At 38.3% G+C, this 72,089-nt stretch overlaps 1 protein-coding gene and 6 non-coding genes across 7 annotated transcripts; 6 read left to right on the forward strand and 1 right to left on the reverse strand.

Moving 5' to 3' along the window:
* The first annotated feature begins 3,713 nt into the window (after nt 1-3,713).
* Nucleotides 3,714-3,785, forward strand: Trnae-uuc. The gene has a single exon. It is a non-coding gene; the product is annotated as a tRNA-Glu (tRNA).
* Nucleotides 3,786-7,593: 3,808 nt separating this feature from the next.
* Trnae-uuc lies at nt 7,594-7,665 on the forward strand. The gene has a single exon. It is a non-coding gene; the product is annotated as a tRNA-Glu (tRNA).
* A 2,560-nt stretch (nt 7,666-10,225) lies between these two features.
* Nucleotides 10,226-37,839, reverse strand: LOC121372072. Its single transcript, XM_041498333.1, has 4 exons — nt 37,213-37,839; nt 34,113-34,206; nt 12,594-12,654; nt 10,226-10,919 (listed from the first exon to the last, which is right to left on the reverse strand). The coding sequence occupies exons 1-4, from the start codon at nt 37,219-37,221 to the stop codon at nt 10,736-10,738; spliced, it is 348 nt and encodes a 115-aa protein (XP_041354267.1). The 5' UTR covers nt 37,222-37,839; the 3' UTR covers nt 10,226-10,735.
* Trnae-uuc lies at nt 15,596-15,667 on the forward strand. Its single transcript has one exon. It is a non-coding gene; the product is annotated as a tRNA-Glu (tRNA).
* On the forward strand, nt 17,084-17,155 carry Trnae-uuc. The gene has a single exon. It is a non-coding gene; the product is annotated as a tRNA-Glu (tRNA).
* On the forward strand, nt 22,359-22,430 carry Trnae-uuc. Its single transcript has one exon. It is a non-coding gene; the product is annotated as a tRNA-Glu (tRNA).
* On the forward strand, nt 27,910-27,981 carry Trnae-uuc. The gene has a single exon. It is a non-coding gene; the product is annotated as a tRNA-Glu (tRNA).
* Nucleotides 37,840-72,089: the final 34,250 nt, after the last annotated feature.

The following is a 72,089-nucleotide window of genomic DNA, read 5'->3' on the forward strand; positions in this document are numbered from 1 at the left end:
TATTTTTATTAGTAAAACGTGGTCTTTCATATGCAATGTTCAACACTGCGCAAAATTAATTACATACGACGAACTTTGATTCTTTGATGTATCAGTCGTGAAATATGTGGACAGCGAAAAACCCATTTGACTGATGGAATCATATAACGCGTAACCATTGCAAAGGTTCTGCAACTCAACCGAATCCATTAATATGGATACGGAAACAATTACTGCAAATGACAGCTACATGATTCCACTGGTGCCATTACGGATGTACATAAGACCATTTTGGGATTCCTGTAATATAATTATGTACAGCGAATCGTGCCCCTGGCACTAGTTCCTGTTAGAACAAGCGTTTACTAATGGACTTGTATCCTAAAAGGAATCGTCAGGTCAAGGCTTTTGGACTGGTATACGTATTAAATGTAGTGTGGTCGACGTAAGTGAAATATAACGTCAATTCGCAATTAAGTAAATATACCCAAGCTAAATTTATACATACGAGTGCATTTAGGGTTAAAAAAAAAAAATGTGACGCTTACGACAGGTAATCGTTGATTACAGATGGCCGTTTGTATTGGGTAGTTTGTTTGGGTTTTTTGGGTGGTTTTTTATTTTGTTGTTTTTAAGAGGTGAATATTTGTTTGTTTGTTGTTGTTTTCGTGTATTTATATATTTATTATTATTATTATTATTATTATATTATTATTTATTATGTTATTTTATTTCATTTCATTTAAGAATTGACAGTTCGGTGGAATTTTGATTCGTTTACCACAGCTTAAGGGGGCGGGATTTAGCTTATTTGATCGAGTGCTCGCTTGAGGTGCTTGCGTCGCAGGATCGAACCACTTCTATGGATCTATTAAACTGACTGGGGTTTTTTCTCGTTTCATCCAGGGCATCATAACTGGTCAAAGGCCGTGGTATGTACGTTTCTGTCTGTGGGAAAGCGCACATAAAAGATCCCTTGCTGCGTTAGAAAAATTGTAAGGGTTTCCTCTGATGATTACGTTTCAGAATTACCAAATGTTTGACATCCAGTAGCTGATGATTAATAAATCAATGTGCTCTGCCGAGCTGCATTCACCATTCGACCTGAGCATATATATTTAAAGTTTAAATGTTATTATGTATTAATACATATTATAAAAAATTAATCTTTTATCCAAAAATTTTAGTACCAGCTGCCAGCACGAAGTTGGCCAACTTTCTGCTCTTACGACTTCTACGACTGTCCAGTTGCTAGTCTCATCGCTCTTACAACTCGAATATCGTCGTATAACCCATTACTAGCATTAGATGTTAATCTGAGCGCACCCGTCGTAAGTCGGGAGTTGGGGCTAATTACAACTCTAAACCGGCCTCGGTGGCGTCGTGGTTAGCCATCGGTCTACAGGCTGGTAGGTACTGGGTTCGGATCCCAGTCGAGGCATGGGATTTTTAATCCAGATACCGACTCCAAACCCTGAGTGAGTGCTCCGCAAGGCTCAATGGGTAGGTGTTAACCACTTGCACCGACCAGTGATCCATAACTGGTTCAACAAAGGCCATGGTTTGTGCTATCCTGCCTGTGGGAAGCGCAAATAAAAGATCCCTTGCTGCTAATCGGAAGAGTAGCCCATATAGTGGCGACAGCGGGTTTCCTCTCAAAATCTGTGTGGTCCTTAACCATATGTCTGACGCCATATAACCGTAAATAAAATGTGTTGAGTGCGTCGTTAAATAAAACATTTCTTTCTTTTTTTAATTACAACTCAAACGATGAGTTGGCCAACTTCGTCGTGACAACCGGCTTACGTGGCGCAGTAGTTAAGCCATCGGACTACAGGCTGGTAGGTACAGGGTTCGCATCCCGGTACCGGATCCAACCCAGAGCGAGTTCTTAAGGGCTCAATGGGTAGGTGTAAGGCCACTACACCCTCTTCTCTCTCGCTAACCACTAACCAACTAACAACTATCCTGGACAAACAGCCCAGATAGCTGAGGTGTGTGTGCCCAGGACAGCGTGCTTGAACTTTAATTGGATATAAGCACGAAAATGAGTTGAAATGTTCAAAATGAAATAAAACGTCGTGACAGTTCTTGAGACCAGCATAACTAACGGCGCTAACAGTGAAAAATACACCATAGTGTTTAAAAATTAGGGTCCGTCACTTAGACTCACTTTCAAGCTATAATCGGTAACTAAGGTAACATAAAAATTTATTATTTACCATTTTAACACCCAAAAGCGGGGAGATATTACAATGTTTTGAGAACTTGTATGTTGTATGGAGGTAGATGACGATAACCGGTACCGTTAAAGGGACATTCCTGAGTTTGCTGCATTGTAAGATGTTTCCGACTAATAAAACATTTCTACGATTAAACTTACATAATAAATATATTTTCTTGTTTAGAATATCAGTGTCTGTATATTTAATGTAACAAGCCCAAACTGGATTTTATCTTCAAATAATTTCGTACGTACGAAAATTTTATTTTAGGAAATAAAATGAAATTTAACATAGTACAAATATTATACCAATAAGAAACACGTTTAATATACAGCCACTAATATTTAATGCAGAAAAATATATTTGATATGTAATTACAATCATCGTTAAAAGTCTCTTAGTCAATAACATCTTAAAAATTACAGCAAACTCAGGAATGTCCCTTTAGTAGCGACAGCAAATATTAGATACTAAATGGCTTATATTCGTTTTTTATCAGTCGATTATCGGTCGACCAGTTTCTGGAGTGATGAAGACATAATTGATAATCGTAGAACAGTAGTACATTATGGTATGTTTGTTTGTTTTTAGAAAGAAACGGAGAAAAAACTAATAAAACAACATACACACAGACTGGGGAACTGGGAACTCTATTAACGTGCCCATGTCCTGAAGGTTCAGACACGCCCATCCCGGTCTTAGTCTCTGACTTCGCCAGTGACCAATTCCGGGGCAGGAGGGGAGGGGGAATTTGAGGTGGGCAGAATTTGTGGCCAAACAAAAACTTTGACTGCTCATCCAAAGTTGAAGATGATTGGAGCAATTTAGACGGACTGCCAAAAATAATGAGTGACAGACTATTTACCCCCCCCCCCCCCCCAAAAAAAAATCCCCAACAAAAACAAAGTTTTGAAGATGGTAGCCAAAAAGTTTAAAGTCTGACAAACACGCACGCACACACATGTATACACATACCACAAACATTTGTAATGGGTCGATCCAAGTTTCGTGCTTTTAACCAAAAGTTAACACATTGTTTGTTAGTTAATTGCCCCTTAGCCCGAGTACTCTGACGGTAAGAGAGCTAGACGGATGTTTGGACAGTTATCACGCTCTCTAACAGGGCCGTACCCTCCGGCGAATCTCATTCTTTTTTTTTTTACTCCAGAAAATAGCATACACATCTTAGGGTTTAATTTGTTTATAAAAAGTAGTCCCTCCCCCCCCCCCCTCCGGATTTTGATCAGGGTACGGCCCTGTCTAAGAAGGTAGTAAGAGTCTAAAGAGTGTTGATAACTGTCCAAATGTCCGTCTAGCTTTCTTACCGTTAGAATATTCGGGATAACTGCCCTTTAAAAGTCGGAAAGGGGGGGATTTGTAGATCCTCCCTGACCACCAAGGGACACTGCTAACTTGGGTTCATATGTAATAAAACTTGTAAACGGTGTGCCAATGGTATCTGTCTCGCTGATTCGATAGCAAGTCTTCGTCGGCATCTCTTGTATCATATCCGATGTGGTCTAGTGGTTAGGATCCCTGGCTTTCACCCAGGTGGCCCGGGTTCAATTCCCGGCATCGGAATTGCTTTTATTTAGACCAACTGTTTGTTTGTTTACTTTTTTTATTTCTCTATATTGCAAATATACTGTTACGTTATAATTTATATCGCATCTTGTGACCATGTTGTGAAATAATAATACTTTTAATATAAAACGTTCAGAGCATTTTAAAGTTACATTCTCTGGTTACCATATTATAACATCATGTACAAATGTGAAATACAAGCTCAAATGCACTTTTAAAAAAGTCGTGTGTGTTCGCTATGAACGGATATCGTCAAACGTATACGCTTGATTCGTCGCATGTGCCGCCATAGCTCGGCAAAGCACAAAAGACAGCCTATTGTCAGTTTCAGTTAACACGTGCGTTTGCCGATTTCAAATTGTAGGGTTCGTCTAAAAAAATCTTGCGCTGTACGAAGAACGTTCGGTTGAGGATACGGTACTAGTCTTTAGTTAAAACCGGTTTGATCCTGACAACGTATTATCGACAGTCGTACCTTCCTATTTCAGAATTAATATTTTATAAAGTGTTAGTAGAACTTTCAAAGTTTAGTTTGTATACTAGTAAAACATTAATTATGTATATATTTTTAAAATAAAATATACTAAAGTAGACAATGAACGTTTTCACTTCTTAATTTTACGTGTTAAAATCGACAAATTCAAATAAATATTATTTCGTTTGGAAAGGGTAAAGTTAGGGGAGGGGGGGGGGGGGTATAACGATATCAAAGAAAGCATATTGATTTAATAATCATCCGACCCCATACAACCGTAATAAAATGTCTTGAGTGCGTCGTTAAATAAAACATATCCTATCCTTCCTTCCATCTGCTGTTGGATGTCTAACATTTGGTAATTTTGACATATAATCTTAGAGAGGAATCGGGTGCATGTGCAGGGGGAGGGTATTGGAGGTCGAAACCCTTACTTGCCCAAGCTTTAAAAAAATTTAAAATGTATTTTTGGGATGAGTATGGCCCCATATAAACTTCGCTTAACACAGTCTATAACCCCAACCCCGCTGAAATCCCTGCACACGCGCCTTGGAAACCCTCTACATTTTTTGTTAGCAAGGGATCGTTTATATGTACCATCCCACAGACAAGATATCACATACCATGGTCTTTTATATACCCGCCGATGAGGATCGATCTTAGACTGACCGCGCATATCCAAAAAACACCTTTTTAGGTCTAAGTAATGAATAAAAATAAGTCTTGAAAAATGTTACGTAAATCGAACACAGTACCCTCTTCCTCTACCCCTAGAGCGTTACGTAATTAGTAACACCCCCTTACATGTAACGCGTATGCCAACAGCTGGCCACTGTCAAAATTTCAAGGCAAATCCCCCACCACCGACCCCTGGAAAGGCGTTGCACCATACCTCTATGGATATAAATATGTTTTGGAGATATGAGACGACCGCTCAATCAAGACAGTTAAATTTGTTCAAAAGTTGTGAAATCTCACGTGATCTCTTGTTGGGGAATTCTATACTTGTGATAAGCCAATGAAAACCGAGATCGGTACGAGCCCGTCAAAAGTGTTCCACTTTCAAAATCATGGCTTTGTTTTTGACCTGGATAATCCAGCGTAGTGAAACCAATGCGGAGTGCGGCGTCATATATGCACCAAACGTAATTGGATTTTGTGTTCTATATGCTTAAATAATAAAAATATTCCAGGGAATGTAGTTTTAAACATTATACATGGAACTGAACCCGGACATTATACAAGGAAATTGAACTCGGGCCACATGTATATAACTACTAAAGGAACCACTTGGGAACATTGATTTATTAATCATCGGCTATTGGAATGTAAAACATATGGTATCCCACAGACAGGATAGCACATATCACGGCCTGTGATATACCAGTCGTGGTACACTGGCTAGAACGAGAAATAGCCTAATGGGCCCACCGACAGGGGTCGATCCCTGACCGACCGTGCATCAAGCGAGCGCTTTACCACTGGGATACATCCCGCCCCTATAACCACTAGACAGTTTTATTAAAATTATTATGACGATAATAGTGACTGAAATTTGGTCTACAATACAAAGTGTTCTTTCCTCTTTTTTTCTCTTAATACAATGTATATGTTTGAAGCAAAGATACTCACTGAATTCAATATCCAGACAATATCGTGGGCCAAGATCAAGAAACAAGAAAATAATTTAACGATCACCATCAAAGCAAACTCAGGCGTATGTGAAGGGGTGGGTTTCGAGGGGAGGGGAGGTGGCCACATCCTGCTCACACAGACAGACAGACAGACAGACACACACACACACACACACTCTCTCTCTCTCTCTCTCTCTCTCTCTCTCTCTCTCTCTCTCTCTCTCTCTCTCTCTCTCTCTCTCTCTCTCTCTCTCTCACACACACACACACACACACACACACATACACACCAGAGGCCATATACGACGATCACTAGTAAAATGGTCACTTTATTGTATCTTGAAAAGTGGTTCCTATAAAAAAAATTGAAACCTAAGTCAATGGATAGCACGTTGGAAAATATGGTACTATTGTCCGAAATGTCTCAAATCTGAACCTAAGCTGCCTGACAATTATGCTTAATTATAATCAAAAACGGATAAAAGGATCCCTTTTGGGGTAACTTATTTTTGATGCCCAATATACAAAGTAATGTCCCCTTACCCCCAAATCTGCTCCAGCAACTATATAGATTGGATGTAGAGGGGGGGGGGGGGGGGGGGGGGGGGGGAAGAGAGAGAGAGAGAAAAAATTAGTTACGGTCATCCGTCACTAATTCGATTGTTTTTGTTAACCATCCTACCGTTGACCCCCCGGAATGGAGTGCATAATCGTGGTCGAGTGCTTAGGGTCGCTGCACCATCCAAGAGGTGTACAGGTGGGACGGTGTTACGTGTGGAAGAAGAAGACAAAAAACCCAAACAAACAAACAAATAACTCACCTATATTTGTAATTGTAGTCATACGTCATTAAATTGCTTGTTTACCGTCCCGAGTCAGACCACCGATCTTATCTAAATTCTTTTTGACCACCCGATCTAATCTAGCGACCAAATTTAATGAGTAGAATTTAAAAACATTTGGAGATGCAGGGCATCGATCCCCGTACCTCTCACATGCTAAGCGAGCGCTCTACCATCTGAGCTACATCCCCATTGACTGTTTCTAATGCGTCATGGTATATATGTGTCAAGTCTCGTGATTTATATTTGGTGTGCATATTACATATCATTGCTTCATGGCATGAAAATACAAATTCTCTTCCCACCAAAATATTGCTCACCCTGCATCTTCCCTAGAATCTGCACCTACATTTATCTCATTTGCTAAAAATGATATTTAGAATTGATGTTGCAGTAATACTGCGTGAGAACTTAGTTCGAGTACTCTGACGGTAAGCTGACGTCGAATAGCCGATGATAAGATAAAAATCAATGTGCTCTTAGGACGTCGTTAAGTAAAACAAACTTTACTGACTGTAAGAAAGTTAGACGGACATTTGAACAGTTATCAATGTTCTTTGATAATGATAACTGCCAAAACTGTCCGTCCAGCTCTCTTACCGCCAGAGAACTCGGGCTAGGTGAGAACTATGCATTTGAATGAACATAATCATGATGATGGTAAGTCGGTGGATGACATTTGTAGATTTTCCCTGACCACCATGGCGTGCTGCTGAATTGGGTCCATATCTGAAAATATTAGTAAAGGGTCAGGGTATATATGTGCCAAATGTCATGTTTTTAAGTGCACAATATTTTTGTTATTTGCCCTACTGATTCGATGGCAAGTCTTCTTCGGCAATTCTTGTATCATATCCGATGTGGTCTAGTGGTTAGGATCCCTGGCTTTCACCCAGGTGGCCCGGGTTCAATTCCCGGCATCGGAATCAGTTTTGTTTGTTTATGTTTTTATTTCGCTATACTGCAAACATACTATTAGATTCTAATCCGTGTTGCATCTTGTCGTCATGTCGTAAAATTATAATATTTTTAAAAATATAAAACGCTCAGAACTTTTTGAACATTATACATAGAATGTATGCAACCACTAGACAATTTTATTAAAACTATACTCTTAAAAAAAAGTAGGGGAACTCTAATAAAAATTTACAATTGCCAAACTTGTAAGGTATATTAGCTGTGGGGAATGGTTAAGTAATAATGGTGAATTAATTGGGCAAACATTACAACCGGTAGTTCAGTATTACAGTAGGTTTTATGACCACCAAAGATCTTGAAGGAAGATTACGATTAGGGTCAGAAGTGAAATTTGAAAGAAAATCGCAAATTCAAACAATAAAAATGACTAAAAACAAAACAATAACAGCTGTATGATCAACAGAATGAAACGGATTGACTGAAATAATGTTTCACAACGATTAATGGATCTTCCTGGAAATTGTCAAAATCGAGAATGACACTCCACGCACGTGATGCATGTGCAAACTATGGAATGTGTTTCGGTGTGTTGACAAACAAACCTGAACGTTCTTTACTAGGGTGTCTAATAGTTGATATTAGCATTAACAATTCAGGTTCCCCTACTTTTTCTGAAGAGTATATTATGACGATAACAGTGACTGAAATTTAATCTATAACACAAAGTATTCTTTTTTTCTCTCAATATATGTTTGAAACAAAAATACGAACAGAATATAGTATCCAGACTATATTGTGGGCTATTCTCGTTCCATCCAGATCGCCGCGACTGGTATATCAAAGGCCGTGGTATGTACTACCCTGTCTGTAGGATGGTGCATATAAAAGATCCCTTTGCTGCTAATTGAAAAGAGTAGCCCATGAAGTGGCGACAGCGGGTTTCCTCTCTCAATATCTGTGTGGTCCGTAACCATATGTCTGACGCCATATAACCGTAAATAAAATGTGTTGAGTACGTCGTTAAATAAAACATGTCTTTCTTTTTATATTGTGGGCTAAGTGAAAAAAAAGGAAATAATTTAACGAGCACCATCAAAGTAATGTCAGGCGCATGTGTAGGGGTGACTTTCGGGGTGGGTGGGGGTGGAACCCCATTCCCCCAACCCCCGCTCAAGCAGAATGTCTCTCTTTCTTTTCAATGTTTTTTTTTCAGGGTAGCACATCTCGACCCATCTTAAATTTCGCTCGTCAGTCTTCAGCCCTGTAAAATCCCTGCACTCGAGACATGATACCCAGGAACCACCTCGGTGGATCCATTCAGCTGATTGTTTTTTTTTCTCGTTCCAACCAGTGCACCACAACTGGACAAAGGCCGTGGTATGTGCTTTCCTGCCTGTGGGAAAGTGCATATAAAAGATTCCTTGCTGCTTTAGAAACGTTTTAGCGGGTTTCCTCTAATGACTACGAGTTACCAAATGTTTAACATCCAATAGCTGACGATTAATTAATCAATGTGCTCCAATGGTGTTGTTAAAGCGGCATTCCCTGGAATATTTTTATTATTTAACAGAAAATCCCATTACGTTTGGTGCATATAAGACGCCGCACTCCGAATTGGTTTCACTACACTGGCTTTTCCAAGTTAAAAATAAACCCAGTATTTTGAAAGTGGGACACTTTTGGCGGGTGCCACTGGGCTAAAAATAGTACGGTTCGGCTATTGTTGCATTACAAAAATCGAGCGGATTCTAGCAGTCAATTCCTAGCAGCCAATTACGCTAGCAGCCAATTTCAGCAGACACTCATGTCGACGTTCTAAACATCGGACTCATACGGCTTTCGATTGTTAACTGTATTTCACACTTTTAAACACACTGTTATGCTAATTTTTATTATTCACTACAACTTAAGAATTTTAGAGTTTTAAAGAGTATCTTTATATAAAAACAACACAAAAACAAAATAACAACCAAGACTCATTTTCACAATCTTATTGTTACTAATATCCGTACAGCTTAACCGTTTTATTAAGCACTTTTATAATATCTAAAGTATCACTTTAAAAATCCTTCTGTACTACGGTAATATAGGATGTCCAACTAGTTTTGTATAGACCACACCACAACACACATTATAAAAGGCATATGAGTCCGGTGTTTAGAACGTCGCCATGTCTGCTGAAATTGGCTGCTAGCGTAACTGGCTGCTAGGAAGTGGCTGCTAGAATCCGCTCGGTATTACAAAATGGCGAGAATTGTTCTAACTGGCTAGTAAGCATTTGACGATATGCGTTAATGACGACAACTCGCGAGTGAATTAAAAGTGCAGTTATGCTTGTATTTGAACTTAGAACTTGACTGTATACGATTGAAACCAGACACTGCAGCTTTAAACAAAACAAACTTTAACTTTTGATCCCCTGGAAAATGTATTTTAAAAAACCCCGAAGAACATTTGATTATGTTTCGGGGGTCGACCCCTCGAAATCCACCCCACTGCGCACGACTGTCTGGCTTGAGCCAGTTCTTCCGCCCAAGAGGGGGAATACGGGAATACAGTGGATGAAAAAAACAAAACATTTATGGTTTTCTTTCAACACTATTTATTTAAAGAAGTAATTAAATAGTTCATTACAGTGTCGATCTGAAACCACCATTCCCATTAGACAATAAATGGTTTATATTATTGGGTGAGAAACCGGTCACGGTGGTGTGTGGGGGTTAAGCCATCGTCCCTAAGGCTGGTAGGTACCGAGTTCGAATCTCAGTACAGTTCAGCTACAACCCACGGCGAGTGTTTACCACTCAACGAGAACGTGTAAGACCACTACACCAACATCTCTCTTTCACTAACCACTAACAACTAACCATAAAACCCATGTCCTATGCGGACAACTCAAATAGGTGAGGTATGCGTCCAGGGCAGGGTGCTTTAACCTCATGTAGATTATAAGCACAAAAATAAACAAAAAAACCCAAAATAATTAAAATGAAAATTTGTTGGCACAGCTGTCGTCTGTAATCCGATCAGGAATCACGTGCATACACGTCACTTTCCCCCATGCACGTGTAACACACGTCACTTCCCCCATGCACGTGCAACACATCGACAGTTCTGCATCCAGAGATTGCACCGACACACCAGACGTCTGTGACAACACGACTGCTGGGGGTCCGACGTCCACGGCACGCAGGGGTCGTTCCAACGTCTACAGTACCGTATATGTCTCCGTTTACTGGATATCACTCTGTAGGACACTCGCCTGTAAAATAATTACAAAATAAAAGGAAAAGGATAGGTCTTTACATCAGCACAGTTTATGTGTCTTAAAGGAATGCTTAAGCAAGACTTTTGGACTGGTATGCATATTCAACGATATATAAAGCACATTATTGCTTAATATTAACAAGTATATTATTATATTTAATTAATAAAACGGTTAAATGTTTCGGCTGTTAGATATAACGGGCGCAGCCATTTTGTTCCATTCCAGTGAATACGCCCTCTGGGAAGCTGGTGGTTACGTAATACTTAACGCGTAACGCCAGGAATGAGTCTTAGAACTAGAGAAACAAATCTGCCTGGGCTTTGCGGGATGATAAAATAGTCATGCATCGCAGTGTTCTGTAATAATATACATCCCAGTAAGCCAGCAATAAGTATATATTATTTTTCAATACAAAATAAACCACCATTGTCAAAGTGGCTACACAACAAGTCGAAATAATTATACCATGTTTTGGCCAAGCATTAACCTACGTACTGAAATGATACATTGAGTGTTTTCTTAGTTAATTGGTCTATAGGCCTCTACCTGTGTTCCTTATTGGCAGGTGTGGATGTGATTTGTAACCAGACGAGCCAATTAATTGTCGCTGTCTAGACACAAAAATACATACCGGTATTGTGTAATATTACCTGTCACCCTGGTTTCTTACTGTAAATAATTCTGTAAAACTATTGCTTCAGTAGACTTTCACATCTAAAACCACAGAACTGACCAATTACGTATCGTGGGTTGTCGTTTTTGCTCCAACATAGCATACTAATAGGCCTAATAGTGTACATTTTTCCTTTGGATTATTTAACAGAAAAATACTATAACCCCATTTCGTTTCGTTAATGCAACTTGAAATATATTTAGTTAAATATTTTATTATATTATCATGTCATTTATGTTGTTTTACAAGTCAGGTAGATCAAAGAGAAGCGCCTTGTCGAAAATTACTGCTTTTGTTTAGACTGTGTATACAGGAGTTGGTTAGGAGCTGACGTCACTTCGCCCCAAGCTAGCTGTACCGGACGCCACGAAAAGAAAAAGAAATGGCTGCCCCCAGTTAGCAAGAATAATCACGTTTTTGTTTTTTATTAACACTAAAATTACGCGTTTTTCATTTGTTAAAGTGTCAGTATGTGTTGGTGGTCCGGGTATGCATCTTTCCAACACGGAAGGCACACGTTTTAGTTTACTCTCCCTTTAATATACATATATTTCGACACGAGAGAATGTGTTGTGTTGTGTGTGTGTGCGTGCGTGCATGCGTGTGTGTGTGTGTGTGTGTGAGAGAGAGAGAGAGAGAGAGAGAGAGAGAGAGAGAGAGAGAGAGAGAGAGAGAGAGAGAGAGAGAGAGAGATGGAAGGTAACGATAGATAGAGAAGCGAGAGACTAGGACGGTAAAGAGATAGAGGGCGCGCGACAGAGAGAGAGAGAGAGAGAGAGAGAGAGAGAGAGAGAGAGAGAGAGAGAGAGAGAGAGAGAGAGAGAGAGGAGGCATCGTAATTATTATTTTATACTTTAAAAAAACCAAAAACGTTTTGGGTTGTATTTATACAAAAGAAATTGCATTCCGTCTCTCCCATTTGACCAGTTTTTGAGGACCATTCTTAAAAAGTGGCGACTTATCACTTGTGTCCTGTACTGTAACCGATTGCTAACCTTTTGATATTTTTCAACTTTTGGAGAGCCTCATAGTCTCTTTGTCGACTGTACGTCACATCTGAAAATAGATTTTAAAATATCCAATTAGTAAAAGATAAATTTGTAAATTAAAAGACAGGAATAATTTTATTGGCGAAATAGCAATACAGGGTGCATACCACCAAAACAAATCCCATAGACAACAATATGTGGCTAAACCTCATACCTGCAGCGTATCAATCAACATATACTACCACCCCTCACCCTTAAAGTGAATCAGAAATAAATTGGGGGTAATCATTTCTGAGACAACGGGTAGCGTCTATGATTACCCTAGTTCCGCACAAAATTTGAGTACTTTTTTTTTACAGGTACCCCATACATGTTTCAAGCACAAAGGCTACTTGACACAGAGGTATGAAAAAAATTGCATACATGTTTTGCCCAGATAAAACTAATTTTGTTTTACAACCAACACACTCACATTGTTCACCAATCACAGGACTTGTGACATTAATTGCTCTGTCAAAAGATGGGTGCATGCACCTCGAACTTTGACCCAACCAGAAGTTAGTTGGTTTAGTACTACCTACAGTGGGTATTGCTCTCAAGTACTCAGGTAATACATGTACACATAAAAACTGAATGGCCTCGCACATGCATTTTATCACGTGAACGTTTTAAAGAATACTCACATTAATACGCCATATTATTTCAGAAAATCGTTGCTTTGGTTGAAAATATCGGAATTTAAAGTAAAGTTTGTTTTTATTTAACGACGCCACTAGAGCACATTGATTTTTAATCTTATCATCGGCTATTGGACGTCAAACATATGGTCATTCTGACACTATTTTTAGAGGAAACCCACTGTCGCCACATAGGCTACTCGTTTACGACAGGCAGCACGGGATCTTTTATTTGCGCTTCCCACAGGCAGGATAGCACAAACCATGGCCTTTGTTGAACTAATTATGGATCACTGGTCGGTGCAAGTGGTTTACACCTGCCCATTGAGCCTTGCGGAGCACTCACTCAGGGTTTTAACCGGTCTCGGTGGCATCGTGGTTAGGCCATCGGTCTACAGGCTGGTAGGTACTGGGTTCGGATCCCAGTCGAGGCATGGGATTTTTAATCCAGATACCGACTCCAAACCCTGAGTGAGTGTTCCGCAAGGCTCAATGGGTAGGTGTAAACCACTTGCACCGACCAGTGATCCATATTACATATCCACAGACAGAATAGCACATACCACGGCCTTTGCTATACCAGTCGTGGCTGGGACGAAAAATAGCCCATTGGGTTCACCGACAGGGATCGATCCTACACCGACCGTGCAATAAGCGAGAGCTTTACCACTGGGTATGTCCCGCCCCTTCCCAATACGAAGACTGCCACTGAATTGTATCTGATATGTTGAATTCCTTTTTCTTTCTTTTTTCCCTACCCAATAGCCGAGGTATATTTCGTGCTGGGGTGTCATGGAAAAAGAAAGAAAGAAATGTTTTATTTAACAACGCACTCAACACATTTTATTTACGGTTATATGGCGTCAGACATATGGTTAAGGACCACACAGAGTTTGAGAGGAAACCCGCTGTCGCCACTACATGGGCTACTCTTTCCGATTAGCAGCAAGGGATCTTTTATTTGCGCTTCCCACAGGCAGGATAGCACAGGGTGTCATGGTTACAAACGTGCACATTCAGAGCAAGCTGTTGTAGAGCACGCCTGTCCTGGGCACAAGTAACGGCCTCAGCCGGTTCCTCCGTCCAGGACAGGAAAAGGTTGGGGAGGTGAAGGAGGGAAACCTGCACTAGCAGGTGCAAGGGAGCACCAGCAGTCCAATCGTAGTTGGTAACAGGCGGGAGGTGCTATGTAATTTGGAATGTCCCGTAGGATTAAGCCAAAGAGAAATGGTGCGCATTTTAATGAAGGAATTTTTGATGGTCGTTCTAAATGTGAATGGTAGGGAGCTACGTATAGGTTTGGATTTTAGTAGGCCGAGAGTAGCTCTGCCCTATTCACGTGGTAGCTATAAAATACTTCGTGTGTGTATTATCTCTCTGGTTACATATGCGGTTTTATCAATACAGCTAAAACAAAATAGAGAAATTTATCTTCAGTCAATATTAACATTCCACCCTTGTTCACCTGAAGATCAGGCACCTTTCTGTAAAGATGTATATAAATACTGAAAATATAATCTTTCGATCTTGTTCGGTGTTTGTATACACGCAGCAAGAGGTATATCGACTTACTGTATACGTGGAGTAACTTGGTAACTGAGAAACTGTGACAGAACACAAGTTAACTGAACTATTTGAAGATCTTTCGTGCAATTCACACGTGGCTAAAATAAGGTCTAAAACAGCGATTTACCTAGAAAAAAGAAGCCTTTTAAAATTATTATTATTATTATAATTAATATATATATTTACGATTTTCAAAAATTAACATTTCGGTGAAAAGAGTACGTAGGCTATAGGCCCTATACATTACATTTTATATGATCCATATAGTTCAAACAAAACCTTTTTTTTTTTTTAAAAGACCCCGACCTTCCTTAACTATTTTTCCCACTCGAAAATACACATTTTTTAAAGGCGATCTCACGTCAATTTTTTGTCGAGTTGTTCGTGACATAATTTAATATCAATAGTCCATCCGACCATTTCTAGTATGATGAAGATATAATTGAATTATTGATTTTCGTATAATAGCTAAGGATATTAGAACATATACTTGTTTGTTATTAGAAAGAAACAAAGAAAAGAAAAAAGTAACACAACACAGTGAGCACGCACGCACGCACGCGCGCGCACGCACGCACGCACGCACGCACACACGCGCGCGCGCGCACGCACGCACGCACGCACACACACACACACACACACACACACACACAACACAACACACAACACAACACAGGCCATATAACTATAAGTACTAGTTATTACTCTATCAGTTGTAAAATACTGATTCGATAGCAGGTCTTCGTTGGCATTTCTTTTATCGTATCCGATGTGGTCTAGTGGTTAGGATCCCTGGCTTTCATCCAGGTGGCCCGGGTTCAATTCCCGGCATCGGAATTATTTTTATGTGAACTGACTATTTTGTTTGTTTAATGTTTATTTATATATTCTTTTTATTTTACAATATTACAGACATACTATTCTATTATAATCCAAATCGCATCTTGGGACCATGTCGTAAAATTATACTTTTAATATAAAAAAAAACATTTAAAAAGTATTAATTTTTTTATACATGGGATTGAACCAGACCATAGCGGATACTTTAATAACAATCAACCCATTGGGCTATTTCTCGTTCCAGCCAGTGTACCATGACTGGTGTATCAAAGACTGTGGTATGTGCTATCCTGTCTGTGGAATGGTGCATATAAAAGATCCCTTTCTACTAACGGGAAAATGTAGTGGGTTTCCTTCCTCTCTAAGACAATATGTATAAATTACCAAATGTTTGACATCCAGTAGCCGATGAATAATAATTCAATGTGCTCTAGTGGTGTCGTTAAACAAAACACATTTTAACTAATAATAATCAAATTATAAATATATTAAAATTACTATATTTGTGATTTTCTAGCGGAAAGTATATAATAACAAAATCCTAGAGAAGTCTGTTTTGTTGCTAGGATTATGTGGTGGGCACAAACTATTCATGCCTCCCTCCCCCCCCCCCTCCCTCTTTTCCATTCCCATGTAATCATGTATTGACATAGTAAGGATTATAATAAATACCGTTGACGAATATGTATGTAGAATGAGCAGCACGCTTCGTCGCTTGCAGGTCAGTACGCCTCGGTGGCGTCGTGGTTAAACCATCGGACTACAGGCTGGTAGGTACAGGGTTCGCAGCCCGATAACGGTCCCAAGTTCTTAAGGGCTCAGTGGGTAGGTGTGAGGCCATTACATCCTAGCTGAGGTGTGTGACCAGGGCCCCGTTCCAAGAAGCGATCTTAGCTACCCTATGCACTAAAGTTTATCTTAGGGCTAAGATCGCTTCGTGGAACGGGGCCCTGGACGGCGTGCTTGAACCTTAATTGGATATAACACGCCCGTAGCATGGTGGACATTATTGGAGGGGGGGGGGGGGGGGGGGGCAAGGGCTTTTTAATATGCAGCATCCCATAGACAGGATAGCACATTATCATATCACAGGCATGGTGCACTGGGCTGGTCAGCTAATGTCACATGTGTGTGTCCAGGACAGCGTAATTCGATATTAACTGGATAAAAAGCTCGAAAACAAATTGAATTATTAAATTAGTAAGTATATTTGGTGTGTCTCAGCCGAAACGGATTGATCAGAATTCATTCGTATTGAGCGGCGGTGTGTCAACGGTGAAACGCAATTCGGATCTATACGCTTTGATCCGCATTGATATTTCATAGGCAATGGATAAAACCGTATTTAGTGTGTTAGAGGTTATGTCGGTGTATTTGAGATCAGCTGTTATTCTAGAACTGTAATTTATCGTGTCCGATGTGGTCTAGTGGTTAGGATTCCTGGCTTTCACCCAGGTGGCCCGGGTTCAATTCCCGGCATCGGAATTATTTTTTTTTTCCCCTACTTTAAATAAAATATTAATTGAAAAATTTAGCCAATGTCACAAAACATTGTTATGACAATACAAAATGAGCAAGAATTATCACGTAGTATGAAGAAGGGTATCATCAGTCCTTTTTTTTTTTTTTTTTTTTTTTTTTTTTTTTCACAAAATAAAAGGTGATAGGCCTAATGCGAATTTGAAAAAATTCAGGCAGCTACCTGTAAGTCTTTTAAATGAAGATTACAAAATTATTTCTAGAGTTTTAGTAAATCGTTTAAAGTTATTTGTATCATCGATTATTTTTCTATTTTGTCCTGAACAAAGGTGTTGTGTTCCAGGTAAGAGATACGATATTGCCGATAGCATCACGTCTGTGCGTGATGTCATTGAGTTTGTAGATTTAAATAACCAGGAAGGGTTTTTGATTAAAATCGATCAAGAGAAAGCTTTCGACAATGGTATCATATAGTTTATAGGTTTGCATAAATTTAATTTTAGGGGCGGAACGTAGCCCAGTGGTAAAGCGCTCGCTTGATGCGCGGTCAGTTTGGGATCTATCCTTGTCGGTGGGCCCATTGGGCTATTTCTCGTTCCAGCCAGTCCATCACGACTGTTATACCAAAGGCCGTGGTATGTGCTATCCTGTCTGTGGGATTATGCATATAAAATATCCCTTGCTACTAATGAACACATGTAGCGGGTTTCCTCTCTAAGACTATACGTCAAATATTACCAAATGTTTGACATCCAATAGCCGATGATTAATAATCAATGTGCTCTAGTTGTGTCGTTAAATAAAAAATAAATAAATTTGGTAATAAATTTATATCGTGGATAAAGTTACTTTATAATGGTAATAAAAATAGTGTTACAATTAATGGTCATAAAAATCCTTTCTTTTCAGTTACTAGACTATTACTGTTCAAGATACTAAACAAAGAAAGTTTGTTTTGTTTAACGAGACCACTAGAGTACATTGATTTATGAATAATCTGTTATTGAATGTCAAACATATGGTCATTTTGACACAGTCATAAAGAGGAAACCCGCTACATTTTTCATTAGTAGCAAGTGATCTTTTATATGCACCATTCCACAGACAGGATAGCACACACCACGGCCTTGATATACCAGTCGCCGTGCACTGTTCGGAATGAGAAGTTTAAGATACTAACTAAGTCTGTTGAGTCACTTGTTCGCACTGTAAATATGTTTTGTGTTCCTACGGGTGTTAAAATTAACATTAAAAAAATTAATTAGAAATTCTTTGTCTTGGTAAGGCTACTACTACTACTACTAATAATGCTCAAAATAATTTTTCTTTTAATATTCCTGTTGCAATTAATAAATTTATTTGTGAACGTTTAAATTGGAAATCTACAATAGAAAAATTAAAGACCTTAATAAATATGCGAAAACAAAGAAAACTTACATTACATGAAAAAGCACAACGTGGAATACTTTATTATCTTCCAGGCTGTGCTATATAATTAGTAGAATTAATATTCCAAAGTAAGTAGAACAAGAAATTCAGAAGTTGTTTTGCAAATATATGTGAGATTATAGGACGCCTTTAATAAAATACTTAACAATTATGGTGGGGGGGGGGGGGGGGGGGGGGAGGGGGGTAGGGGGGGGGGGAGGGGTATGTATGGGGAGATGTAAGGGGATAAATATTCAAGATTTTTCTTTTTAATTTGTTTTTTTCGTATTAAAATGTAAACAAAATATATATTTTAATAAGGAATTCAAAGCTGTTTAGAAATATACAATGTCTGAATTTCTTAGAAAATATTTGAATATGAATTTATCTTATAATATATTTAATACTGTTTATAATAAAACTGCTTTAGATGACATTAACCCTTTTTATGCCGAAGTCTTGTTATCATCGGATATTGTTTCAAATCGTGAAAAAAATGTCACGTTAGATTTAGATCAAATATGGTCTCAACCACTTTTCCAGAACCCTTTTATTACTTATAAAAACAAATAGGTTTTTTAAAACTCATTTATTGGAAGTGATATTAGAACTATTGCTAAAATTACATATGAAATAATAACTTGTTTTTTCCCTTGATTCAACCATTATTGAAACTATTCAAGAACAATTTCCTGATATTTCCGTCAAAGAAATTTTTCTGCATATTATGTAATCTCGAACTCTATTCCAGATGAGTGGAAACATTTTATGACAAACAATGATGCAAATTCATCTACAGTTTTTAAAATTTATTTTAAAATAATAATGGAGATACTATTAATGTGTGAAATTAATATATAAAGGCGATTTAAAATGCTATGAAATTAATATGGAATATTCTATATTAATTTCACAGCATTTTAAAGCGCCTTCTTAATTACAAAAATGGCATGATATATGGAAATCTGTTTGGAATTCTATACATTATAGTGATATCTGTTTGGAAATCGATACATTATAGTGATAAAATTGCACATAACGTTATTTTTACATATTGTAAATTATTTAAATATGTCAAAGTTTTATCAAGTTTATGCCCTAGTTGTACGTGTGTTTGAAAGAAGTTGAAGATATCGTTTATTTCTGTATTGTGATGAACGTTATGATCTAAAAAAAATTCATGAAATGTGTATCTTTTGTTTTTTCTTTAGGACAGCTTAAAAAACTATTATCGTTTTGTTGTTCTGTTAAAATACAATGCAATTAGGTGGAATCCCATCCTTCGACGCAAGTACCTCAGGCGAGTGCTCAACCGCCCGAGCTAAATCCCACCACCACCACCCACCCCACCCCCACATATCCCAATTTTTCTGTTCTGTGCTTTTTACATGTATCTGTGATCAATTTCCCTTAATAGTAAACATTAAAATACACCTGCACTGTTAAACCATTGAAACTCTGTCAATTACCTTTCAGTAATGGATAAACAAACCCCACTAGTTTATTACCTCTCCAGAACCACTAACGCTAAAATCTATACTTACATATTTGATACATACTATTGTTATTGGAGTATTTTAAGTAGGGGAATATCCTCGTAACGTAGCGGGCCTCGTCTCCATTATTTTTCAGGAATGGAGATTTATGAGGACATTCCCCTATACTTATTATGTAAGTCAGTGTGAGTGGGATTTTGGTGCGTGTGTGTGGGTGTTTTTTTTGTGTGTCTTTGTTTATAAATGTGTTTTGTTTATTTATATATATACATATTTATATATACAATGTATGTCTCATGTTGATGTTCTGAATAAAAAGAAAAACCCACCAAGGTGGCCTACACGTCGAGGCCAGCAGTGACTATGAACGATACTGTTCTCTGTAGATCACTTCTTGTGCCATACAGCTTCTTTTGGAGAGTTGTTGTTGATGTCCAGGTAGTCTCCCTCAGCTGCTGAAGGTTTATGCGGTCTTGGATGACATGTTCGGTCGTCTGTTCTGCTTCTCCACAGACAAAGGTACCAGCCGGAACCTCTTATGCATATGCTGGTTAAGCCTGTTGTGTTCAGTCCTTAGTCGGAAAATTATGACCTGTTCCTGACGGGATAGCAGGTAATAATCATTGGTTTGTTTGAGAGGTCTATAGAGAGATTTAATATGGGATTTCATTTCTTCGCATGTCACCCAGTTATCCTCCTGTTCTTTAGCTGCACCCAGTTTTGCCAGACTGTCTGCATTTTCATTTCCTGGTATGCCACAGTAAGCAGGGATCCGTTGTAACACTACTTGGTTGATACTGCTGATTGGATGTAGGGCTTCTGAAAGTCTGTCAAGCTTGTCAAGCCGGAGGGCAGAGAGAGCATCAGTCAGGAAGACGACGTGTGAGCAGTTCTCCTCTGTGGTGCTGATGATGTGGGCAGCATGAACCTCAAACTCTGCAGCATAGTTTGTGCAGTATTTCCCTGTAGGAAAATGTGCCTCCTCTCGGTAGCCATTAGGGTCCATGATGTATATTCCAGCCCCTCCGTTTTCCACTGCATTTGTTGCAGATCCATCAGTATATACCTGTGTCCATGATGTCTCTGGGTACTGTTCATCAATCATGGCCAGTGTCAGGGCTCGTTTATATGGATTACTATGTTCCTCTCCAGGGGTGAGGTGTTGGACTACTGTGCAGATCTTTACATTGTCCATTTGTGGTTCCCATGGTGGGATGCAACTGACAGTACTAACTTGATGGATTTTATCTGGGAGTTGTCCCTTATGTTGCCTCAGGAGTGATTTGCTCTGTTTGTGAAAGCCAGTTCTTTTGAGTCTGTTGCAGGGATAGTCATTCATTCTCTTGTTCATTAGGTGCTGTGGCAAAGACTTGAACTTGGTGGCTTGTATCATGAGCTTGGAGTCCCGGCGTTTGCTGAGGGGTACGATGCCAGTGAGCTATTACATTTTCTCAATGGGGGTTGACTTCATTGCTCCAGTTATTATCCTGAGTGCTTGGTTTCGAACCCTGTCTAGTTTTTGTTGATGTGACTTTGCATGCACTGGATCCGTACTCAAGATGTGGTCTGATTGCTCCTTGGTAGACACTTTTCAGAATGTTATAATCAGCACCCCACTTGGTGCCAGCTAGTTTTCTCATTATGACAAGTTTTCTTCGAGCTTTGGCCTCGGCTTTCTCCAATTGTGGTGTCCAGGTCTGCCTCTTGTCCACCAGATATGTCTGTTGGTCCTCATACTGGAGAGGCGTGTCATCACGTTTGAGGTTGCCTGCTTCCTGTTTTGTGGAGAGTGAGAAAAGAGTGGCAGCTGACTTGTCTTTGTTGATTGTCATGCACCAGTCTCGAGTCCAAGATGTAACATTGTCAAGGGCAAGCTGCATACGATATGTTGCTGTTGTTGCATACTCCTCCGAGCACCACCAAAACTTGGTCATCTGCATATAGTGCTGCGTGTATCTCTTTGGGTAGTTGTGTGACCAGGTCATTGATGAAGACGATGAAGAGAGTAGGTGACAGTACTCCTCCCTGAGGTACTCCATAACGTATGAGTACTTTCTTGCTGTGTTGGCCATCTACCATTACTCTCGCCCTTCGGTTGTGAAGATAAGACTTGGTCCACTTGTACATGTTGCCACATATACCGGTTTTTTTTTGTAGCGTTGCTAGCAGGCCATCTTTCCAGACCTTGTCAAAGGCCTTTTGCAGATCAATGAAGGAGGCAAAACCCAGGGGTAATGTCGGTGTATTTCAGCTCAGCTGTTATTCTAGAATAAAGATCTATCGTATCCGATGTTGTCTAGTGGTTAGGATCCCTGGCTTTCACCCAGGTGGCCCGGGTTCAATTCCCGGCATCGGAATTGCATTTTTATCCTAAGTTAGTTTTAAAAATTGAAATGTTTTGTAGATGTATCTTTGTTTGTTTGTTTTGGTTTAACGACACCACTAGAACACTTTGATTAATTAATAATCGGCTAATTGGATGTCAAACATTTGGTAATTCAGACACGTAGTGATAAGAGGAAACCCGCTACATTTTTGCTAATGCAGTAGGTGTATGTATCTTGTGCCTACAACAGAATCTGATGTGTTTTATATTTATAACAACTGAACTGAACTAAACAAGCAATCAGTCATCATTTCATACAAAATTTAGCCAATTTCACAAAACATCGTAAGTTTACGTTTTCTTTTTTAAAACTAGCAGTTATACCTGTTGTGCAAGCACTTGTACTGTATTGTGCTTTTAACAACAGCTTTTTAGACTTTTTTTTAAAAACATATTTTTAATTTAACCCTTTTCATATACTTATTTACCTTTGTGTGACACCCAAAACCCATTGTGTATTTTTATGATGGGGGGTCATTAAGCATCATTCATTAGTTCGTTTTTTCGTTCGTTCGTTCATTCATTCATCCATCCATCCATTCATTCATTCATTCATTCATTCATTCATTTTGTTTTACGTGGAAAATTACATCATTAGTCGTAGATTTACGTTTACGGTCAAAACTAGGTTTGCGATGTTTTGTGAAACTGGTCTAACAGGTGGGGATGGAATATTCCTTTCGATTAGCTACAGTATCCCCCCACACAACGCAGTTCATTCAATGTATTGGGATGAAGAATACTCTTTTGTATTACCCCCTACCCCTTCTAAAAGTGGGAAGTGGATAATCTTATCCTTTTTTTTTCATTTTAAAATCGTACATTGGCAGTACCACCAATCTCTCCCCACCCCGCCGTACATTTTACACGACCAGGCACGGCAGAGCAGGGCGGACTGGGGGAGGTTATAAAAATATTATTGGTGGTAAATCTTAAGGCAGAGATGAACTTTACTTGTAGAAGGAAGAAAGGAAATGTTTTATTTAACGACGCACTCAAGACATTTTATTTACGGTTATATGTCAGACATATGGCTAAGGACCACACGGGTATTGAAAGAGGAAACCCGCTATCGCCACTTCATGGGCTACTCTTTTCCATAAGCAGCAAGGGATATTTTATATGCACCATCTCACAGACAGGGTAGCACATATCACGGCCTTTGGTATACCAGTCGTGGTGCACTGACTGGAACGAGAAATAGCCCAATGGGCCCACCGACGGGGATCGATCCCAGACCGACCACGCACCGAGCGAGCGCTTTACCACTGGGTTACGTCCCGCCCCTTTACTTGTAGAATATTGCATTTCAGGATATCTAGTTTTTAAAATTCTAGGAGAGAGAATACCCCAAACCCCCTAGAAACTTTGCATTACGCCCTAGATCTCAGTCAGCCCCCACTGTCGATTTGCTTCCGCCGTGCCTGACAGTTGTGAAAATAATGGTAATTGTGACAGAGAGCGGAATATAGCCAAGGCAGTGGTAGAACTCGCGAGTTCGCTATGGACAGTTACAAGGTCAATCACTTTATGCGGACAGAATCATTTGGGAATTTTCCGTTCCAACTAAGAAAGTTTACTTTGTTTATCGACACCACTAGAGCGCATTGATTTATTAATCATCGGCTATTGGGTGTCAAACATTTAGTAATTCTGCTATATAGTCTTAGAGAGGAAACCCGCTACATTTTTTCATTAGTAGTAAAGGCTCTTTAATATGCACCATCCCACAGACAGGACAGCACATACCACGGCCTTTGATATACCAGTGGCGGTGCACTGTTTAGATCGAGAAATTGGCTCACTAACGGGGATCGATACTAGGAATAAAGGATGAAATGTTTTATTTCAAATGGCACACTCAACACATTTTTATTTACGGTTGTATGGCTTCGGACGTCTGGCTAAAGATCATACAGGCAGACGAAACCCATGGGTTACTCTTTTCGTTTAACAGCAAGATATCTTTTATATGCATCATCCAACAGACAGGATAGGACATACTACGGCTTTTGATACGTCAGTTATGAAGCACTGGCTGGAACGAAAAATAGCCTAATGGGCCCACCGACGGGGCCGTCCCAACTACATGTAGTTTATTTCTTATTCTCTAGTTTGTTTCTTATTCTCGAGAAAATTAATAGAAATTAATTTGTATTTAATGAAACAAACTGTAAGCGAAAACCCCCAAAAACCCAACAACAAAAATATACAAAAACGAAAACAACACCATCCCCACACAAAAAAAATCCACAAAAAAACAAAACAAAAAACAAAAAAACAAAAAAACGCCAACCTTCCAACGCCCCCCAAAAACAAAAAACAACAACAACCTAACAACGAATAAATATATAAAATACCCCAAACAAAAAGAAGAAAAAAGATAAAAAGATAAACAAAACCAACCAACCAACCAACAACAACATCAACAAAAGTTGATGGTCTACATTAATGCTTAAATTATGAAAATTATTCTGGATACCACAGCTTTAATTCAAGGCACAGTTATAAACGACGGCTATTTTGGTGTCTAAATAGAATGTCACGAATAACACCTACCAGCCTCTGCTTAAAGCTGCCATCTCAAGAGGTTTTTCACAAATTATTATTTAACTACTTAGAACAGACTATTTACATTGATTTTCTTATCATGGTATGCCATTTGTCAACATCCTTTGGCAATATTCGCTAATGTAGGTCATATAAAAAATATTTTATTATCCTATTTAGCACTCAAAAGTGGAGCTATTTTTCACTGTTTTGTGTAGCCCGAGTACTCTGACTGCAAGAGAGATTTGGAAGGTTATATACACTCGCATTACAGCGTATAACCTTCCAAGTGTCTGTCTAGCTCTCTTACAGACGACCTCATATCACAGTTATCTTCCCATTTCCCATCCGGAAATTTGTCCGCGCAAGTAGTCTGCTGTTTGACAGTGATTATTTCACGGCAGACAGCTCTGAAGTGGCAACTATCTGACTGAAGTTGACAGGGGAGAGCATGTAGTTTGTAAACAGGCGTAACTTGTTGACCTTGAAGACTTGTTTGTGGTAATTCCGGCCCATGCAAAAGTAGTCCTTTTTGTGTAAAATGGGTATACTCCGGCCAGATTTAGTGGGTGTGTTTGTTTAAACCAATATCCTGGGAGAAAGAGCTGGACAACAGAGGTTGTCCTTTTCAGGGTATGTTTCTCCCTGGCAGGCAAAGGTACATACACATATCCACGGGCCTGCTGATATTAATAAAAATGTTATAGCCACTAACGCTATATAGAAACATATAGCGTAATTAATTGTGGTCTGTGGCCAGACAGAGTACTCAGACTATGTTTTATGTTACGTTTATAAAAGAAACCCTACCCCCCCAAAAAAAAAAAAAAAAACAAAAACAACCCCAAACAAACAAAAAAACCAAACACAAAAAACAACCCCAATCCCAACCCCCCCAAACCCCCCCCCCCCAAAACCCCCCACAAAACAAACAACAACCCCAAAACAAAACAAACAAAACCAAACAAATAAAAAAAAAGAGAAAAGAAATACGCCCAAAAACAGTTTTATCTTCTATTAATTTGACGCTAAATGTTAATAGCAATAACACATGCGTGTAATGAAGCCGTATTTGTGTTTGTATTTTCAATGAATAAACCTAAAATATAATTAATTTGACGCTAAATGTTAATAGCAATAACACATGCGTGTAATGAAGCCGTATTTGTGTTTGTATTTTCAATGAATAAACCTAAAATATAATTAATTTGACGATAAATGTTAATAGCAATAACACATGCGTGTAATGAAGCCGTATTTGTGTTTGTATTTTCAATGAATAAACCTAAAATATAATAAGGCGTTATAAGTTTCCAATCTTTGTGATAGCTTCTCCTCTTTTTATCTGCACTCCAAACCGCCTTCCTTGTACTTACCAGGCCGTACTTCGCAAAGATCAGTCCAGTCGACTACCCTGTACACATCATGCTACCAATTACGTACAAAGAGCAATTCTATAAATACAATCGCAATGGACGCCGCCATCTCTATCACTTAACATAGACGTGGCTATAGTTTTAGGGGAAAAGCCAGTGTACGGCCACAACACGCCATCTAAAGCACGGGTTACATCAAGTGATGTTATAATATGGTGAATCGAGATTACAGCTTTAAATAAAGGTCTTAGGTGTCGCTAAACAAACATTTCTTTTAAGCCGAGTACTGAAGACCAAGAAGTCACTTTCGTATTCTATCGTTGGAGTTTTTCAAAGACACACGTTGTCCAAGGACAATCGACCTTGTAAATGAAATATCATGAGCCAGATTCCTGAGGGTATATGGAAATGTCAAGACATGCTGGAATTCCTCAAAAGGCTTCTGAAACATCAAAGGTTTCCAAGAAACATGCCGCTTTGCCTCCAAACCCCATTTTATTTAAAGGACAGGAAGGAGTGTTTCTTAATGATGCTCCAGTGCATTTTAAAGCTACAGTCTGTGTTCTATTGGCGGACCCAGAGTGGGGTCACAGTGGCGGATTATGGGTGGTTTCCCAGTTGCACGGAAAAAACAACAAACCCACCACGTAGATCTAAATTGATGTCCACGTAAAATTTATAATTTCAAATTATAAACATTTAAATATTGTTTCGGACCCCCCCCCCTTACCTAAAGCATAATCCACAGTGGTCTCGCTTGAAGTGCCTTTTTGTTTTGTTTTGTGTTTTTTTTTTACAAGGAATTGTCCTTCACGATATACAACACTCAATCTCGCCTGAGGTGCTTGCGTCGCAGGATCTAACCACCTAGGTGGATCCATTCAACTGATTGATTTTTTTTCCTCATTCCAACCAGTGCACCAAAACTGGTCAAATGCCGTGGTATGTGTTTTTCTGTCTGTGGGAAAGTGCATATAAACGATCCCTTGCTGAATTAGGGGAAATGTAGCAGGTTTCCTCTGATGGCTACATGTCAGAATTACCCAATCATGGCTGCGTGGCAAATGTTTGACATCCAATAGCCGATGATTAATTAATCAATGTGCTCTAGTTGTGTCGTTAAACAAAACAAACTGTTTTCTTTACGCAATTCTCCTGCAGCTTTACGATGTTATCTCTTAGGCCTACAACTATGTTTGACATCCAATAACCGATGATTAGTAAATCAATGTGTTCTAGTGGTGTCGTTAAATAAAACAAACAAACAAACTCTTAGGCCAACAGGAAAACTCGACCTGCTTCTTTTTTTCTTTTTTTTTTCTTTTTTTATCTTTTTTTTTTTTTTTTATATAAAGTTCAACACGATTTAATCAATTGTTTCAAATTAAGTGCCTATTAATGTACGCGAGGTAGTAGTATTTTATTTGTATAGAAAATAAAGAACAACAACCATATACAAACACATCATCGTGAAGCACTAGTTTGAAAGGTTGAAATAGAACTCTACGTACATATATTGTCATATCCGATGTGGTCTAGTGGTTAGGATCCCTGGCTTTCACCCAGGTGGCCCGGGTTCAATTCCCGGCATCGGAATATTTTTTCCCCATTTGACCCAACATTTATTATTATTATTACTATTTTTTTTAATTATTATTATTATTATTTTTTTTTTTTTTTTTTATCCCTTGCTGCAAATGGAAAAATGTAGCGGGTTTCTTCTGATGACTACGAGCCAGAATTAAAAAAAACTTTTGACATTCAATAACCGATGATTAATTAATCAATGTGCTCTAGTGGTGTTGTTAAACAAAAACAAACTTCAACTTTTGTTTTGTTTTGTTTGTTTGTTTTCCTATTATTCAAACTTAATAATACACAATCCAAATCGTATCTTGTAACCCGCAAACAGTCGACCAGCAGTAAGAAGTATTTTACATTCCCGTTTTTCATGAACCACTGGGTAGAAACTGGAAAAATATATTGTTGTATGTCCACTGAAGGGAATAGAACAGTCCATAGCCACTCAAACGAACGTCCATCACCCATCAGAAGAAGGAAGGGAATGGTTTATTTAACGACGCACTTACTTACGGTTATATGGCGTCGGACAAAACGTTAACACATATATTGAAGGAGAAAACCCGCTGTGGCCACTTCATTAGCTACTCTTTTCGATTAACTGCAAATGATCTTTTATATGCACCATCCCATAGACAGGATAGCACATACCACGGCCTTTGATGTAGGCCATACCAGTCGTGGTGCACTGGCTGGAGCGAGAAATAGACAGGGATCTATCCCAAACCAACCGCGCATCAAGCGAGCGCTTTACCACTGGGTTACGCCCCCCCCCCCCCCCCCCCCACACACACACAGAAGAACGACCTCTAACTAATGCAGGTCACATAAAACTATATTCTTCATTTTGTCACATTAGGCGGAACGTGGTACAGCGCTCGCCTGATGCGCGATCGATTTCCGTCGGTGGGCCCATTGGGCTATTTCTCGTACCAACCATTGCACCACAACTGATATATCAATGGTTGTGGTGTGTGCTATTCTGTCTGCCGGATGGTGCATATAAAAGATGCCTTGCTACTAATGGAAAAATTAAGAGGGTTTCCGCTATAAGACTATAATATGTCAAAATTACAAAATGTTTGACACCCAATAGCCGATGATTAATAAATCAATGTGCTCTAGTGGTGTCGTTTAACAAAACAAACTTCTCTGTCACCCAAAGCGGGCCGCTATTCTACAGCTTTGTTTCTGAACTGAATTTGATGGGGTTGACGTGAGACTTAAAGGAATGCTCGCGCAAGAGTTTTGGACTAGTATGTTCAACGATATATAGTGCACATTACTGCTTAATATCAACAGTATAATCCTATATTTAATTAATAAAACGGTTAAATGTGACGGCTATTATATATAACGAGGATGTGGTTACGTAATACTTAACGTGTCTTGTCGGGGGGGGGGGGGGGTAAGTTTGGAGTGGGCGGAATTTGGAATGAAGGATTCCCAAGTCGAGCACACGAAAGCACGTGCAGTGTGCACAAGCGAAACAAGCAGGTCTTACCGCGTCGAGCTCCCACGTACTGAAATGATAATAGGCGTGTTTTCTTACTTAATTGGTCTCTTCGTTCTATGGCCTGTACCTGTGGTTCCTGATTAGCAGGTGTCTATTTGGACGGTAACCAAGTTAACGTAATTAATTACCGCTGTCTAGACACCAAAACAAATAAAAAAATAAAATACGGGCTGGTTTTATTAAGATCACAGGGTATTGTGGGCTAAAATGTTAATGGACATTATCAGCTGTCTTGCTTTATTACTGTAAGTAATTCTGTAAAACCCTTGATGGAGTAAACTTTCCCATCTAAAATCACAAAACTGACCAATTACGTAGTCCCAAAGAAAAGAAATTTATCACTTGGGCATCGCGAGTGGTCGTTTTTGCTCCAAGGTGCCCTATCAATAGGCTTAACAAGATGCATTTTTTTCTTTGGTTTTTTAAGAGCGAAAAATACTATAACTACATTTCGTTCTATTGATGCAAACTGAAATATATTTAGTTAAATAGATTATTATACTATTAAGTCATTTATGTTGTTTTACAAGTCAGATTGATGAACGCGAAGCGCCTTGTCGTAAATAACTGCGTTTGTTTACACTGAGTATACAGGAGTTGGTCGGAGCTGACGCCACTTCGCCCCAAGCTAGAATTCCGGACGGAACGAAAACGAAACAAAATTGCTTCTCTCATTTAGCAGGAATAATCACAATTTTTTATTAACTCTAAAATTCCGCGTTTTTCATTTCTTAAAGTGAAGTATATGTTGGTGGTTCGGGTATGCATTTTTTCCAACACATAAGGCTCATATTTGAGTTTACTATCCCTTTAAGTAAAACTCTTCATTTTTTTTTAAATAAAAATTAATTACAACGCCTCACGCCTACCTCTCCCCCAGGTCATAGGGTTTTACGTGAACATTCAGAACAAGCTGTGGTAGCGCACCTCCCCCCCCCCCCCCCGCCCCCACTGTCAGTGCTGGGACAGCACTAATCAAATTGTTCGCGAACGTTACAGTGCTGTTCGCTTCTCTTGAACGCAGACTTCCTAGCATAGCGAAGAAAAAGCACTTTGGGAAATTTGACTTAATTTGACCATTTGTTTTGTGAAGCTGGCAATTACCGCGACATTATTGAGCTCGAGGTGTCTGATCTTCCCCCGTGTGTTTGACTTCTTCTAATTAATATAATTATAGATTACCGATCGGTGTGAAATATTCCCAATCCGTCTTCCCAGTTTCGTTCAATGTCGTGTTGCGCCCACGCTTTCCTAGTTTTCGCAGGCAGATTGCATCGTTCGTGGTCAAAGGGGCGGGATCTAGCTCAGTCTGTAGGTGGTATTAAACCAAATAACTTCCGGCTGGGTCAAAGTTCGAGGTACTTTTGATAGAGAAGTGAACACCACAAGTCCTGTGATTGGTGATAAATGTGAGTGTGTTGGTTGTAAAATAAAAATTAGTTTCATCTGGGCAAAACATGTGTGCAATTTTGTATGTATGCAACTCGAATTTTGTACGGAACTAGGGTAGTTATAGACGCTACCCGTTATCTCAGAAATGAGCAGCTTGACCCCCAATTTTGTTCTGATTCACTTTAAGGGTGAGGGGTGGTAGTATTTATATTCGTTGCGTTTATGTCGATTGATACGCTGCAGGTAGGAGTTTTAGCCACATATGTTACTATTGTCGTCTATGGAATTTGATTTGGTAGTATATATACACAGTAGGGCACTCGCTTGACATGCTTGAGTCGCAGAATAACCCCTTGGTAGGCCCATTTTCAGACCGTTTTCCCTTGTTACTAATTGAAAGTTGTTACGGGTATCCTCTTAGACGGTGCGTCGTTGAATAAAACATTTCCTTCTTCCTCTTAAACTATAATATTAAGTCACAATTATTAAATCTTTGACACCCGATAGCCGATAATGGTTCCGTATTTACTACATATTTTTGTGTACTCTTGTATGTACTTTCAAAGATATTATTTCATCATCTTCATCACTGTATATACTTCACACATTTGATCACAACTGTAAAGTAATTTGTAAAGAATCTAACAAAATGCGTCTGTTTGGATCATAAAATAAAATATATTCTAATGGGGTAAAAACAACTATCCTTTTTTAGGTAGCATTTCACCAACTAGTATCTTAGCAGGTCAAAGTTCGAAGTGCACCCAACTTTTCGTTCCACAGTTAATGCTACCGGTGGTGTCATTGGTGATAAATGTGACAGTGTGTTCTGTCATGAAAAGTTGTTTCATCGTACCAATAAATTCCTTTAATTTTATTTAAACTAGTATCCGTGTAGCAGCTATTAATGTGCTTGTAACATGTGTAGGGTCATACCAAATGTAGGACGACAATTTTTGTGCGAAACTAGCACCTTTAACCCAGATTGTTTTTCGTTTTCATTTTAAGGATGAGAGGGGGTGGTATTTAAATCCATGTAGTTTATTTTGATTGAAAAGCTATATCTAACAGTTTCAGCAACATGTTACTATTGTAGTCTATGTGATTTGGTTGTATACGCACATAGGCACAAATGATCCCATTTGATAGGTGGGGTGGGAGTCGGGGGTAAGGCTGCTTTTTGTCCAAATAAATCAAAAATGCCCGAATCTAGATAACAAAATGTGTTCATATTAGCATGATTGCCAAACAGCTACACGGGGTTGTAAATGAAACACTACGCTTTGTTTATATGGATCACAACCAATACTGTGTGTAAAATGATGAAAAAAAAAATGGTAAAAGGTTTAAGACCAGCTCATTTTGCCAAAAAAAGTCCTATCGTTTTTGCTAGAATGTCAGCATTTACTCCAGCACTGGGGAGTGCGTGGTGGTGGTGTGTAGTTGCCCTCCCCCATGCCCCCTGCCTCGTACACTTATGTACGGTATACACACTTCTAGAGGGTGTGATTATCCACCATCACATGTACAATATGCAATGGCAATATATCTTCTCTTCTTTTACTAATCGAATAAAATGATGGAACACAAGACACACTCTGTTTTACTGCTGTTTTAAACGAAGATATGTTTTGGCAGGTAGACCTCGTTAGATACTTAGACCTCATAAGCTCCTATATCAATGTAGACTTTAGTTGTAAAGTCGATACAATCACTGGACAGCAGCTGCCCCAAGCCCCATAGCAACATTGAGATACCCATGATATAGAAAGCTGATCAGTTTTAAAGGTGCATTATCATCGTTTTGGGTGCCTCATTTCTCTAGTTTTACATTAGTGATATATACTCTTCAAAACAAAGTAGGGGAACCTGAAATATTAATGTTAATATCAACTATTAGACCCAACATACGTTTTGACCACAGAAATCCTAGTAAAGAATGTTCAGGTCTGTTTATCAACACACCGAAACACATTCCATAGTTTGCACATGCATCACGCAGTTGCCCCCGTGGGATGTCATTCTCGATTTTGACAGTTTCCAGGAAGGTCCATTAATCACTGTGGAACATTATTTTTGTCAATCTATTTTCATTCTGTTGATCATACAGTTGTTATTGTTTTGTTTTTAGTCATTTTTATTGTTTGAATGTGCGATTTACTGATAAAAAAACCGTCAACTTTCAAATTTAACTTCTGACCCCAATCGTCCTTCAAGATCTTTGGTGGTCATAAAACCTACTGTAACACTGAACTACCGGTTGTAATGTTTACCCAATTAATTCACTATTATTATATAACCATTCCCCACAGCTAACATACCTTACAATTTTGGCAATTGTAAATTCTTATTAGAGTTCCCCATCTTTTTTGAAGAGTATATAATTACAGGGAACGCTTTTTCTCATACTATGAAATTCACTACAAGTTATTTATTTTTAAGTTGATTGTTTTCGAACTTACACACAAAAATAGTATTTTTGTTTTAGTTATTTCCAAAACACTTTACTTTTCTTCTTACGTCAAACCAAACTGGAATTATTTACAAAAAAAAAGAAAAAAAATTGAAAGAGGATGGGACGAACTATAAACACTAATTTGTCCCAGACATGATTTTTGCGAAATTGTAATGTGCTTCCACTCTGCGTAAACTGTCAGTGGGTAAAAATAGAAAGTGAACAGATAAATCTACAGCACATATGAATCAAGCAACTATGCGCAGCCAATGAGGTGTCCAGGACAAGCGCGCGCGCGAACAATTGGAGTGGAACCATCGTGTTAAAATCTCATTATATTCACTTAATCAGACTGTCAACTGTTACGACGAAGTTGGCCAACTCGACGATTGCGTTGTAGTTTACCCAACTCCCAACTTAAGACAGGTGCGCTTTGATTAACAACTAGTCGGTCGTAGAAGTTATATACGACAATAATCGAGTTGCAAGAGTGCTCAGTCTAGCAAATGTACAGTCGGTGAAGTTGTGAGAGCAGAACGTTGGCCAACTTTGTGCTGGCAGTTGGTAGTCTGAAGCTAGCATTAGCCCTCTTGAACATGCCTCGGTTCTTCGCCGTCAAATAATTATGCGTGGTAAACATTTGTACGTTTACTTTAATGGTTTTTGACATTATGTACCTTTGAGACAGCCTCTTTAAACTCGATGATATCACCACTGCATAGCCCCGAGTAACACTTGCAATGTTGTTATCAAAAGTTGATAAGTGGCGTGAACTCACCTTACCTCTGCGGTATTGCGGGGTGACCGGAACCGGAACTAGTAGAACCAGTATAAAGACGACACTGAGCACCTCGAGAATGGTCCGCGATAGCCACGCCTGTCAAAAGAAAATAGTTTTGTTAAAAGCAGAATCAGTTTAAAAACGACATTACGTACCGTTTGCACGGGCCGCGATAACCACATAAGACAAAGGGCGGGACGTAGTCCAGTGATAAAGCGCTCGCTAGGATGAAATCCCATCGGTGGACCCATTGGGCTATTTCTCGTCCAGCCAGTGCACCACGACTGGTATATCAAAGGTCATCGTATGTGCTATGCTGTCTGTGGGATGGTATGTGTAAGATCACTTGTTACTAATGGGGACAAAATGTAGAGAGTTTCCTCTCCAAGACTGACGCCATATAACCGTAAATAAAATGTGTTGAGTGCGTCGTTAAATAAAATATTTCCTCTCCAAGAATACATGACAAAATTATCAAATGGTTGACATGCAATAGCCGATGATTTGAAGATCAATGTTCTCTAGAGGTGTCGTTAAACAAAACTAACTTTAACTGTCAAAAGATGAGAAGGTCTAATCTTGTTGGGATTGATTCAACTGACATCAGATCTTAGTGACACCCCGTCTTGGTCACCATTAGGAGATCTGACATCAGCCAACACCATTCTGTGTCCAGATGACCATCCTTCACAAATTGTCATTTCGGATGTATACTGTTGCTCTTTTGATTGATGATAACACTGGATATAATCCGATCTGCAGAGGGAGACTTAAATATGGTGGTTACAAGTAAGATCGGAATTATCCAATAAAATATTGTCAGAAAATGTATGTATACACACGTAGTTTGTACCAGAAACATCACATTCAGTCAGCTACATAGTCATATCCAAATGGTTATCGATTTTTATTTTGATCTAAATTGAATTGAGATAATTCAGATAAACAACTAGCTGTTTACAAATATTTGCAAAACGACTTATAATTGTCATGGAAATTAGCTGAAGAATAACGTACGGTGTATATTTCAAGTCACGTAATCCATGTAACCCTTCCGTTAGCAGATTAATTGTCTGGAGATGATGTCTGTAAAGATATTGGGCCGACTTTACGAAGCCTGGGTTTTTTTTTTTTTTTTAATTAAACGCAGGTGTTTAAACATCATTGTATATGTGTGTAGTTTCACGCGTGTAAGACATAAACAGGTCTTTAAACATTGTATATGCGTGTAGTTTCACGTGTGTAAGACATAAACAGGTGTTTAAACATTGTATATGTGTGTAGTTTCACGCGTGTAAGACATAAACAGGCTTTGTAAATTCGGCCCATTTTCTCGTGTGGATCGACATGGTTGTCTCTCTTCGTATACAATAAAATAGATGTATGGAAGGCCATCCTTTGTATTGTCGTATTGTTATAAAGTGCACTTAACGAATCCATGGCATGAATAAAAAAAATTAAAAAAATCATTGACTGCGTATAAAATTCCTTGGAATATGTTTTCTTTAAATTTATATTTCGCTTCTTGTTTTTTTAAAATTCTTGGCACATGACTACAAATTAATCGATCCAACACATAATCTTTGCATTAATAACTCAGGAGGGGCGGGATTTAGCTCAGTCGATTGAGTGCTTGCTTGAGGTGCTCGTGTCGCAGAATCCAACCACCTTTGTTAATCAATTCACCTGATTTTTAATTTTTTTTTGTCGTTCCTACCAGTGCACCACAACTGGACAAAGGCCGTGGTATGTGTTTTCCTGTCTATGGGAAAGTGCAAATAAAAGATCCCTTGCTGCATTAGAAGAAATATAGCGAGTTTTCTCTGATGACTACGAGTCAGAATTACCAAATGTTTGACATCCAATAGCCTAGTGGTAAAACGTTCGAATGATGCGCGGTCGGTCTGGGATCGATCCCCGTCTGTAGGCCATTTGGGCTATTTCTCGTTCCAGCCAATGCACCACGACTGGTATATCAAAGGCCGTAGTATGTGTTATCCTGTCTGTGGGATGGTGCATATAAAAGATCCCTTGCTGCTAATCGAAAAGAGTACAACATGAAGTGGCAACAGCAGGTTTTCTCTCTCAGTATCAGTGTGGTCCTTAACCATATGTCCGACGCCATATAACCGTAAATAAAATGTGTTGAGTGCGTCGTTACATAAAACATTTCCTTCCTTCCAATAGCCGATGTTTAATTAATCAATGTGCCCCAGTGGTGTCAAGTTATTGCTTTCTAATTTGAACATAAAAATAGTAACTTTTTATTATTTTCAAAACATTTTTATTTTTCTTCTTACGTCAAACCAAACTGAAATTATTTACAAAAAAACATTTTTGTAGGTGGATGGGACAGACTATAGATGTCGTTGCATTCATATCAAAGTTTATGAAATCTGCGAATCAAAATAATGTGAGAAGATGACTGTCGGTAGCTAGATAGGACCGCCTGAGGCAGATGAGTTGCATAAATACAACAAACCTGTCGAACTTATCCGCATAATGTAACGTTACAGAGTGTTCGACTAAACTGAACTCGTCCAATTATGCCGATCCTTCAAAAACAATTCTGTAAACATTTTTTTTCCACTAGTAAATAAAATTATTTGCTTGTGACTTTTTATGGGCTTATAGTTGAAGGTATAATGCTTACATTTTCAAGGAAAAGTTAATAAATATGGGAGGGGAGCAGTGATTATACAATTTTGTCATTGCATCATTAATAATGGTTCTGTTTTAAAATGTGGATACAAAAGTTTACGCACACTTGTTGAATAATTTTGAAAAGTTACAAAACATTTCACACCCAATCTAAAATAAAAGAACTATTCAAAATTGTATCATCGCGCAATAACAGTCTAAAATATGTTTGGACATATGCATGGTCATGTCTGGTTCTTGAAACTAACCGTAAAGAGTAAACAAAAGCACTCTCTGTTACAAACGAATAGTTCTCTTTGTTTTGAAGTAATACTAATAAAGGTAAATGTTTTTAAACTACATGGATTAAGACACATGTGTATATATATATATATATATATATATATATATATATATATATATAATAATAATAATAATAATAATAATAATAAAAAAACTTACCTTCCACATGTTAGCTCTAATATACAGTTAAGTCCGGTACAAACTGACGACCGAATTAAAGATCCACTCTACGATTCTACCACCATGGGCACCTGCAGGCTAAGTTTTGCGAGGAGCGTCGAAAACATCCGACCACAAGTCTCGGAGTTGTTCCACCCACTAGCGTTCCGGCCAGTGGCAGACGACAATCGCGCGCTTCGTCTTTCGTGAAGACATACTGCACTGCAAACAGCCACCGAGACGCATATTGGCGACCGTTAACGAACGAGATTCATTGATTTTTGTATTCCTAAAAGGAATCTGACGTCTGCCCATTCAAAGATTACCGCCGGTTCTTTCACTAGCAGGAGACGCTTTTCGTGGTGCTTTTCGCCAATTTTATGTCCTATTTTATATTTTGATATTATTGGCTTATTCCGAATCGGAATAAATCATTTTCTTTTATAACTTTTTTTATTTCCATTTTTACGTCGAGACGGGCTTATTTTCGTCTCTGAAGTACGATTTGTGTCTATAAACCTGAAGACAGTTGAATAACCGATTTACGCTTAATGGGTTATCGATGTTTCGATGATCACCACTCCTTGATGAGGCGATTGGTCTTTCATGTCACTTGAAAGAGAACACCCACCCACGACATCCCATTCCAGTTACGATCATTTGCAGTAAAAACGAGAAAACAACAACAACAAAAAAAACCCAAAGACTCCAGAGTTTAAATTGAGGTGTAGGTTGCGCTATTTTAAAATCTGGTTCGTAGGAAAATATATTGTTGCTGTTGGGTTTGTTGTTGTTTTTGTTTTTTTTAAAATAATAATTCGTTCCACTTTAAAAATACAGCTTTCAAATGTTTTCTAAAACAAAATGTCAGTTTTTATGTTCAAAAATATCTCTCCTGCACGTCGGTATATCCGAGTCCTGCCATTAGCTCTGAATAACTGGAACCTGCTCTCATCAGAAAAGAGTACACGTTGCCAGTTCCGATGTTGCCAACGTTGAAACTGACGTGCCCAACGTAAACGTCGAAGTCGATGTTACCTCGTCAATGTCATCCCGCTGAATGGTCGATAGGCCCTGATACCATGCTGTGGTAGTCGACGACGTACAGTGTGGCGACTGATGACATGTCCAAGGCCAGTCGCTGCAGATGAGTAGTCGACGACGTACAGTGTGGCGACTGATGACATGTCCAAGGCCAGTCGCTGCAGATGACGTCATAGTGAGGAATCTGTTACGTAAGTGTAAGATGCGGAGATGGCGATCCTCGTTGGCTGTTGTGACGTGGGGTCTTCCACTTCATGGTCTGTCTGCAGTCCTGCCAGTCACCCTGTAACGCTGTATCAACCTGGTGATCGTCAATGTTGTGCAATTCAGGATTCTTGCCACATGGGTATAACTCGCACCCAACTGCACCATACCAATAGCTCTCTCTCTTTCTTCAGCAGTTAGCCTTGCCATGTTCTCTGGTGTTTTACTGTTGACTGAGGCATGTTCTAAGCAATGGCACCTTTTTTTTTACACCCTTATGTGCACGAGTATCATGTTTCTCGTGCAGTATAAATTTGATGAATAAACTCATTTTTCACCTGCGGCATCGCCCAAACGCAGCAATGTGCGACTATTCGTCATTGAATGCATTATAACGAACAATACTGGAACCTATCTAACCTTCCATGAACGTGTATTGTGTTTATTTATAATAAAAATAATGGGTATACGGACACACAATGAAGGCGCAAACAGATATTTTTCAATATTTCAATATTCCAATAAAATATATTTATTGGACTTAAAATAACAATTTATGAGAAGAAGTCATTGATTGGTACTTTTGTGTGGGTTTTAATCCTGGTTTTGTTCTCGTTACACATACAATAGCAGAAAAACACAAAATGGTGTGAAATGCGTTCACTACATGCTCAATCATGCTGCATGCAATGCACGTGAAATGCCAGTATGTGGACACATAAAAGTCACATAACGGTGTCATATTCCTCGTCACATTAAGAATGCTACCACTCAGAGAAGAACAAAGGGAGCGAGCGTTGGTCATGGTTCGAGGGGGGACTTCGCAAAGCCAAGTTGCTAGGACCTTCAGAGTCCATCCATCAACTATTGGAAGACTTGTTGAACGTCATCAACAGACTGACAGTGTCCGTGATCGACCTCGACCTGGTCAACGTCCTGTTACGACCCCACGCCAAGATCAGCAGATTCGACGACACCACCTCCGTGACCGGTTCAGAACTGCGACGATGACAGAAAGCAACACGATAGAACGTCATGGAAGGCCTATCCATCCGATGACGGTCATCCGTCGACTCATAACGGCTGGACTCAGATGCAGACGCCCGTACAACGGTAACATCATGACACCGCGACATCGTGCTGCGAGACTACAGTTTGCTCTTCCAGAATGGTAACCATCCACCATCTTCCTCTCATAAATTGTTAATTTAAATCCAATAAATATATTTTTCATTAATCACAACAAAATATTGAAAATATCTGTTTTGCGTTTTCATTGTGTGTCAGTATATATATATATATATATATATATATATATATATATATATATATATATATATATATATATACATATACATATATATATATTATATCGTGAAAAGCCGTGCACCGGGCTACCCCCATAAACCTGTATATTTACGTTTGACTTGTTTTGAAGGAATCTGCATACGATTGAACCCTGACATCAAAATACTTTTGTTGAATTAAGAAAACCTTCCCAAAAACAAAGTGCACAAATAAGGAAAAGAGATGTAGGCATTCAACATATTTTTATACATAGGGAAATGCTTACACGACCGTCATTTTGCACAGTGCGCACTATATTAAATGGCGTGCAATATTAAACAAACCTAAATTAACAACAGTTTCACACCGCTGTCATTATCAAAGTCTCGTCTGCTTCGCAGATTCATTACGTAAGAGTTTTGGTTACGTCACGTGACATGCATCACTCTTGAAAAACAATAGCCCGGTTTACGAGGAGTAGGGAGTACATGAAGGATGTTAACATTAGACTATGACATAGAGAATAATACATGAATGGCAGCTAGATACAATTTATCTCACCACGAGCTGTTTTAAAATGTATCTAACGGGCGAAAGTGAGTTTGATACGTTTTTTAACAACGAGTTGTAAGATAAATGGTATCTAACGGACACGAATGTATTATTCTATTTCTTACATATCCTCAAAAACCAGGTTTTAAGCAAATTGTCATATTGTTATTGACTAAAAGATATTTACAACCCTTTGCACTTGTAGCTGACAGACATATGATTGCCAGGTTAACTATACGCCACAGTGTAATCGATTTCCACCGTGCTGTTTTTTATTGGACGTATGGCATTGGTGACCTGGTCATCACCTAGGAACAGCCAGCCGAACGTCATGAAATTGTTAACACACGTACGGGTGTAAACAACTATGTATTATAAAAAATAACGCATGGTTTTCTCACCAACGGGTGTGTAGGAAATGCAGTTAATCTCTTCACAACAGAAAATGGCATGGATATTTACATTTGTTGGTTGATTTTAACAATAAAATAACAATGTAAAACATTATTTCATCAAATAGACCGTACATTACAATGCGCGTGTACAGAAACCATTTCCCGTTACTAGGCCGGTTCACGGTTACTCGAGGATATATTAAACTACATGTATATTATGTAGACTTTCAGAAAATCGGAATTTTGTCAAAACCAGACTTTTTTCTTCGTCTTTTGTTTTTCTGTATTAGTACAGAACCTCTCTAAATCAGATACCCCTTAAAATAGGACTTTTTTGTAACTTGGTCCCCTGGGCGTTCGGTTTAGAGGTGTTTCACTGTGTGTGTAAACATATTACAAAAAATATTTTTTACATTTCAACTTATTTTCGTGCTTATATCCAATTAAGGTTCAAGCACTCTGTCCTAGACACATACCTCAGCTATCTGGGCTGTCTGTCTTAGTTGTTAGTGGTTAGTGAGAGAAAAGAGGCTGCAGTGATCTTACACCTACACAGTGAGTCGTTAAAACTCGCTCTGGGTGGGAGCTGGTACGGGGCTGCGAATCCAGTACCTACCAGCCTTATATCCACCGAGGCCGGTCCTATAGAAAATAAAGTATATAGTATGTTGAGGTGATCCATATATTTGGATTTTTATTTATTTTTTATTTTTTATTATTATTATTATTTTTTAATCTTCAATTTGTTTTGTAATTTCTGCGTTTGTTGGTGTGCTACAAAACGTATAAAAAACATAAAAAACATAAAAAAACCCGTATAATTAGCCCTGGAGATCTCATTAATAAATCGTGGGCGAGGAGGCAATGGGAGGGAGGGATTTTAGCTCAAGGGTCGTAAGATCGAAACGAATCGGCAAACCCATTGGAATATTTCCCCAGCAAAAATCAGTTCCTCTTTACTGATACACCAAAACGTGGTGGTATGTGATGTCCTTTTTGTTGGTAAGTGCTTATGAAATAGCCTTTGTTATAGCCCAAGTACTTTGACTGTAAGAGAGCTAGACGGACATTTGAACATATATACGCTTCATGTCCGTCTAGCTCTCTTTCAGTCAGAGTATTCGGGCTACCTTTGTTATTAATGGGAAAAAAAGGAATATATTCCCTTAACCGGCCATTTCTTTTTCCCAGTCATAATCAATTCCCCCTCACTCACAAATCAGTGCATGTGGTATGTGATGTCCTGTCTGTTGGAAAGTGCTTACAAAATATACTTTGCTATTAATGAAAAAAGGGAATATTTTCCCTTAACCGACCGTTTTGTTTTTTGGGTTGGACTCGCAGATTTATCCTTTTCGTGACCCCCCCCCCCCCCCCCCCCCCCCCAATGACCGACTACCAGGTCAGTAGGTTAATAATAAAACAATGTTTATGTTTTGGCTGACGGTCTAAAATAGCGTGTAAATCAACAGTATTAGTATTTGTACTACGTAAGTAATTAAAATAACACTTCGCTATCGTTTGGCTCAAGTTACAATAAATACATTTTCAATTTATTAATTTATTCCAAATTACACATATCCCTAAACTAAATACCCCTTCTATCCCCTCTTTCTGTACTGGACAGTACTGGACCAGAACACGTGCCTAGGATAGACGTGCTTGAACCTTTTGTGGGCATGGTCACGTTAAACCACTTTCCCAAAGGAAGTGCTTGCATGCCGTATAAATAGAGTCGCATTCTGTACAACTTGATTTCATTGTTCTTATGTCGTAGCAAATCTGGCAAGTTGACTTCGGCAGCTAGGTAGAGCTGGCAGGGACAGATATATTGCGCAAAAGCAGCGAACTTGCCGGAAAAACGTTACAGAGTTTTCACCTCAACTGAACACGCCTGGCGCTCATTAAGAAAGAAAATATTCTACTAGTAAAATAAATTATTTGGATATAATGTTTTTAATGGGTATGTATACTGATGTCCAAAAGAATCTTTACATACATAAAATTTGAATATTTTAATACATATTGTTACTAATCGAAAAGAACCAATTTAAAAACCACCTTACAAATACTTTGCATGTATAACGAAGTGCACTGTGAAGTTTAGATGTTGAACTTCCTGATACTTCCATATCCTAGGTGATGACCAGGTCACCAATGTCATACGTCCAATAAAAAACCCCAGCACGATGGAAATCGATTACACCGCGACGTATAGTTAACCTGGCAATCATGTGTCTGTGACGCGTAAGTCAGGCTGTAAATAATTTTTTGTCGAAAATGATGTTAAATTTTGCTTAAAACCTGTTTAAGACAAGAAAGGGACCGCAACTCTAAACGTGTTTGATAATTTGTAACTTAATTATACAGCAAACAACACAAAACACACCAATTTAACAAGATTATATCAATTTAATTACAACGTTTTAATGTTATCAGCAATGGAAATTGATTTGAATTAGTATGTAACAGTCCTAGAGTTCAGCCAAGGGAGATAACCGACACTGCATCCCTTGTCAATACATGTCGTATTTATGTAATTATCTTTAAAAACCTCTTGTTATTACTATAACAAAATTCCGCATGTAATATAGGCCTACTTATTTGAACCGAGAGCACACGCTTTATGGCCATTATTAAGAAGAAGTACAAGAAATACAAGAAATATATAATGCTCACAAACTCCAATTTCCCCGCAGTGTATTGCAGTTTATTTCCATGTTTAAGATGGCCATAATAAGCTGTAGTGTAAACATATAAATGAGTCACCGGCCTCGGTGCTATCGTGGTCAAGCCATCGGATATAAGGCTGGTAGATACTTTGTTCGCAGCCCGGTACCGGCTGCCACCCAGAGCGAGTTTTAACGACTCACTGGGTAGGTGTAAGGCCACTACACCGACTACTCTCTCATTAACCACTAACCCTCTACCCGGAACAGACAGCCCATATAGCTGTAGTGTGTGGCCAGGCCGGCGTGCTTGAACCTTAATTGGACATAAGAACGAAAATAAGTATAAATGAATGACTGAATATAAATGAGGCTTACATCTTCCACAAAATAGTCGACTGGGTAACAACGCCTGTCCATAGCGCCAACTGTCGTTGTTTGCATTGCTAATAAAAGTTAAAGTTTGTTTTGTTTAACGACACCACAAGAGCACACTGATTTATTAATCATCGTCTATTGGGGGATGTAAAACATTTGGTAATTTTGACATATAATCTTAGAGAGGAAACCCGCTACATTTTTCCATTAGTAGCAAGGGGTCTTTTATATGCACAGGCAGGAAAGCACATACTACGACCTTTGATATACCAGTCGTGTTGCACTGGCTAGAACGAGAAATAACCCAATGGAGCATTGGTAATATTTTTGATTGCAAGTGGCCATTGTGCAAGTAAAATACAGCACCTTAACATCGCACGCCATAATCACTATTAACAAGTGTTTAAAAATAGTCACTGGCGAAGTCAGAGATTCTGCACATGAGAGACGTGCTTGAACCTAAATTGGATATAGTACGTTAATATATTATCCAATCCAGTAGTTTCATTGCCATATCGATTTTCATGTATTGAACTATCATTCGATGATAAACTTAACATCATTAAAAGTTTTAAAAGTATATAAGAAAACGTTAAAACATCTTAAAGGTTCTGTATTAGAATTATTATGTTGGATTTATATATACGTATATAAAGGCGACTATGAATAGGACACGGGCGGAAACAAACGACAAAGAAAGAAAGAAATGTTTTATTTAACGACGCATTCAACACATTGTATTTACGGTTATATGGCGTCAGACCACACAGATTTGGAGAGGAAACCCGCTGTCGCCACTACATGGGCTACTCTTTCGGATTAGCAGCAAGGGATCTTTTATTTGCACTTCCCACAGGCAGGATAGCACAAACCATGGCCTTTGTTGAACCAGTTATGGATCACTGGTCGGTGCAAGTGGTTTACACCTACCCACTGAGACTTGCGGAGCACTCACTCAGGGTTTGGAGTCGGTATCTGGATTAAAAATCCCATGCCTCGACTGGGATCCGAACCCAGTACCTACCAGCCTGTAGACCGATGGCCTAACCACGACGCCACCGAGACCGGTAAACACACGACAAAGTACAACAAAAGCTTTTGTATCAATGCCAACCCATGAAAACCAGACACCTCGGAAACCGGATAAAATTCTTGGTCCGTTTTGGAAGGGTTTCACTGTATACACATATACACATATGGTGTTATGTAGCATTACTGTAAACACCCACCTAATCTTCCTTTGTAACATGTGAGGCATAACAATTTCGTATACGCCACCCACTGCATCTTTCCATTTAAATGACCCAATGGCGCGGATTCTGGAGGGTGCTAGGGATGTGCACACATCGCCTGGACTTCACAGTGTCCCGAAAATATAGTTCTTACTAGTTAAAAAGATATAATATTATTATCTACGTCGGTTAAGTATTTCTGGAGGCAATTACCTTTATAATAATGCATGTTAGTTGATGATTCAGTGGTACTGTAGCCCCTTTTAGCGTTTCTCCCCTTCCTGAAACAAATCTGTAGCCGCTCCTGATTATCATGGGACTTAAGCTGTAATTGAAGGATAATGATATGTAATAACGTAATTTTTAGATTAAATCTATATTAAGAATTTATTTATGTAAACGAAATCTATATTGAAGATTTAATTAACCACGCACAGATGAGGCTGTAGTGAAACCGACAGGTGTGCCTCTCAGGTGGTGTAGAGATAATTAGTTACACGTGTCATTAGACCACCAAATATCACTAATGTAAGACGTCTCTGCCCACACCACCAACGTAGAGATCTTCGTTAGCTCATTTAATCTTTATCCGGTGTGTAAAATATCTTTTTGACCAATAAAAATACCGCTTCCGTAAACATGAAACATTCTGAATTACTGTTCCTTACTCAAGGTCATCGGTCCGAGTTCTCGTAATATCAGGCATGGCGGAGCAGTGGGGTCTCTAATAATTCTGAATCAAAATTATTAGTAGTAGTAAATCTTAAAGGGACATACCTGAGTTTTCGTCATTTTAAGATGTTTCCGGCTAATAAAATATTTCTACGATTAAACTTACATATTAAATATATTTTTTGTTTAGAATATCAGTGTCTGTATATTCAATGTGTTTCTGATCGTCGTAATATTTGTAAGAAGCACAAACTGGATTTTGTCTTCAAATAATTTCGTACGTACGAAAAAATTATATTTTAGGAAATAAAATGAAAATTTAACCTAGTACAAATACTAGAACGATCAGGAACACGTTTAATATACAGCCACTAATATTTTATGCAGAAAAATATATTTGATATGTAATTACAAACGTTAAAAAGTCTCTGTTAGTCGATAACATCTTAAAAATTGCAGCAAAGTCGGGAATGTCACTTTAAGGCATAGATGGATTTTACTTGTAGAATGCATTTCAGGACATCTAGTTTTCAAAACTTTACGTTCAATAAGAGAACCTATGGCATTCAAAGGGCTCTAACAATACATGTACTAGTATTAATCTGTATGGTAATCCTCCAAGGAAAGGTGGGATTTATCTCAGTCCGTTGAGTGATCGCTTGAAGTGCTTGCGTCGCAGGATCGAACCACCTCGGTAGATTCATCCAACTGATTTGTTTTTTCTCTTTCAAACCAGTGCACCACAACAGGTTAAAGGCCGTGGTATGTGCTTTCCTGTCTGTGGGAAAGTGCATACAAAAGATTAATTTGCTGCATTAGGAAAAATGTAGCAGGTTTCCTCTGATGACTACATGTCAGATTTACCAAATGTTTGACATCCAATAGCCGATGACTAATTAATCAATGTGCTCTAGTGTTATCGTTAAACAAAACAAACTTCTTCTTTCAAAGAAATAAAAACATGACCAAGAATTTACCAAAAAGGTTAACCATTTACCCCCCAAACCCCCCCTCCCCCCAAAACCCCCCCAAAAAACCAAAAAAACAAACAAAATAAACAAAAAACAAACAAACAATATATGCATTGTATTCATCTGTTAATATTGGGATTTTTCGAGGCATTTCGAATTCTGATGGGTGCGCACCCTCAGCATCTTCACTTTGGGTCCACCCTTGCAAAGGAGTCGCAACAGATACGACACACCCACGAAACATAAAATAATAAAACAGTGACACCCCACCCCACCCACCCCTCGCACTATGAAGCAGCAGATCCATACAGACGAGAGTAACGGGAGAGGGGGCTATGTCCTACCCTATATAAATAATGATAAAATATGGTTTGTGCCCCCCCCCCCCCCGTTTCCCACCATTAAACACTGTGCCCTTTCACAAGAGATTGTGCTCCTCCTGATGTCGGGCGGGACGTAGCCCAGTGGTAAAGCGTTCGCTTGATGCGCGGTCGGTCTGTAATCGATCCCCGTCGGTGGACCCATTGGACTATTTCTCGCTCCAGCCAGTGCACCACGACTGGTATATCAAAGGCCGTGGTATGCGTTATCCTGTCTGTGGGATGGTGCATATAAATTATCCCTTGCTGCTGATCGAAAAGAGTAGCCCAAGAAGTGGCGATAGCGGGTTTCCTCCCTCCATATCTGTGTGGTCCTTAACCATAATATGTTCGACGCCATATATAAAATGTGTGGAGTGCGTTGTTAAACGAAACATTTCCTTCCTTCCATATAACCGTAAATAAAATGTGTTGAGTACGTCGTTAAGTAAAATATTTCCTTCCTTCCTTTTTTCCTTCCCTCTTTCCCTCCTGATGTCGTTTCTTACCGGCCTATACTAAATATATAACCAGTAAATTATTAAACTAACAGCTAAACTTAAATTTCAAACACCAACACCAGCGAACAAACTGTATGTTAATTTTATTAATAGCAAACCAAACTAACACAGTAAGAAGATAAAAATAATGTTAATAATAATAATACTGGCACTAGTATCACATTCACGTGGATTAAAAATAATATGTATTATACATTGGTTAATGCATATATAATATATTATTGTTATTGTATATGGACGGATTATGCAACAGCAAAAAGAAAAGAGTAAATATCGGAGTGATATACAGGAAAATATACGTGTACATTTAAATTATGTACGAGGTGATCGATACATTAACATTTAAAAATTGAATCAAAATAATAAATAATATATTAATTAAGATGTAAAACGGTGTACATGCATGTACAAATTATAAAATTATAATGTCAGCCGTACAACAATAAAAATAAATCAGTAAAATATCATTGTATGCGGACGAACATACACTGAATCTGTCACCACATATAAATAATGCATTAAATAATCGATAGATTAACGTTTAAAAACTGAATTAATATAATAAACAATATACATGCAATAATAAGTGTTCATTCGCATATAAATCAAGGTATATTCATATTGTAAAATTAGAATTTCAAATGTCCTGAAGTATATATGCAAACGATTTAAAACAATATAAAACTGAAAAGATAACGCATCAAAAGAAGTATTACAACTTAAAGTCGCAGGCCCTAGTTTTAACCCGTTGAAAATGGAGACTAAGTTTAGTTAATTTACAGACCTGTAACTCATTTGGATAAAGTTACAACAGAGTGAAAGAAGAGTCTGTGACATTAAAACAGGAAATATCCTTAAAAATAGACTTGAACTCGAATCAATAAACCGTTACTTCTCAGACGCACGTGCGTGTTTAAAAATATAAAAAATGCAATTTTTGGTACTACAAACACTAGGATGACCAGAAACATTTCGGTTCTACTGACATGGATAATCTAAAGAATAAAATATAAGTAATGTTTGATTTCAGTTATTATAAACGGACCGAATAGTGAAAAATATAAAAACTAGGGTCTGTCCCTTTAATGGACTACACTGAACTAAGCCAACAATTATAATTTTACGTTTTAAAAAAAGATAAAGGCTCATATAGATTGGATGCGGCGCGTGCGTGCGGTCCGACTGTTGTGTCTGCGGCTTCGGTTTTAGGGCATATAAACCGTCAATTATTATTTCATTGCCGCTGATCGCATGCGTTTTGCAGACGCACGCATCGAGTCTAGAAGCCCTCACTGAAAAGTGGACGGACGTAGCCCAGTGGTAAAGCGCTCGCTTGATGCGCGGTCGGTTTGGGATCGACCCCCGTCGTTGGGACCATTGGGCTATTTATCGTTCTAGCCAGTGCACCAAGACTGGTATATCAAAGACCGTGGTATGTGCTATCCTGTCTGTGGGATGGTGCATATAAAATAACCCTTGCTGCTAATCGAAAAGAGTAGCCCATGAAGTGGCGACAGCGGGTTTCCTCTCTCAATATCTGTATGGTCCTTAACCATATGTCCGACGCCATACAACCGTAAACAAAATGTGTTGAGTGCGTCGTTAAATAAAACATTTCCTTATCCCTCATTGAAACTAATGTATTTCGATTTTTTTTTTAGCCGGACCGCAGGCATGCACTGCTTCCAGGCTGTATGAGCCTTAAGACTTAACTTAAGAGAACTGGAAATAAATTGTCATAAATCTGGATAGAACAACAGAAATTGTATGTTCCAGTATCAAAACACTGGGGAGAATAGGAGAGAATCACGAATCCACCGAGGTCGATCGGACTCACGACCTGTCGCTCTCACATTGACCTACATACGGTCTCCTGCTTTGAATGTAATTATTGGTACCCCCTGTATACTACTGCGTATTAGGTGGGCATTTCCGGAATTTATAACTTTAGGAAGCCCCAGTCTCTCACGATCTATTCTTGGTTCATCTACTGACTCAAACCCTCCATAACAATCATTGATACCAACTGTTTGTCCACGCGGTCTGTTTAATAATGCAAGTGGCAATATATCCGTGGAATCTTGACTTGGTCAATTTCTGTCTCTGCAAAATATTGTGTTGCCCATTAATTCATTTTAAGCGAGCAGTCAGCCATTTAGTATGACATGACATAAAACACCCACCTTATATCTTTCTTTACTAACGGGAGATACGTATAACGTTTCCCTTATTTTAATAATTTGTCTTGAAAGATTTGTGAAAAATCATGAATAGATATAACTAAACAAATTAAAAACCTACCGAAATCCGTAATAAATTTAAAGAGGTTAACGTTATTTATCAGCTTAAAATTATTATTTGCCAAATGAAATAACATGAAATACTATTATATACTCTTGACGAAAAATAATTATATTCACAATTTATTAAGAACATTTCAGTAAAAGGTTAATTCTGACTGTGTGTATGTATATATACTATGTTTGCGCAGGCGAGTAGCTAGGCCACAATTTAGGATACGCACGTAAGGCACTAGGCTCCGTCACGTGGAGTTGGGTGGATGGGGAGGGGGGTGTACTGGCGATATCCCTTATATAATAATAAGTGTGTATTGATTCACCTTTTGCATGACAAATTCAGTTATTCATTGCTGTAAAGGTGATTAATTTGGCATCAGATAAAATACCCTCCCCCGTCGTCACCCGTTTTAAAAGATTGCTGGATATTACGTATGTTACGATTTAGTTTTCAGCGATTTTCATTGAAATGCACGTGCATTCGTGCGTATGTCCGGAGACGTATTTGAGTATTTGGCGCCCCTAGATCACTAATATTTTTACCCCTCCCCCAAACGCCCCAACAACCATAATCATAATACCATGTAGACTGTAGCCAGTTAGGCACACTGTACAAGGCACTACAGTAGACCTAACATAAGTCGCATCTGAGTAAAAAACCCACACCTCTATAAAGACCTTTTGTTATGTTGCTAGAATTGATGCAAATGAACCCCTCATGATCAATATTAACCTCCCCTGAGATAAGATCTTAATACTGTGGATGAATGATAGGCCTTACGTCATGGACACTACTGTAGACTTGATTTATTTATCGACAGACCAATGTACTGGGTTCATACACAAACAACTACGTTGTGGAACAGTTGCAAAATAAAACAAAACAAAACGAACGATTATTTATCTTTGCACAATTTTGCTGCCCCCTAAAATTTATCTGCTTAGGTTTAGGTCTAGTCGGCCTATGTACTAATACGGCTCTGCGTTGATCTAGCTACGCGCCTGTGTGCGTGCGTTTGTTTCTGTGTGTGTGTGTGTATGTGTGTGCGTGCATGCGTATGTTACATATTATCACTATCTTAAAGGGACAGTCCTGAGTTTACAACCATTGTAAAATGTTTCCGACAAATAGAGCCTTTTCGAAGACGTAACTTACAAATTAAATACATTTTCTTATTTAAAATATCAGTGTCTGTATTTAACAGGTGTTTGTTGTTGTCCTAATGCTTGTAGTAGTCCGAACCGGATTTTACCTCCCAGTAATTTCTCCCGTACGAAAAAATATATACCACGGGTTAAAGTAAAACCTGAGTGCTATAAACATTAGTATACGACCGCAAACACATTCGATAAACTGACACTGGTATTCTAAACAAACAAAAAAATAATTTAGTATGAAACAGTAGTCGCCAAAAAGGCTCTGCTATCACAAACATCTCACAGTGGCTGTAAACTCAGGTGAGTCCCTTTAATAACAAAATGTCTCAAGACCCCAAACTTTGATAATTTTGAGGCACAAACTCAGCGTCAATAGCGTTGTTTAAAGTACAAACAACATTACAACGAACGTGCATACGCTACTTTTATACAGCAAGAATTGTGTCTAACAAAAGGTCTTAAGAGACAGTCCAAACGCTGGTCTAATGAGGGTAGTCTGTTGCAGCAGGCAAGACACCCTGAAAAAAATAATGGTTACAGAATGACACTTATTGGCCGGCCGTCCTTTGCCTTCAACCATCAGTTTGTCCATCCAACCATTCATCCTTCCTTCCATCCTTTCATCCATCCAACCATTCATCCTTCCTTCCTTCCATCCATCCATCAATCCATCCATTCTTCCATACTTCAACCCTTCCATCCATCCATCCATCCATCCATCCTTCCATTCGTTAATGCATCCTCGCAATCATTCAGCCATACACGTTTCCATCCATCCATCCATCCATCCATCCTTCCATTCATCCATTCATCCATCCATCCATTCTTCCATACTTCAACCCTTCCATTCATCCAACCAACCAACCATCCACCATCCATCCATCCATCCATCCATTCATCCTTCCATTCATCGAATCCACGGAATCCATCCGTTCTTTTGAGGAGAAAGAGCGATGGTTTAGTTTTACAAATAAGCACTTGTGAACATTCTAAACGGGGGTTAAACGTATAGACAATGTTAATTTGTTTCGTGAGGGGGCGGGATCTATCTCAGTCGCTAGAGCGCTCGCTTAAGGTGCTATGACCCATTCTCCGATTTATTTTTTTCCAGTTCCAGTCAGTGCCCCACGACTGGTATATCAAAAGCTGTGGCCTTTTTGTCTTTCTGAAAGTACTTATAGAAGATCTCCTACTAATAGAAAATTGTAGCGGGTTTCTATCTAATGACAGACATCCAGTCGCCGCTGATTAATAGATGAATGTGTTCACGTGAATGTCGCTAAAGAAAACACTTGCTTTGTTAATGACTTTTTTATAACTATTATTGGCCATCCTTTCACCAAAAAATAGCTAGTGGTGATTGTAATAACTGAAAGGTCTTCCACTCCAGGAATTGTTTCCCGTCATTAATGACGTTCACCGGAAGTCTTCTGATTGGCGTAAATTATATTCAAGTGGAAGCGATTTCCACTCTATCCGGTATCGTTTTAATAATAATAATCATAAAAAAGCATGACTTCCACTATCCAAACGGCACAAACACATTTATAGAACAACGTATGACGTAATGGTATAAGGCTTACCAACTGTGTGCAGGACAGCGTGTGACATATGGCGTAAAATATTTTATGTTCCTTCTGAAATAATTTCATTAGTCACTCGCTAAAGCTCGTGACAAGTGCAAATTATTTCACTCGGGACATAAATTTTATCCTCTTTCATGGCGTATTGTTTAAAACATTAATAAATCACACAAAAACATTATAAAACAATATTTACATTATTAAAACCTATAACATTATTAAAACCAACAACAACTTTATTCAAACCTATAACATTTAAAACCCAAACAAAAACATTAAAACAATGTTTACATTATTAACATATATTAAAACAACGTTACATTATTAAACCGATATTAAAACAATCCTTACATTATTAAAACATTAATAACACGATGTTCACATTACTAAAACCTACAAAATTAAACATTATTAAAACAGTACTTAAAACATTCTGACTACCAAACTACAACGTATGGTGTAAAGTATTGAAACTACTGATGAGCAACGTATGACACAAAATGACATGGTACTATAAAGTATTCGAAATAACAAATCATGATAATGTATGGCATATAGTATAAAGTACTAAACTACTGAAATACAATGTATGGTGTATGGTAATAAATACTGAAACTACGAAATTACAGTGACGTGTAGTAAAAACTAATCAGTCACAAAATGCAACATCTAAAGCACGGCTTGAAGTATTCAACTTATTACATATTCCATAAATTGCTTAAAATAACAAAGAGCAATGCAAGCATGTGGTATGCATTATTCAACATACCCAAAAGACAACGTAAGCTATGTAGTATAACATATCTAAATAGTAAAGAAAATAAATAATTGTGTATTCAAACTTCCAATTCACAACGTATGGTGCATTGTATAAAGTATCCAAATAGCAAATAATATGACGTATGATAAAACGCAGTAAAATAGAAGCCGCGTATGAGGTATAGTGTAACATTTTCAAACTATCACAACATTGCATAACATATGGTACAATATGACTAAAAGTCCTTTGGTTAGAGGAGTATTGATATTTGAGTAGCTTTTCCGCCATTTCAAGGTAGATTTAGAAAACAGATGCAAAGTCTATTAGCAAATTATTCTGTACAAAGAGTTATACCTTTTATGCTACTGCATAAGTATTACATTGACGTACCTGCTCGGGTGCTGACTCCATAACATCGTTAAAACCCTGAAATGTGAACAAGTAATATATAGTCAATAGGAATGAAGGAAAGATGAAAAGAGAAAAAAAGAAGAAAGAAGGTGGAATAAAAGAAACAGGAAGAAAAACGAAAAGAAAGAAAGAAAGACCGTATACGTATACTACAATGTTTAAATGACCCAAATAACTCTTGGCATTACCGTATCGCAGTGTATTTTGAATATATTTTTCTCGCTCCAGCCAATGCACCACGACTGGTACATCAAAGGCCGTTGTATGTGCTGTCCTGTCTATGGGATGGTGCATATAAAGAATCCGTTGCTGCTAATCGATAAGAGTAGCGCATGAAGTTGCGACAGCGGGTTTCCTCCCTCAATATCTGTGTGGTCCGTAACCATATGTCCGATGCCATATAACCGTAAATGAAATGTGTTGAGTGCGTCGTTAAATAAAACATTTCCTTCCTTCTATCCTTTTGAATATATTAAAATGAATGTGTTATAGAATGTTATTCTATCTTTCAGCAGGATGCAGTTGGTAACCCATGCAAGATGCGTACCAACGAAGGGCGACTGTCGTTCCAGAATCACTATATCGTTATGTATGTGGAATATATAAAAATTAATGTTGTATTGCATGCAGCAGGACGCAGTTACGGGGGGGGGGGGGGGGGGGGGGGGGGGGGGGGGGGGGGGGGGGGGGGGGGAGGGGTCGGACAAATGCTAAAATTCGGGCAAAAGAGATATTCGGGGGAAATTAACTTGCTTGAAACCTTTTCATCATATGTTTCCATAATGTTATCCCCAATATTAGTTCTACTGAATAAAAAACATGCGTAGTGGTTGTTTTCAGTCCTATCATAGATATTTGGAAGTGATACTAATATTGAAAACAATATCATATGATAAATGTGTGATTTTTCTGCTTTTTGTCACTTGAGATAAAGTTTGAAAATCTTTTTGTTTCTTTTTAAGTTTTTTTTCCTGTTTCCTTTTTTCCTACCTCATTTTTTCCTACCAAGGCTCCATAGGTAGGTGTAAACCACTTGCACCGACCAGTGATCCATAACTGGTTCAACAAAGGCCATGGTTTGTGCTATCCTGCCTGTGGGAAGCGCAAATAAAATATCCCTTGCTACTAATCGGAAAGAGTAGCCCATGTAGTGGCGACAGTGGGTTTTCTCTCAAAATCTGTGTGGTCCTTAGCCATATGTCTGACGCCATATAACCGTAAATAAAAAATGTGTTGAGTGCGTCGTTAAATAAAACATTAATTTCTAAGCTATTTAGTTTATAACATGTAGTTAAGTTTGTTGTTGTTGTATAATTACATGTTACCAACCTATATGGTCATGTAGTCATGTTGTTGGGTGTTGTATAATGACATGTTACCAACCTATAGGTCATGTAGTTATGTTGTTAGGTGTTGTGTAATGGTATGTTACCAACCTATATGAACTTGTAGTTATGGTGTTGAGTGTTGTATAATGACATGCTACCAACCTATAGGCCATGTAGTTATGTTGTTGGGTGTTGTGTAATGACATGTTACCAACCTATAGGCCATGTAGTTATGTTGTTGGGTGTTGTGTAATGACATGTTACCAACCTATAGGCCATGTAGTTATGGTGTTGGGTGTTGTGTAATGACAAGTTACCAACCTATAGGTCATGTAGTTATGTTGTTGGGTGTTGTGTAATGACAAGTTACCAACCTATAGGCCATGTAGTTATGTTGTTGGGTGTTGTGTAATGACAAGTTACCAACCTATATGGTCATGTAGTTATGTTGTTGGGTGTTGTATAATGTCATGTTACCAACCTATAGGCCATGTAGTTATGGTGTTGAGTGTTGTATAATGACATGTTACCAACCTATAGGCCATGTAGTTATGTTGTTGGGTGTTGTATAATGACATGTTACCAACCTATAGGCCTGTAGTTATGAATGACCTGTACCAACCTATAGGTCATGTAGTTATGTTTGGGTGTTGTGTAATGACATGTTACCAACCTATAGGTCATGTAGTTATGTTGTTGGGTGTTGTGTAATGACATGTTACCAACCTATAGGTCATGTAGTTATGTTGTTGGGTGTTGTGTAATGACAAGTTATATAGGTTAGTTATGTTGTTGGGTGTTGTATAATGACATGTTACCAACCTATATGATCCTGTAGTTATGATGTTGGGTGTTGTGTAATGTCATGTTACCAACCTATAGGCCATGTAGTTATGGTGTTGGGTGTTGTATAATGACATGTTACCAACCTATAGGTCATGTAGTTATGGTGTTGGGTGTTGTATAATGACATGTAACCAACCTACATGACCATATAGTTATGTTGTGATAACAAAGGCCATGTTTCGTGTATAACCAAATTACCCTCAAAGCCATGTCTACTTGTACAGCATATAATCAAATGTCACAGCTGCTGGCAAACCTCACTAATTAGTTCTCTTTCATCAATCCACTCTTTAGTTTTCAGTTCTCCTCCAGGAACAAACACACACACACACACACCACACACACACACATGACATATAGGTATGTTGTGATAACAAAGGCCATGTTTCACAACCACACACACACACACACAGCACACACAAACACACACACACACACACACACACACAACAAACACACACATATATATATATATATATATATTATATATATATATATACATACATACATACATACATACATACATACATACATATATAGTGAAGTGAAACGCATAGGTGATAGGGAAAAAAGAAAAGTGTTTAATTTTACAAAACATCGTGGGTTTTTTGTACAATGTTGCTGAATGACCATGTTTGTTAATGTTCCTAAAATGGGACAGCATGCGCAAATGCATCCTAAAACAAATTTAACGCACGTTGTGACACGTTGTGCGACAATTGCAGGAAATCGGCTTGAAATGGTAAGATTTTGGCGAAGGCACGTAAAACTCAGGGAAAAGATTGGAGTAGTGATGGGTATTTAAAGCTGCAATGCTCGCAATGATGCCACATTTCCATTTCGAAGTAGACGAGTTAAAAGATGCCAACACTAAGCCTGCCGAATCGAAACCATTGCAATAGGCCGCCTCCAGTTAGGTGAATCGCAGTCAGCAGTCGCACGCCACATAAACGTCCATCAGAGCACCATTTCACGTCTCAATCAGCTGAAAACCGGCCCATAAGTGAAAGACCTCGCATAACAACTGCAGCACAAGATCGCTACATCCGGGTTCTGCACTTGCGTCACCGAACTGCCACAGCAACGAACACTGCTGGACGCATACCTGGTTTGAGAAGGGTGTTTGCACAAACCATTCGGAAACGACTTCGAGAAGCTGGTTTACGGGCTAAGAGACCGTATGTTGGCCCCATCCTGCGACGTCAACATCGACATTTACGTGTTCGCTGGTGAACGAATGTACAGGGGTGGAACTTGGGAAAGTGGCGGCGAGTATGGTTCAGCGACGAGTCACGTTTCCTTCTACAGCGACGTGATGGACGACAACGTGTTTACAGACGCCGCAATGAACGGTTTGCAAAAAACTGCGTCGCCTAAGTTGACAGATTCGGTGGAGGGAGTGTCATGATGTGGGGAGCCATCTCATACACCGGCAGAAGTGAACTTGTATTCGTACAAGGCAACCTGACAGCTGTACGCTACCGGGATGAAATTCTTCGCCGTCGACATGCTTCCCATTTTGGATCGACAGAGAGAACTCTTTCAGCAGGACAATGCCAGGCCGCATACGGCACGTGTAACAATGGATTTACTACAGAATGAGAACATTAATGTTCTGCCATGGCCATCAAGATCGTCAGATCTCAACCCTATTGGACATCTATGGGACGAACTGGACAGCGTGACCTGGAGCCTCAGACGCTTCTGTAACTGTCACATGCACTACAGGAAGAATGGGCTAGGATTCCACATATCCGGAATCAGAAACTCATTCAGTCTATGCCAAGGAGGTGTCGCGCAGTGATTGCTGCTGCTGGTGGCCACACAAGGTACTGATTTCAGCGCCCTCGTGCGACGCTGTTTAGTGACGAAAACGCCTCAGCTGCCGTCAGTCCATAGCAAGAACATTGTCACATACTCATGCCAAATTTTACTGTGATACGATAATAAATAACGAAATTATGCCACTTTGTATTAAAGAGATAATTCCATGAATATTTCGCCTATGCGTTTTTCTTTTGACAGAGTATATATATATATATATATATATTATATATATATATATATATATATATACACACGTGTGTGTGTGTGTGTGTGTGTGTGTGTGTGTGTGTGTGTGTGTGTGTGTGTGTGTTATACATATGTTATACGTTATACTTATCTATACCTATACCTATATACATACATACATACATACATACACACACACATACATCAATACATACATACATACTAGCTGTCTAATTATGTAGATCTAAGCTGGAAATTATTTTCAATAAATATAAACTATTTACTCATGTCAGTGCAAACTAACTTGAGGTAATAATCAATGTTTGTATATAGAATAGTTTTACAGGATTGCAAACGCTCAGTTCTTCGAAATGTTAAACTGTATATCAATCTGCAATTCGTCTGACTCTTAATATGTGTTAATCTCTTGATAACCCCCCCATCCAAAAAAACAACAACCCCTACCCCAAAAAAAACCCCACCCCAAACAAACAAAAAAAGAACCCCCACCTAAATTTAATGTTAGAGTGGAAAATTATATTTGCGTCTCTTTTGGTGTTCAGTATATAATACACAGAGATGGACTAAAGTAATAATTACCTCGTCCAGTGTGTTGTTAGATTCTGCGCCAACCTGCAATGAGAACACAACATAAGATATTCTCGAATTACGTAAACAAAGCATTAGTCATCAGCAACATACATGCATACAGTACTTAAGATTGTCAACATACATAAATGCAGTATTAGTGATCACCAACATATAAAAAATAAATTTTAGCTAATTGCCAACATATATAAATACAGTATTAGTTATTGCCAACATATATTATAAATATAGTATTAGTCATCATATATAAATATAATATTAGTTATTTTCAATATATACTCTTCAAAAGAAGAAACGCAAAACCACATTGTCGTAACATTTGGAGAATTGATTTAATTATTGAATGGTGAGTCCAATAATTACCAAATGTTGCAGGATTGTTCACAATTCACTCTAGTCCATTGTGAGTAAGTGATAGGACACACCACCAAGGTCAAGGTCATCTGGAGTCAATACCGGGTGTGGCCTCCGCGTGTGTTGACAACTGCCTAGCACCGCCTGCCCATTGAAGCAACCAGAGTACGGATGACGTCCCGGGAGATGATGGCCCACTCGGCCTGCAAGGCTGCTGCCAGCTCGGGCAGGGTCTGGGGCTGTGGTTGTCGCTGTCGGAGGCGTCGGTCCAACTCGTCCCATAGATGCTCAATTGGGTTCAAATCCGGTGATATCGATGGCCAAGGAAGGACATAAAGGTTGTTGTTCTGTAGGAAAGCCGTTGTGAGACGTGCTGTGTGAGGCCTGGCGTTGTCATGTTGGAACACTGCGTTGGCGTTGGCCATAACTGGAACCGATGTGTGGCCGGAGGATCTGGTCAATGTAGCCCTGTGCATTCAGGTTGCCCTGCACGTGGACCAGGTCAGTTCTGCCAGTGTGTGAGATGGCTGCCCACACCATGACACTACCCCCGCCGAATCTGTCCACTTCCTGCACGCAGTTTGCCCTATAACGTTCACCACGACGCCTATACACGCGACATCTTCCATCATGACGTCGGAGCAGAAATCGGGACTCGTCACTGAACCACACCTGTCTCCATCGCATTTGAGGCCATTGTCGATGAATCTGGCACCACTGCAGTCGGAGTCGACGGTGTTGTGGTGTTAAGATGACACCTCGAACTGGACGTGGCACGAATTCCTACCTCACGTAGGCGGTTATCTGGTCGGATATCCTGCGCAAACCTGGTATTGCTGCGGCTGTGAAGCTGGCAGTAGTCAATCGTTCCCGAAGGTGGGCGTACCCGGATGTAGCGGTCCTGCCGGGGGTAGTGACCCGTGGTCGACCGGATCTAGGGAGGTCACGTGTTGATCCCATGTTGCTGGTAACGGTCCCACAGTCTGGAGATGGTGCTTGGGGACACATGGAATGCCCTGGCAACGGCCGTTCTGGATTCGCCTGCGTCTAGCGGCCGATGGCATTGTTTCTCTGCAGTTCACTGAGACGTGGCATGTCCTGGATTGTCAACTGTCGGCCAGATACAGAGGCCATGCAAGCGAACACCCTGCACTTTTATACTGTCGGTGTTCATGTTGCACGTGCAGACAACGCACGTGCAGTGGTGACATGGTTTGCACGTGGCTGCGTTTTTGCGAATATTCACATTTTGGAACTTTATTGTACAGTAGCTGCGTTTTATCGAATGTAACCATGGGAATGTGTTTGGGACATGCAATGACCTTATATTCACAAAGCATGAACCGGTAGGAAACATAAAATCGGAGTTATAACCCATTTGTACCCTTTTGCGTTTCTTTTTTTGAAGAGTATATATTATAAATATGGTGTTGGTCATTGTCAATGTACATAAATACAGTATTAGTGATTTGCAACATAATATATAAAATACAGTTTTGCTGATTGTCAACGTATATAAATACAATTAATCATTGTCAACATTAATATACAAAATAAATACAGTTTTGCTTATTGTCAACATATATAAATACAGTATTAGTTATTGCAACAAAATATATAAATACATTTTTTGGCGATTGTCAACATATAAAAATATAATATTAATTATTGGCAACATATATAAATATTGTATTGGTCATTTTCAACATATACAAAAATGCAGCATTAGTGATTGTCAGTATAATATTATGTAAATACAGTATTGGTCATAGATATTTGTATTTTCACAGCTCATTACACTGTGATTTAGTTAACTTTTAAATAGATATATTTTGTGACCATCAATTCATTCATATATTTACTTATGTTTGACATTTCCTTTTTGTGCAGAGGTTTCGTTAAACATTAATTAATTAATTAATTCATTCATTCATTCATTTATTCACATAATTACTATATAAATGCAGTATTAGTGATTGTCAACCTACATCGGGTGTTTTCGTTAAACATTAATTAATTAATTAATTCATTCATTCATTCATTTATTCACATAATTACTATATAAATGCAGTATTAGTGATTGTCAACCTACATCGGGTGTTTTCGTTAAACATTAATTAATTAATTCATTCATTCATTCATTCATTTATTCACCTAATTACTATATAAATGCAGTATTAGTGATTGTCAACCTACATCGGGTGTTTTCGTTAAACATTAATTAATTAATTAATTCATTCATTCATTCATTTATTCACCTAATTACTATATAAATGCAGTATTAGTGATTGTCAACCTACATCGGGTGTTTTCGTTAAACATTAATTAATTAATTAATTCATTCATTCATTCATTTATTCACCTAATTACTATATAAATGCAGTATTAGTGATTGTCAACCTACATCGGGTGTTTTCGTTAAACATTAATTAATTAATTAATTCATTCATTCATTCATTTATTCACCTAATTACTATATAAATGCAGTATTAGTGATTGTCAACCTACATCGGGTGTTTTCCCCAAACTACCCTTCTTTACCGATTAATAACTTGGAAAGTATTTAAACCAGGATAATAATATTTTGCAATTATATATTATATAGGTATTAGCCATTTGAGCTATAAATGTCAAGTATACAGATCAAACGCCTTTTAAGTAGTGGTAAAATGAAAATTGCCTGTCAAACGATATAATATATTATATAGCAGTTTAAGTATACAATGTAATACAGTGTAATTACTTTGTTTTACTGGACACTGAGACACTGTTTCATATACAATGTTAGATAATTCAATAATATTTATAGTAACTTAGCAAAATTATTATTAGTGTACAATACAGTAGGATGTCATTGATTTGTGTTTGTCTACCTTGTTCTTCTTCTTGAACCGAAAGTAGGCTCCGGCTATAGCGCCAACGCCAGCTAATGCCCCCATTACACCCCCGACAATCGCACCTGAAAGAAACATAAGTCTCATATGCAGTATAATAGAATACAACACAACACAACACATCACATTCAATGTAATGAAATACAAAAAAACTAGATAATACAATACAGCACAGTAAAACACATTAAAGCACAATGTACAAAACAATACAGTGTAGCAAAATAAACACAGTGTAATACATAAGAAGCACAACACAACACAATGCATTCAATGTAATGAAATACAAGAAAACAAGATAATATAATTGAGCAAAGTAAAATACATTAAAGTACAACACAATACAGTGTAACAAAATAAACATAAGTAGCACAACACAATACAAAATAACTCGACATAATATATTATGGAACAATACAATACAGTGAAACACACAGCAGTAATATAGACCTGGAAATGAATTAAAGGGACATTCCTGAGTTTGCTGCATTGTAAGATGTATCCAACTAATAAAATATTTTTACGATTAAACTTATATATTAAATATATTTTCTTGTTTAGAATATCTGTGTCTGTATATTCAACGTGTTTCTGGTCTTCTTAATATTTGTAAGATGCCCAAACTAGACTCTGTCTTCCAATAATTTCGTACGTACGAAAAAAAAAACATATCTTAGGAAATAAAATAAAAGTTAACCTAGTACAAATATAGATACGACCAGAAACACGTTTAATATACAGCCACTAATATTTTTTTCAGAAAAATATATTTGATATGTAATTACAATCGTTAAAAAATTTCTATTAGTCGATAACATCTTTAACATTGCAGCAAACTCAGGAATGTCCCTTTAAGTATCAGCTGAATTGTATTGCAGTCAAAAAGGCGCCTAGAAGTAGTTGTCCGTGCCGACTGTGATTGTGGATAATATGAGTTGAAAAAAACACGTCAGTGTGATTCCAGCTCCATGCTATAATTCTGCTTGATGTTAATACTTCAATATCCTCTGTATACAAATAACATTAAGTTTAGCGTTTGGTAGCCATGAAATAAACTACGTGGTGCTTAATTAATTTTCAGGTGTACATAACAAATACTAGTATAATATAAGTAACAACATAATGCACAATACTATTATACAATACAATACAATGGTTGTGAATAGTACAGAAACCTGCTAAAAAGTAGATACTTATAAGCAGACAAAATCTTTTTAGGGGATTAAATAGATTTAAATGAACAAAACATCTTACATTTATTATGAAAACAATGACGCTCCTATAGAACTTACCTTTTGCTTGTGATGATGCTGATGATGATACTGCTGTTGCTGCTGCTGTTGATGATGATGTAGTTTTTGGTTTCGTTTGACTTTTGGGTTTCATTGAAGATTTTGGTTTCGTTTGAGTTTTTGGTTTCGTTTGAGTTTTTGGTTTCGTTGAAGTCTTTAGCTCCATTGAAGGTTCTATTTTTGTTGGAGTCGTTGAAGTGATTGTTGTGGTCGAGGTTGTCGATCTAGCAGTTAAGATGGATTGGCCCGTACCTGTATAAGATGACGCTTAACAATTTAACAGGAAGCTCTGACATTGGTCATGCGCGGTATGTAGGTTTCACCCCATGCTGGGTTTTTTTTATAGGAGTAGCCAGCGGGATTCCTTTTCCTAACACTACCACACTATCACTCTACCTATCTACCTAAGTCTGTCCGTCCATCCGTCCATCCGTCTGTCCGTCCGTCCATCCATCCATCCATCAATCTATCCATCTATCTATCCATCTATCTGTATGTATCTCTTTGCTAGTTCTCGCTCTATACAGAACACTACGACTGTTATATTAAAAAGGAATGTGCTATCCTGTCTGTGTGGGATGGTGCATATAAAAAATCCCTTGCTACTAATAGAAAAATGTAGCGTGTTTCTGTCTCTAAGACTATGTCATAATTACTAAATGTTTGACATCCAATAACCGATGATTAAGAAATCAATGTGCTCTATTGGTGTAAATCAATCACTATTTTGCCAAATGCCCATTCGATTCTGCTATGTATAAAAATACGGTCTTGATTGTGATTCCAGCTCTATGCTATAATTCTGCTTGATGTTAATACTTCAATATCTTATGTATACAAATAACATTAAGTTTAGCGTTTGGTAGCCATGAAATAAACTACATGGTGCTTAATTAATTTGCAGGTGTACATAACAAATACTAGTATAATAAAAGTAACAACACAATGCACAATACTATTATACAATATAATACAATGGCTGCGAATAGTACAGTTCAACAAAGGCCATGGTTTGTGCTAACCTGCCTGTGGGAAGCACAAATAAAAGATCCCTTGCTGCTAATCGGAAAGAGTAGCCCATAAAGTGGCGACAGCGGGTTTCCTCTCAAAATCTGTGTGGTCCTTAACCATGTCTGACGCCATATAACCGTAAATAAAATGTGTTGAGTGCGTCGTTAAATAAAATATTTCTTTCTTTCTTTCTTTCTTTAATAACTAAACGTTTGACATCCAATAACCGATGATTAATAAATCAATGTGCTCAATTGGTGTCATTAAACAAAACAAACTTTATTGTTTTCATTGTAGTGGATGTCCGAGTTGGTCATGAGGTCAACATCATGGAGGGTCGGGAAACTAGCTCAGTAGGTAGAACGCTCGTCTAAGGATCGAAGGATCGAATCCTCTTGCTGCACGCGCATTCTCTTATTATCTTTTTTATGCTCCAGCCAGTGGATCCACGACTGGTACATTAAAGGTCATGACACATGCGGTCCTGTATACTTTGCTGCTAATGGCATTTCTTTCCTACAAAAGCCCAGTATTATCAAACGTCTGGCGCACGCCAAAAGCTTACAATAAGACACTGTTGTGAGCTTCTATAGACATTAGAACAATATCGTATTTACTTACAGATTAAATAGATTAAACAGGAGACTGTAAGTTTCAAGCAGACTTGTTAGAAAATATTGAGGACTATGTAGCTTTAAAAAAAAATCTTACATCTATTGTGAAAACGATGACAGTCCTATAACGCTTACCCTTTGTCGGTCCTATTGCTGTTGTTGTTGCACCTTTTGGTTTCGTTGGACTTGTTGTTTGAGTTGTTGAAGTGGTTGTTCTACAGGGCTGGTCAGTTGTACGAGGGGTATGTTTGCAGAAAGCAGTTAAGGTTGATTGACCCGTGCCTGTGTAAAAGGTTACATAACAAATTTAATTGGAAGCTCTGATATTGGTCTGTCTTTTACAATCTGCGTGCGTGTGTGTGCGTGTGTCTATTATATACTTTCTGAAAAAAAAGAGATGGTAAGCTATTATCCGGCGGCCCCTTCGTTTTTATATGGCTTCAAATACGATTATTTGCGTCAGTAAAATAAATAGCAATAATTTGGGTGACGGGTGGCATTTTGGGGCTATTTTAAAGGTTTGGGGGTGCGGTTTTGTGGGAGTGAAATGGGTATCACCACTTTTTTTGTAGCTGTTTATAGAAAACTTATATGTATCTTACTCTTTGCCTCGATCCAAAGAATTGGAGTCGTGTCATCGTAGCCTGCCTCAGTTGTAATGTCGTAACAATGTTTGCCCGTGCCAATGGTCAGGTCAGCAGATGTGTTATTAATTCCGCACACCAGCTTCTGTTGATTATCCACATGCAGTTTACAGTCGGCGCCATTGCTGATCACTTTAAGAGTGATATTCTCATGTGATGACGTGGAGCATACCCTGCAGTGACGTGTGATATTGTACTGGTGGTCTCTGCTGTCGTAATAAAAGGACACACTTTCACCAGATACATTAACCCGTTGTGATGCAGGGTTCGCAATATCGTAGATCGTCTTCTCTGTGAAAGACAAACAACACAGAGTGTCACGGGGATCCTATAATACCCGTAACTGAATAAAACACGATTATCCAAATATCTCTTCTAACTGTATATCTATTAGATCTCTCTGTATCGGGCAGTCTAATACCCGAGTGCCTCGGCTCTAGGTATAATCAGAGATAAGATCTTATATATATATATATATATATATATATATATATATATATATATATATATAACTTAACTCTAACGCTGACAAATATACTTGCCGCAGTAGTTAATTAACAACAACAATATAATAACAACCCAGAGCTAATCACTTAATTAGTTAATAACTAGGTGTCTAGTTTACACAATATTCTAATCACGTCACCGTGATACAACACACACACGTGTGGTAATTGAGAAACGCTGCCAGGGGAACTTAATTAATAAAGGAATTACAACTCTATTCCTAACTGGTTAATTTTTAATTAACCCTTAACTACTCATTCAGTAACCTTGTAATACAAAATTAATACTGGTACATATCACAATAAAAACAATAACCTACAGTTTACCTAGGTCCTCTAGGATGACTGGCTAAGCTTTATCTTACCAAACACTCGTATAAAAATATTAGAACAGTGAAGCCTACAATTTACTTCGTCAGATTACCGGAGACACTGTCTCAAGAATATTGGTATAATACAGTATTAAAATATTTAAAGTCACATCAATCACATCAAGGTTATACAACAGAGCAGAAATATATATTTACCAAGTCCGGACTTAACTTATATAGTTCGTTCAGTGGACAGTGTCCGTTCCCCTGCAGTCGTCCAATGTTTCTCCCCGATATATCTAAAATCCTCTCTATTTATTCAAAAATCTCAGAGACAGTGAATATCACCTGGGGGCACAACGCGGTACCTCACCTATCATGTGATATTTCCACAACTCTCAGAGACGGTAATTTTCTTAGATGGCCAGACTTACTGTCGCCAGTTCGCTAGAAATACCCCGGTCGTAAACCGCACTACCGGACGTATTACGTAACTACTGGCCACATGGCCTCCACACTGGTCTAAGTGCATATTGGGACGCAGCTCTACCACGTCGCGCGGGGGTATTACGTAACCACGCTGCACACGGCCCTCTAAAACAATTAACATCGCCACAGGCGAAAAGATAAGAGCATGTTCCGTCACACAGAGGTTTTACTTAAGCCAACTGTTGAACCAGTTTTAAAACAAATATGTTTATTATCTACAAAACCCCCCAAACAAAACAACCGAACAAACAAACAAATAAACAAACATAGTAATAATACTACTACAAAATAAAAACCACCATCTAACCCCAGTTCATTTGGTTTCATCCTTTTGAGGGTTTTTTTAGTTCTCTTACAACACTGTATCTGGGTTTTTTGTCTAAAACTTGGTTTATGGTTTAAAATATGGTAGTTTTCATATATATAGTCCATACCACAGGGAACGCCTTTTTTTCATACTACAAGTTGTTTATTTCTTATCCGAAAGTTTTTCTTCAAATTACATACAAAAATAACATTTTCTTGTTATTTCCAAAATACTTTTACTTTTCTTCATATGTCAAACCAAACTGAAAATATTTACAAAAAAACCCACCCACATTAGTGTAAGAGGATGGGGCGATAGTTATGGCAAATTTGTTTTAGTGTATAATCACCTACAGTTACATTCGTCCTGCACCCCACAACTAAAGCCAAACTTTTATCTGGAGACGAATAAATACTTATTCGTCTATGATCCGCTGCAATGCTCTGAATTGTCACATATTATGGCGATTTCTAAAAGTTATTTAAAAAAAGTCCGGTATTATAAAAATTCAGCGGCACATCAAACGCTTACAATAAGACTATTTTGAGCTTCAACAGACATTTGAATAATATCAGATGTACAGATATTCGAATCAAGAAACTTAACTTTCAAACCAAAACAAAAAACCCATACAATATTTTAAGAGGACTAAGTAGCTTAAAATTATAAAATAAATCACTAATCATTGGCCAACCGATTCCGAGTAACTTTATTAACGTGCCTATATCCAGTGAAGGTTCAGGCATGTCCACCCTGGACTCAACCTCTGGATATGCTAGTGACTGAGTACATGTGTGCATGCGTTTTATTTATTAAGTTGTTCACGAGTTTGTGTGCATCTTGTAAATGTATTTATGCGCGTTTGCTTGCAAGCATTCAATTGCGCGCGCGTATGAATAGGTGTACGGGCTCTCATTTTTGTAAGGGGGTGGGGGGGGGGGGGGGGGAGCGGCGGTTGCAGGCTGGTTTTTGACCGAATTAAACGAAAATGCCCGAATCTGCATAACAAGATTTATTTATATTACCATTACTCCAAACAGCTATATAGGACTGCAAACGAATCGCTACGCATTTTTACATAGATTACAACTAATTTTTGAGGGTAGAATGATAGAAATACATGGTGAAAAGGTCTCTATTTAGCACATTTTTTCTAAATATCTGTATAATGTTTGCCCGAATTTGAGGTTTTGCTCCAGCACTGGGTGGGGGGGGGGGGGGGGGGGGGGGGGGAGCAGTTGCCTCTCCCCTGCATTTCTCCCTGTCGCGTACACTTATGCGCGTGTGTGTACATAATATGTGTGTAATTGTGTTTGTACATGATCGAGTACGTGTAAAGTTACTAGCATATACTTACTGTCAATGCAATCCCCGACAAACGAAAAATAACGAGGATATGTTGTAAGGTGTTGGGTCCAACGAAGAACATTTGTTTTGTCTAAAATTTTACACCGATCCATGAGCCTTGAGATTCCAATACAGTTTTTGGCAATGTCATTCTTAATTGACGTTAAACCTTTCAAATTTCCATTGTCTCTTTGATAGTCGACAAGCGGTATGTTGAAACGTTTGCAATCTGTATTGATTGGTGGCACCAAGCAGCAATTCTTTGGTAGCGGCTTGTTCTTTTGCCTCCAATCATATTTATCACAAAAAGTGTTGTTCGGGAATATCCCCAATTCCACAGACCGAGGTGCTAACCTTTGCGTCTTTGCGCAGTAATGGTCAGGAACTAACGTAAAGTGTAGTCCAGCGTTTCCAATTGAGCAGGTGTTTTCTGTAACATAACCTGTAGCATTAACGCAGGGATCTGTAATCACATCTGAAATAAAAAATAAAAATAAACCTTTTTAATATTCAGGGGTTTTGTGTGTGTGTGTGTGTGTGTGTGTGTGTGTGTGTGTGTGTGTGTGTGTGTGTGTGTGTTTAAAGTTACATTCTCTGGTTACCATATTATAACATCATGTACAAATGTGAAATACAAGCTACAATGCACTTTTAAAAAAGTCGTGTGTGTTCGCTATGAACAGATATCGTCAAACGTATACGCTTGATTCGTAAATTGGCAAAGCACAAACGACAGCCTGTTGTCAGTTTCAGTTAACACGTGCGTTTGTCGATTTCAAATTGTAGGGTTCGTCTAAAAAAATTAAAAGAGAAATCTTGCGCTGTGCGAAGAACGTTCGGTTGAGGATACGGTACTAGAGTCTTTAGTTAAAACCGGTTTGATCTTGACAACGTAATATATCGACAGTCGTACCTTCCTATTTCAGAATTGATATTTTATAAAGTGTTAGTAGAACTTTCAAAGTTTAGTTTATATACTAGTAACACATTAATCATGTATATATTTTAAAAATAAAATATACTAAAGTAGACAATGAACGTTTTCACTTCTTAATTTTACGTGTTAAAATCGACAAATTCAAATAAATATTATTTCGTTTGGAAAGGGTAAAGTTGGGGGGGGGGGGTGTTTGTTTAACGATATCAAAGATAAAGCATATTGATTTAATAATCATCCGACCCCAAACAACCGTAAATAAAATGTGTTGAGTGCGTCCTTAAATAAAACATATCCTATCCTTCCTTCCATCTGCTGTTGGATATCTAACATCTGGTAATTTTGACATATAATCTCAGAGAGGAATCGGGTGCATGTGCAGGGGGAGGGTATTGGAGGTCGAAACCCTTACTTGCCCAAGCTTAAAAAAAAATTGAAATGTATTTTTGGGAGGAGCATAGCCCCATATAAACTTCGCTCAACACAGTCTATAACCCCAACCCCGCTGAAATCTCTGCACACGCGCCTTGGAAACCCGCTACATTTTTTATATGTACCATCCCACAGACAGAATATCACATACCATGGTCTTTTTGTATACCCGCCGAAGGGGATCGATCCTAGACTAACCTCGCATTTCCAAAAACGTAATGAATAAAAGTAACATATAGTCTTGAAAAAGCTTACGTAAATCAAACACAGTACCCTCTTCCTCTACCCCTAGAGCGTTACGCAATTAGTAACACCCCCTTACATGTAACGCGTATGCCAACAGCTGGCCACTGTCAAAATTTCAAGGCAAATCCCCCACTCACCGACCCCTGGAAAGGCGTTGTACCATACCTCTATGGATATAAATATGTTTTGGAGATATGAGACGACCCCTCAATCAAGACAGTTAAATTTGTTCAAAAATTGCGAAATCTCACGTGATCTCTTGTTGGGGAATTCTATACTTGTGATAAGCCAATGAAAACGGAGATCGGTACGAGCCCGTCAAAATTGTTCCACTTTCAAAATCATGGCTTTGTTTTTGATCTGGATAAGCCAGCGTAGTGAAACCAATGCGGAGTGCGGCGTCATATATGCACCAAACGTAATTGGATTTTCTGTTCTATATGCTTAAATAATAAAAATATTCCAGGGAATGTAGTTTTAATACAATGAAAGGATCACAAGAACTTGTAGCAAACTGGTAGCAAATAGTTACCCTATCTCCTATATAATCAGTTGAAACGTATATACGTATATTGGGTGTTTAAAAAACAAAAACAAAAAACAAAACAAAACAACAACAAAAAACATAACAAAACAAAACCAAAATCAACAAAAAAACCCAACCATCTCCGGGTTTTTTTTATGTTGAATTGCGGAAAAAAGTATGCAATGCAGAACATGATCAATTAAAGTAGTCTGTGTAGCAACAGCAGGTTTCATCTCTTTCCTCAACTACAAAATCTGAACGAGAAAACCTTATTACGATATCAAAATTGTATCTTTGCACCTGTCAAAGACGAAAGGACGATAGGCAAAGTCTTCATTGCTTCTATGATCCACTCTCAGGTGCTCGTCCTTTAGAGGACCGTCACTCACTTAGGAGATCCCAGTCTAGTTCACTACATCAAAACTAGCACAGGACAGAGCTCATTGGAATAAATATCGCTGTGATGAAATGCACTCATGAATCACTGTAAAAACAGTGATGACATCAGGTGTTTGCGAAAGGTGAGAGGATACTATACATAAAACAATATCACACTATTTCTGTCAATGCAAAGAAACAGGTTCTTTGTAACCCGTCACAACATGTACAAACAATGGTATGGTATGCTATATGGATTAACGTGCACATTCAGAGCTGTTATAGCGCACGCCTGGCATGGGCACAGGTGCCGGTCTCGGTCGGCTCCTCCGTCCAGGACAGGAAAGGGTTGGGGTGAGTGGGAGAAGGGACCGCCTGCACTGACATGTGCAAGAGATGTCTCCCTAGGTTGCTCATAGTGGCTATAAACAATACATTTACAACTGCTTTTATATGGACGAAATATCTTAAGTGATCTCAATAATAAATTTTTAAAATGCATTTGTGAACAAATTTGTTTTAAACAAAGTCGTCGTTTTGATTAAAGTTTTACTGGTTTGACTTCATATGTACTATATTTGCTTTTTTCGCGTACCTCTATTTTCTTTCAAAATCCTGTTGTGTATAATTCTATATTTTCCTCAATTTATTATTAAAATAAATGTTTATATACATTTTAAATGTACATAAATGTATAATATGTATATATGTACATATATGTAAACATTACAGTTACATTAGTATTATAGTGTATGTATATAGCAAGTTCGCAAACTTGTATCCAATCGTTGTGTTGTTTATTCAATAATATATTGCACAACGAGAGAGAGAGAGAGAGAGAGAGAGAGAGAGAGAGAGAGAGAGAGAGAGAGAGAGAGAGATTGCATAAAAAATAAAGCAATACACCATATTGTATTAAATTACAAACAAACTTATATTCACGTTAAAATGTGAATGTAAAAACTTACATTTGAAAAAACAACCGACTCCAAAAACAAACAATGTGTTAAAAATACGTTCATAGCCATTTTACAGCATGCGTTTAATCCGCACGTCCAGCCCAGTCTATGAGATTAATATTGTAGCGCCCAGGAGGTACCTGCAGCTTCTTTGTTTCTTGATTAATTTTAGACATGCTATGTTCACTACGATACCGTATCATACGCTATCAGTTAAAACAAACATTACGATCAATACAGATTTATCAGCCAGTATTGGTAAACTCAAAACTTTGGCAGGTATTTAAAAAAAACCCCACTCCACCATCAAACATATTCGTATTACAGATAGGTTTTGAGACAGA

This window comes from Gigantopelta aegis, chromosome 4, assembly GCF_016097555.1.
Source record: "Gigantopelta aegis isolate Gae_Host chromosome 4, Gae_host_genome, whole genome shotgun sequence".
NCBI classification, from domain to species: domain Eukaryota; kingdom Metazoa; phylum Mollusca; class Gastropoda; order Neomphalida; family Peltospiridae; genus Gigantopelta; species Gigantopelta aegis.

Excerpts from the sequence above, each read along its gene's own strand:
- LOC121372072 (XM_041498333.1), bottom strand. Across the intron at positions 12,655-34,112 it reads CACCCCGCAATACCGCAGAG|ATGTGACGTACAGTCGACAA; the intron begins GTAAGGTGAGTT and ends ATCTATTTTCAG. Across the intron at positions 10,920-12,593 it reads AAGTTGAAAAATATCAAAAG|GCGAGTGTCCTACAGAGTGA; the intron begins GTTAGCAATCGG and ends ATTATTTTACAG.